Source organism: Tasmannia lanceolata, unplaced genomic scaffold (genome assembly GCF_043159265.1).
Source record: "Tasmannia lanceolata isolate RefF3 unplaced genomic scaffold, GAP_Taslan_0.1 ptg000018l, whole genome shotgun sequence".
NCBI lineage: Eukaryota > Viridiplantae > Streptophyta > Magnoliopsida > Canellales > Winteraceae > Tasmannia > Tasmannia lanceolata.
Window position 1 is genome coordinate 23125858 of NW_027518695.1, and position 72089 is coordinate 23197946.

At 38.9% G+C, this 72089-nt stretch overlaps 2 protein-coding genes and 2 long non-coding RNA genes across 9 annotated transcripts; 1 reads left to right on the top strand and 3 right to left on the bottom strand.

Moving 5' to 3' along the window:
• Positions 1–10554: 10554 nt before the first annotated feature.
• On the bottom strand, positions 10555–14213 carry LOC143851435 (agamous-like MADS-box protein AGL104). Of its 6 annotated transcripts, none has more exons than XM_077360869.1 (10): positions 14086–14213; positions 12686–12739; positions 12519–12534; positions 12376–12437; positions 12232–12268; positions 12081–12142; positions 11811–11910; positions 11421–11560; positions 11123–11336; positions 10555–10940 (listed from the first exon to the last, which is right to left on the bottom strand). In XM_077360869.1, exons 1-10 carry the CDS (start codon positions 14139–14141, stop codon positions 10839–10841), a joined length of 843 nt encoding a protein of 280 aa, XP_077216984.1. In that variant the 5' UTR covers positions 14142–14213; the 3' UTR covers positions 10555–10838. The 6 variants fall into 6 exon arrangements, with proteins under 6 accessions (XP_077216984.1, XP_077216983.1, XP_077216981.1 ...); XM_077360868.1 differs by lacking the exon at positions 14086–14213 and adding an exon at positions 13593–13681; XM_077360866.1 differs by lacking the exon at positions 14086–14213 and adding an exon at positions 13199–13496 and having other exon boundaries at positions 12232–12259.
• A 23091-nt stretch (positions 14214–37304) lies between these two features.
• On the top strand, positions 37305–39593 carry LOC143850199 (uncharacterized). The gene is made up of 3 exons (XM_077359464.1): positions 37305–37407; positions 37462–38504; positions 38658–39593. The coding sequence occupies exons 1-3, from the start codon at positions 37305–37307 to the stop codon at positions 39591–39593; spliced, it is 2082 nt and encodes a 693-aa protein (XP_077215579.1).
• Positions 39594–43832: 4239 nt separating this feature from the next.
• LOC143850926 (uncharacterized) lies at positions 43833–44209 on the bottom strand. Its single transcript, XR_013236111.1, has 3 exons — positions 44155–44209; positions 43975–44073; positions 43833–43892 (listed from the first exon to the last, which is right to left on the bottom strand). It is a non-coding gene; the product is annotated as an uncharacterized LOC143850926 (long non-coding RNA).
• Positions 44210–44973: 764 nt separating this feature from the next.
• LOC143849529 (uncharacterized) lies at positions 44974–45458 on the bottom strand. Its single transcript, XR_013235693.1, has 3 exons — positions 45400–45458; positions 45266–45322; positions 44974–45170 (listed from the first exon to the last, which is right to left on the bottom strand). It is a non-coding gene; the product is annotated as an uncharacterized LOC143849529 (long non-coding RNA).
• Positions 45459–72089: the final 26631 nt, after the last annotated feature.

The window sequence follows — 72089 nt, forward strand, 5'->3', positions numbered from 1 at the left end:
TGGGGTCCGTTTTTGGACCTCTAGATGGACGAATCAGAGAAAATGCTTAACTAGGAAGTTGTAGGTCTTTGAATTATATTTCCAACATATATTCATGGTCTTAATTTAGCTCAGTGGTTGAAGAGTTATGGCTATTTTGGTAGACTGTGTTTGCTAGCTTTGACTGGTTAATGTGTTTAGAGTTCCTAAACTATTAATGATGTATGTGAGTCCCTAAACTAGTTAGTGGACTAGTTTGAACGAATTTTCTCATGTATTTCTCTATTTAAAGAGTATCAAACATATGTAATGGAGTTAGTTTACTATTTGAACGAAAATTTGCTTAGTGCATTTTTCCTTGAACCTTGAAGAGTTCTTCCTTAAAACCTAGAAGAGTTTCACTCCTTTCTTGAAGAGTAGGAGCTTTCCCCTATTGTTTGCATCCTTGAAGAGTTGCAACCATCAATCTAGAAGAATTTATGTTACCTATCTTCTTTGGCAACCTAGAAGAGTAGCCATTGAAGTTATCTTTCTCTATTTTGCCCCGCTCTATTTCCAGAAACCTGTCTATTCGCATTCATCCACTTCCATCACCATTGCAAGCCCTTTCCAGTATTTTTCTGAGCAAACTTTTGTTAGTAAAGTTGTAGATCTTTGAGTCCTTAAAATTATGGCTTTGGAATCAAGTCATTCCGACCTATATCGAGGGAGATACGCTTATTTTACTGAACTTGCGCAAATCTGTTTTTCTTGAATCCGAATTCTTGAGCATTTGAGTGTGTGTCTGTCACTCTCCCGATCCTTAGTCCAAGAAGCCTAGGAGAGGCTTGCATCATTTAATGTACGTATCTAAGGATTTGATAGGGGAAAGCTTTGATACCAAAATGATGCAAGCCTCTCCTAGGCTTCTTGGACTAAGGATCGGGAGAGTGATAGACACACACTCAAATGCTCAAGAATTCGGATTCAAGAAAAACAGATTTGCACAAGTTCGATAAAATGAGCGTATCTCCCTCGATATAGGTCGGAATGACTTGATTCAAAAGCCACAATTTTAAGGACTCAAAGATCTACAACTTTACTAACAAAGGTTTGCTCAAAAAAATACTGGAAAGGGCTTGCAATGGTGATGGAAGTGAATGAATGCGAATGGACAGGTTTCTGAAAATAGAGCGGGGCAAAATAGAGAAAGATAACTTCAATGGCTACTCTTCTAGGTTGCCAAGGAAGATAGATAACATCAATTCTTCTAGATTGATGGTTGCAACTCTTCAAGGATGCAAACAATAGGGGAAAGCTCCTACTCTTCAAGGAAGGAGTGAAACTCTTCTAGGTTTTAAGGAAGAACTCTTCAAGGTTCAGGGGAAAATGCACTGAGCAAATTTTTGTTCAAATATTCAACTAACTCCATTACATATGTTTGATACTCTTTAAATAGAGAAATACATGAGAAAATTCGTTCAAACTAGTCCACTAACTAGTTTAGGGACTCACATACATCATTAATAGTTTAGGAACTCTAAACACATTAACTAGTCAAAGCTAGAAAATACAGTCTACCAAAATAGCCATAACTCTTCAACCACTAAGGCAAATTAGAACCATGAATATCCGTTGGAAAGATAATTCAAAGACCTACAACTTCCCATTTAAGTATTTTCTCTGATTCGTCCATCTAGAGGTCCAAAAAGGGACTCCAAAAAGTGGTCAGACTCATTAATGTGGGACTCTAGCTCGATCAGCGTGTCCATGGTGGTCTTTATGCTTAATGGATTCAAGTTGGACATGGGCCTTGTGTTGGGCTTGGATGCGGGCTGACCTTCTCACTTGCTTAGGATGGTTCATCTGGGCTTCAAACTTGTCAACCTCATGGGTGTGGGCTGCATCAAAATGTTATTGTCTCTAGAACCTATGAATTGCACTTTTCCATCTATCTTATTCTTAACAATGCATTTGTCGGGGTTGAAGACTACTTCAAAACCGTTGTCACACAATTGACAAATGCTAATAAGATTATGAGATAAGCCATCAACATAAAGTACATCATGTATGGGAGATGTAGAGTTACCTATGGTGCCTTCTCCTTTAACTTTTCCTTTCTTATCATCTCCAAAGGTAACATCTCCACCATCCTTGACTGAGAGGGATGCAAATTGAGTGAGGTCTCCGGTCATGTGTTTAGAGCATCCACTATCAAGGTACCATGTGTTCTTCTTGTTGTGGCTTCTAAGGCATACCTACATATGAATAGGCAAGTGAGATCCCTTAGGTACCCAAATCTTCATAATCTTGCTAAGTTCCATTTGTTTTTACTTTAGCATTTAATTTGATTTTATCTTGTTTAGCATACATCCAAACAACCTTATAATATCATTCTAGACCACAATAAAAATAAGTTTTAGTACCACTGGAAGAAGCCTTCACAAATTTATTCTTATAGTTTGACATTGTAGCATCCCATTTATGTCCAAGTCCACTCTTATCATGTGACAATCTTTGAATACTAACAAGCCTATCCAATTTTAGTGAACCATTTTCAAACCTTTCAAAAAGTTTCTTTAACTCATCATATTCATGAGATAGTTACTATTTTCATGCTTTAGTTTGTTATTTTCAATGGATAGCTCTTGTCGATTTTCATTTAAAATCTTGATGGTAGCATTTAAATCATGAATTTCAACTTTACATTTTTCATTTTCATCTTCTAAAAAATCATGATCTTTCTTTAACCAACCAAATTCTTTTGTCATGCTAGAAAGAGAATTTTCAAGAGATGCATTTTTATTAAGTTCAATTTCAAGTTCATCATGTGCACTTTGCAAGGAATAAAGAACCTCTTTTAAAATAATAACATCATTTAAAGTGCTTACCTCTTGATTGTCATTTCTTGAAGCCATGAAGCACACATTTTTTGCTATAATGCAATCTTCTCCATCATCCGGCTCACATTCACTTTCATTGTACTGATCCCATGTGGCGGTCATTCCTTTCTTGCCTTCTCTCCTCTTGAATCGATTGTTTGGAGTAGGCTCATTGTTGAGTGGACAATCCGAGCAATGTGTCCAAGTTTCTTGCATCCGTAGCATCGGGGTTGAGATGATCCGTCACCGAGCTCTTCTTTCTTCTTGAATGGAGGATTGGCCCTTCTATTTCTCATGCCTCCCATATTCCTTTGCAAGAACTTGATCCTTCTTGTTAGGGGAGCTACCTCATCTTCCATGTCTCCTTTCGCCTCTTCATCATCACCTACATTGCAAGCAAAAGTAACACATTTTCCTTTTTCCATTTTATTTTCAATTTCGGGTGCTTTTGTTTTGAAAATCATCTCATGGGTTATCAAGGACCCTATTAGTTCATCTAGATTTAATGTGTTCATGTCCTTGGCTTCGGTGATTGCGGAGGTTTTGGATTCCCATGATAAAGGTAGGGATCTAAGGATTTTGGTCACTAAATCTCTATTTGAAAATTGTTTCCCAAGTCCCCTTAATCCATTTACTAGGTTAGTGAATCTAGTGTACATGTCGGCAATGGTTTCATCAGGTGTCATTTGAAAAAGTTCATATTACCTAAATAGATGATTCATTTTAGATTTCTTAACTTGGTTAGTTCCTTCATGGGTAACTTCTAAGGTATCACAAATTTCCTTAGCCGAATTTAAATTTGAAACTCTGTTGAATTCTCCGGATGACAAAGCACAAATTAAAGAATTCATGGCTTTGGCATTATAGTTTGAGGCTTGTTGTTCGGCTTCGGTCCATTCATTTAGATTTCTAGTGGGCAAGGTATTTCCATTATGAATGGCTCTCCAAATTGGGTAATCTTAGGTTAAAAAAGATTTACATTTTGGTTTTCCAAAATTCATAATTTGTTCCATCAAAATAAGATGGCCTAGTGTTTGAGTATCCTTCATGGTGTTGACGGTAGTTTGCCATTTTTAGAATCTTTTCTCTAGACCGGTTAGGGTTTTAAACAAAGTAGAGACGAGGCTTTGATACCAATTGAAATATGGGTCTATGTGACCAAGAGGGGAGTGAATTGGTTTTAACAAAAAATTTATCCCTTTTTGAATTCACAATTTTAACCTAATTCAATTTTTCTTTTTCTTGCTTAGTTTTTGTTAGTTCACCTAATATCAAAATACAAAGAAAATGCTAAAAAAAATACAAAAAATGAAAGTGCAAGAATAAAAGAAAAGCACACCGATGTATAGTGGTTCGGGCAAAGCCCTACTCCACTCTTCTTGAGATTGTCCTTAAGGATTTCCACTATATGAGACATCCACGACACTCGGCTCCGAGGCGATTACACTTCCAAGGGTATTGAATGAGGATGCCCTTAAACCTTTACACCGACTCTCCTTCTTCGCCGAGTTCTAAGCGCTTCTCCCTAGGGTATTAAGAATAGGATGGCCTAGCCACCTTTACAATAAATGGAAAGAAGATTGCTTGGCCTCTCTTGAAGGCTTGATGTACAATGATTGCTCCTTGAATATTCTCCACACAAAGAAAGGTTGCAAGTGAAGGTCCTAAATCCAAGCGCTAATGATTTGCAAGTACAAGGCAAGTTTGGTGGAGAAGGAAACAAAAGCTCAAGCTAAAAGGGTTTGCAAATTCTTTGAATGCTTAAGGTTGTTTTTTTTCAAATCATTCAAGAGAGGTAGATAGACCTCTTGAATGCGTATTTATAACCCCTTAAAAAGATATGACCGTTTGGGGGTGTATGTATCAAAAGACCCCAAAAAGCCACTAGCTGTTTGAATTAAAACGGCTATTTTTTTTTACTTCTCGGAGCTCCGAGAAATTCTCGGAGTTCAGAGAAAAACTCTCGGAGTTCCGAGACTACTACCAGAACACATTCTGGAAGGATTCTCGGAGTTCTGAGAAATTTTCTCGAAGTTCCGAGAAATCAAACAGAACTTTTAAAAAACCTCCTGGAAGGTTTCTCAGAGCTCCGGGAGATTTCTCGGAGTTCCGAGAAGCCTAAAACAGCAGTTTGTTTATGTTTTTGTTGCTGATTCATTTTGGGCTTTTGGAACTCTTATTCTTATGATAATTTGGAATGTTATGAGGGTCCCAACATGTTGGTCCACCACATAACCATTCACTTAACCAATGAATTTTAATACGGGGAGTGTTAGTCTTTTTTGAAAAATACATTTGAAAAGTTTGCCTTGACTTAGAAATCAAAGAGAGAGGATGTACAACAAGTCTAAATATGATTACGCTCCTCTTTGGTCTTGGTCTTCATAGATCTTCTATTGTGTGCTTGCTTTGCTTGAGTGTGTTGAGGTGAGCTCCACATTGATTGTTCTTCCAAGGTAAGTTGTCCCATGTGGTCTTTAGCTCCTTTGACTCTTGTGTGGTACATCTTCAAGCACGACCAAGTGATGTGATGCTTTCTTCTATGATCAACCTATCTTATCACAACACTTCAAGGCAAATTGATTAGTATTCAAAAACATAATCAATTGTGTTTAGAATCATCAAAAGAAGATAGAAGAGTAGACCCTTGGGCTTACAGAAATAGGTTTCAATTATAATTAAAGAATTTTTATTTTGGAAAAGGAAACAACTACAGTTTGTCCTCCAAGGCTTGTAGGACGCCCAACCCTGGTATCCCCTTATAAATATTTAAAGGGAGAGAGAGTTAAGGTTGGTCATTGTTTACACCTCTCTCACTTTTCCTTTTCTATCAAGTTTTATATCTCTGTCTCTTGTTTTTCCCAGATTTTCTCCTTCCTCCATCAGTTGAAGGAAAGTTCTTCAAGAAATCCTCCATAGTTCAAGCAATCAAAGAGGGGCCATCACACTGACTTTCAAGGCATTGGCGTTTGAGAAGCATTGATGTCAAGCGTGGAGTAGATCAAACAGAGATTACCAGTTGGGTAATAGTCTTGTATGATTTATCTATCCCTACTGTATTTTGTTTTGATCACCAGTGAAATTTAGCAACTAGGGAACCTGGATTTCGGTCAAGAGTGAAAATTTTTGTTTTATATTGAATCTGAGGCATTCTGCAATGCCTAGATCCTTGGATCGATCCGGATTTAACTAACAGGCACAACTATATATTTTAAAAATTATTTCGACGTAAATGTAAACCATATAAGAATTCCATCTAGCTTTCTATGATCACGGAGCCAAGCTAGGAAAATGATCAATACCATTTTTACACTTTATCTATTTTTTATTGTCTAATAAAAAATTATTGTTTGCTTCATAGTTCAAAAACTCAAAACTCTATTTCACGAAAAAAATGGGTGAGTCGAGTAAAGTTGAATGTGTCACAAGCAACTTGATAAATAGTCGAGCATATTTAAATAATAAGATATGAACATTATGAATAATTATTGTAATACCCAGCCCCTTGGCAGGAATTTTTTGGGTGCCTTTATAAATAAACTGGGTATATGTTTTTGAAACTTGTATGGGGTGTCATTATCAAAATTTGAAGGTGTCCTATACATTTAGATGATAATCAACGTTTTATTAGGAATTGGTAAATTAATAGGGAAGTTAGAAGAAACAGAGAGATTTTACGTGCTTTTCGTGATATGGAGATAATATTTTGGAAGTTAGGAATGGATTATGTTTAGTTGGGGATTTGTAGGTTAGTTACTATAGGTTGATAATTAAGCCCTAATTCAAGCCTTTTGAAAGGAGAAGTTTAAGAGCAGGGACATATTCAAAGAAGGAGATCTAGCCAGAGACATTTGGAAAGAGTTTGCTACTCTATGGAACTGCAAGGTATCTCCCTCCCAACCTATCACTGCTCAGATCCTTTCTTGGCTATCATTATCTAGTAAACGGAAAAGCCAATCAGCCTTCCTCTTTGGCAAATCTGCGCTCTTCATCCCCTGGAAAATTTGGAAAGAATGGTGCCTTAGGAGAGCTGGACTTGCCTTCAAGTCCCCGATCATGTTTGGAAAGAATGGAAGGCAAGTCCAGCTCTCCTATGAAAGTGATCGGAAATGTAGTAGAAGATTTGCAGAACATGGAAGATCCTTCTATGGCTTTCAAGTCCCCGATCATGTTTGAATCATTAGGCCAATCTTTCCTAGGCATTTCCATCAATCCAGGTAAGGCCCAGAAAGATTGTTGGATTTGGTAGAAGAGGCCGCCAATCGGATCTTACAAGCTCAATATTGACGAGGCAGCAAAGGGGTTTCCTGGAGAATTAGGGGGTGGTGGCGTCCTTACAAATGACAGCAAAAACCATATGGCCTTTTTTCTGATGAAAGCCTCTCCTAGGCTTCTTGGACTAAGGGTCGGGAGAGTGACAAACACACACTCAATTGCTCAATACAAGAAAACAGATTTGTGCAAATTCAGTAAAATGAGTGTATCTTCCTAGATATAGGTCGGAATGACCTGATTCCAAAGCCAAAATTTTGAGGACTCATGGATCTAAAACTTTGATGAAGAAAGTTTTCTCAAAAAATCATAATAAAATACTCGAAAGTATGGTGGAAGTAGGATGTCCAGCAAAGATTAAATTCAGGGTATATATAACAACTTCAATGGCTACTCTTCAAGGTTGCCAAGGAAGGTAGGTAACATCAATTCTTCTAGATTGATGGTTGCAACTCTTTAAGGATGCAAATGATAGGGGAAAGCTCTTACTCTTCAAGGAAGGAGTGAAACTCTTCTAGGTTTCAAGGATGAACTCTTCAAGGTTCAAGGGAAATGCTCTAGGCAAATTTTGATTCAAAATTCAACTTCAAAACTTCATTACAGATGTTTGATGGACTATTATAGAGAAAATACAATAGAAAAAACGTTCAAGCTAGCCCACTAACTATTTTAGGGACATACATACATCATTAATAGCGTAGGAGCTCCAAACACATTGACTAATCAAAGACCTACATGTACAGACACTGTTTACTAAAATGGTCTTAAATTTCCAACCACTTGGCCAAATGAAGACCATAAATATATGTTGCAAACATAATTCAAAGATCTAAAACTTCTTTGTTAACCATTTTCCATGATTCGTTCATAGTAAGGTCCAAAAACGATCACAATCATTATGACGAAAATTGCAACTGGATCAGGCCCGAATTGGCGTGTCCATGATCTTGGGCTGGAGCTGGCATTTATGACCGGTGGATTCAAGTTGTTCTTGGGCCTTTTGTTGGGCTTGAATGTGGGCTAATCTTCTCACTTGCTTGGGATGGTTCATGTGGGCTTCAAATTTGTTAGCCACCTATGTGTGGGTTGCATCATTCCCCTCTTGTTTAAAAGATTTCATCTCTGAATTCGAAATATCATCATTAATAAAATTTCCCTTATAAAGGTGTCAAGTGACAGACCATACGCACGATCTTGAAGTTTACCAAACTTCCCTTGTTCAAGTAGACTAGTCCTCGAGTTTTGAAGTGTCAAAGAATGTTTATCATCTGAAACTCTCGAGGGTCAAATCCTACTGCATAAGCCCAAAGACAAAAAAAATGCCTTGTCTTGAACTTGAACATGCTTGAGATCATTAATATAAACTGTAGGGTACAACATAGAATCTAATAGAAACGGATGAATATATATTGATGGAGAAATCAACCCAAACTTTCTCCATTTATCCATCACTTCAATCTCCATTGGTTCATCCGATGTGTTGTACAATCCAATTCCTTTGGTGATGAATTCATTAAATTGTTGTTAAAATTCCTCACGCTCCTCATTAACTTCATCGGCAAGTAGAGCATAGGATATTCCGTTGTCCTTATTCTCTTGATCGAACTCGATCTTGGAAAGGAAAAAGTTACTATCCCCCTTGTCAGGTTTGAGTCCTCTTTTGAATCTAGAGGGAGCCAAAGTCAACTTAATTGAGTCCTTAACAAAAGAATAAGTGTTCTTGAAACCATCGTGGATGTCAACCATTTCTAGTGCCACCACATTCTCACAACTCCCATTATCAATTATAAGAATGCAAATCTCTTCGTTTGAAGTATATTTTTATGAAAAATATGACGAGGTAACCCGTCAGGGTTTTCTTCCACTTTGGTCATATTCATAGCACACCGAATAACTAACGCCTCTCCACGATCGTTCCAAGTAATCCTGTCACCCTCATCATCATTGTAGTCATCAAAATGTGCTTGTTCATGTAGAACATTTGGTACAACGGTAGTAAGGCATTCTATGAAGATATCTGATTGTTTCTTTCCTTCAAATTCGGGAACCTCCACCTTAACGTGGGTAAAACGTTGATGTAAAGGGGAACGTCTCGAGGAAGAATGATCACTCTCTCCATGGCGTTGTCGTGGCCGAGTGTAAGGGTTGATGTCCAACTCCAATCCATTGCTTTCCTCCAACTCATCTTGAGGCTCTTGAATATTAATACTAATCACCAACTCATTGAGTTCATTGGTGTATTGGTCCACTGTTCGTGTACCTTGCCTCAAGTTTTAGCTTATCATGGATTAAAATGTGCATGTTTTTTGAAAAGCAACTGAACTGTCTTATTCATTGATTATTGAAATGCTTGCATTTATTATCTTTCATTGTGAAATGGATTATTCGATGATTTTTGTTGCGATTGTTTTTATTTTAGCATGCTTGTCTCAGCTAGATAAGATTTATAATTACTTGCTAAGCGGTAGCTCACTCTTTATATGGTTGTTATGTTCATATGACTAGCAAGTTTAGGATCATCGTGGAACGGCAGTTGCGCGTAGATCATTTCAAGAATTGAAGAGTCATATAGTCGTAGTTTGTCTAGTTTATCTAAGTGTTGGAAGTTATTTATTTTATTTCATATGGGATAATGTGAGAATTTGTTTAAGAAATTTATGACCTTTTATTATTTTAGATGTGGGTGAACTTTTATTTAAATTTTTTGTTATGAAATTTATTAATGTTTTATGAGGCCTAGCGTGTTTGTTAGGCAAATCATAGGTGTGCGGTCGCTACCTCGTCCTCATTACCCACGCTTCCAGGTTGAGGCGCAACAATTTGTCACACTGCTTCCATCACTAACTAATACATTGTGCCTTGAATAACTAGGAATCCAGCAATTTCACAAAGCTATCACATGGAGTCTACTAGAATAGGGTTGGGTACAAATAAATCCGCTATATGTTCAATGCTAGTCCTGGAGCATCTGAAATAAGCAATTTGGTTTTAGATAGCAATGAAAAAATTTACTTTGGACTCAAATTTTCATCAATTATGGTTCTCGAACCTACAATATAGCTGGGTCACTATTTTTAAGACAGGCCTTTCACAGCACAAAAGAGATGGAGATAGATGTGTGAAAAGTGAGTAACTGCTACCGATACAAATCATCAATGAAAGGGTTGTAAGAAAGAATTCATACCTCAAGGTTTTGTGAGCTCCTTGTGCAAAAGACTTAATTGAAAAATAAATTCATACACATGAAGTAGCCAATCAAGCGATAATTATGTATTAAAGCATTACTTGCCAAATTTCATTTGCCTTTAGTGGATTGATAAACCTCCCCAAGAACTTTATTCAATTCTTGATCGAGGAACGCATAAGAGTAAGTCAACACAAAGTTTAGAACCATTATTTAATCTATTTTATGTATTTTCCAACTCAAGAAAGCATTTTCAGAAAAAGAGGAAAAAATCATATATTCTATTCACTAGCATTAAACATCCACCAAACATATAATACTCATAAAAAAAGTAAGCTTTTTGAGGATATTGAAAGTCAACATAAACCTCATCATCCTCAAGCCCATAACTCTATCTCAGTTCCTTTGGTTAGGTTCTCACAAACAAATACGAAAGACAAATTATTCATTGTTCTAAAGATCAACAGGGCAACACAGCAACAAATTCTGATAGTGACGCCATAGAAGCACCCTCCTCATACCCATTTTATACATCAATATGACTAGAATGTAGGAGGCATGGTAGTGACCGAGCGAGATTTAAGGTAAGGACCATTAGATGAGAGCTCATCTTCGTAGCCTTGCAGAACTGGAGTTGTGATTCCCTACAAATAATAATTTACTAATTAGGATTTTCAACGTAAAGTAATTATTAAAAAATTTCAAATTAGAGCTCGATGGAAACATTACTGTTTTAAAATTTTATTTTTGTGTGTGTGTGTGTGCGCGCGCGCGCGCATTCTCGTGAATTGAGAGAGAGAGAGAGAGAGAGAGAGGAAAAAGTTACATGTGGGAGAGAATAGTGGCTTGAGGCAAGTCCACTACCATTGCTTGCATAATGTTCAAACCACTGAGATAGGTTCACATTGGCATGTCCGAATTCCGGCGGGTGGACAGTGTTCTCCTTCACCCCAATGCCCGTGTTGTATCCATTCACATGAAATGTCGAGTAGGAAGTTGAGTTGGAGGGTAAGTATTCAACTAAGGATTGTGTTTGCTCCCTACAGTGCACAAATAGTTCTACATTTACCTTCTCTTTTTTACTTATACAAATCAATTTTTCATACTATCATTGAAATAAGCACCTCAATGGAAGTAATCCATTTGAATCTTGCAGATTCATGATTTGGGGCTGTGTCTCTCTTTGTGGGAGCCAATCCATGATATGACTTGAATCATTTGTGAGGAGCTCATTACCATTTTCATTTAGTGACAACAAATATGCCTGTTCACCAAATGGGGAAGAAAAAAAATTGAGCTTCTTTTGGGTAGATACTAAATACAGTTTTGCATCAACAACAAAGAAACTTCAACATATTTTCTAAAAGTTCTGATCTTAGTTGAATATTATCTGGCTTTATTATCATCTTAACAGTATCAAATCTAACCAGACTACCATCAAACAACTTTATAACTTTCAAGATATAGAAAATTTTTGTAAGATTTGAAGTGAAAACAATGCATATAGATCTTGCCTTGCGCTTACGAACACGAATCAAGGTTTCTTCCAAGACCTGTTCATGGTGCTGAGCCTCACGCAATGATGTTATCTTCATAGGATCTCCTTCAAAAATGCTAGAAATCAAATGAAAGTAAGTTTAGTCTTTGATCTCTTATATGGGAAGAAAACTTTACAAATTAGGGTTTTCTAGATAGATAAAAAGATGAGTCCTTCATCTCTTATACGGGAAGCGGACTTCACAAGTTAGGGTTGTGTTGATAGATAAAAGGATGGTGATTGTTACTTCAGTTGTTTCTCCATAGTCTCTAATTGGCATTGACAACGATTAATTTCTTTCAGCAGATCCTGAAACCAAGGAATGATGAGTCTCAATGGAATCCCGACATGGACAAAAGAACATTTCCACACAAGAAGTTTTTTTTTTCTGAAAATACCTCCATCTCGGAATTAACATTTCTTGGGCTGCTGTTACTACCATCATAAAAGAATAAAAATAGTCAGAAAAGGTGACATAATAAATGCAAAAACTAGTGTTTGAAGAATATAATGAAAGGGCAAATGGAAAAATCCCTTAGGACCTGGTGAACTGAGAAACTAGATCACTCTCACACTTCAACTTTAGCAGGATCTTTTCTAGAAACTGTGAAAAAGAAAACCCTTTTATCATAATGCAAAAAACACAGCTCAACAGAAAGATATGGATGAAGGGGTGTTTGTTTACCTGTTGATTGTACAGCCTTTTAAATTTCATGACCCAAACACGCGCAGAAAAGGAACATGTAATTCAAAAACATGTCAATGTGAAAAAAAGAGAAATTAATTAATCTTCCTCATCAAGGAAGAGAGATGAAATGATATATATCTAAAATCAAAATAAGATATCTTTACCTCCCTCTTTGATGCTCTGGGAGATTGACATAGCGAATAAGAACATCTTCAATCCTGCAAAAACCAATAAAAAAGTTATTCATGAAATGTTTTGGTCATGCGGCTAATCACATCTCACCGGCTTTTTTTTTTATGGCAAAGGATTATATTAATCGAATGAAGAAACATGGCGAGAACCCAGGACCGGATGATCATAGGAACACAAAAACAAATAAGGAAATAAGATAAGGAAAGCTAACAAAACTAACACACATCAAAGAACACGCGTCGAAGGGGGAAGAAAATCAAATACTTCCAATTCTACCCCTGAGGAACCTCCCCTAATTAAACCATCGGCCTCCCTATTTGCCGGTCTTCTTGCATGATGAAAAGATATGGAGGTTCTTGCCACTCATTCCAATATTTCATCAATCCAACGAGCAAGCCACCAAGGATCACATCTCACCTCCTAAAAAGAAAGGAAGCAAAAACAGAAAAGGAAAAAAGGGAGGTATTATATTTAGAAAATCAAACCTTTTCTTCCCAGAGAACAGGCTGAGTCTTCCAGAAGTAGAGAACATGATGAGAGCAACATCGGTATCACAAAGAATAGAAAGCTCGTAGGCTTTTTTGATAAGCCCATTCCTCCTTTTGGAGAAAGTGACCTGCCTATTTGTGTTGTTCTCGATTTTCTTTATCTGAAGCTTAACTCTCCCCATCTCTTAAAAGAAAGAAAATAAAAGCAGCAACTAGAAATGGAAAAAAGAGATTTCACTAGTCTTTCAAATATTTAGTCCATATCACAAAAATTGAAAGCAGATATAGATGGAAAGAAACAGAAGAAAAAAAAGGATGAAAGAAGAAGAAGAAGAAGGGGGTTTAAATAGCTTTGTCTTTATTAGGTGTTTGACACAAGATGAACTTTTACCCATTCAATGGCTTCACAACACGCGTCCTATTCATTCTCTCTTTACAAGCATGCAGACTACCATTTCTGTGCATATCCTTCCCCACCCTTGTTGGCCTTATACACTCATCTCCTTAAATGTTTCCCTAGAAAATCTGTTGACCGAACTTTCATTGATTTCAAAATAGAATAAAATAAATAAAGGTTCGTAGCTTCTACGGTTGTTTTTTGTATTTCTAAACAAAAATGAAAAATGAAATCTAGTTTAGAAAGCAACAAGAGAATAGAAACACCAACAATAAGAGATTGATCAAGATTAATAGTGTTAGATCTCTATCTATGGAAAGAACAATACAAACTTAAGATGACTCTCTCTCTCTCTCTCTCTCTCTCTCTCTCTCTCTCTCTCTCTCTCTCTCTCTCATTGTACGGCATTGAGGGGCTGAACTTAACTAACGAGCTATGCATGCATTTACCATGGCTTTTATATTTGGTAAGAAATCATTGAACCTACCGTAAAACATGTCGCTTGGAATGCAGACCATGGCTCCGTTTTAATGCCAATGGCATCTTAGGGCGTATTCTTTAACCCTTCTTCCGAGCGCTTTACTTTTTTCAGTTTGCACAATCGAAAAAAATTCGGAGAATGGTGTTCTTTGCAACTGGCCGTTCTATTTATTTCTCTAAATCACCGACTAAATGTAGCTAAAAATAGAGTTTGAAGAGTAATGTTGAGTCTCTCTACACAATTCTGCTCCACATGTTTCACCCACTCTGACATAAAGTTACAATTCTGCTCCGCCCGTTTCGCTCGCTCTGACATTAAATATTCAATGGACCCAAATTATTCAATGATCGAAATCATTCATTTACTGGGCCCCGACATAAGTAGGCGGTTCCTCTAAAATCATCTCCATGGGAAGATCTGATGCAACCCCAACTCATGTGACCGACAAATTTGAAGCACACATGAACCATCCCAAGCAAGTGAGAAGATCAGCCCGCATTCAAGCCCAACACAAGGCTCAAGCCCAACTTGAATTCACAAAGCATAAAGGCCAATTCCATCCTAAGATCATGGACACTTCAATTCAGGCCTAATCCAGTTGTATTTTCGTCATAATGATTCTAGTCAGTTTTGAAGCACGTTTGGGAACATCTATATGGACGAATAAGAGGAAATGCTTAACTAAGAAGTTGTAGGTCTTTGAATTATCTTTCCAATGGATATTCATGGTCATAATTTGGCATAGTAGTTGAAGAGTTATCGCTATTTTGGTAAACTGTGTTTGCTAACTTTGACTAGTTAATGTGTTTAGAGTTCCTAAGCTATTATTGATTTATGTGAGTCCCTAAACTAGTTAGTGGACTAGTTTGAATGAATTTTCTCATGTATTTCTATACTTAAAGAGTATCAAACATATGTAATGGAGTTAGTTGAATATTTGAATGAAAATTTGCTTAGTGCATTTTCCCTTGAACCTTGAAGAGTTCTTCCTTGAAACCTAGAAGAGTTTCACTCCTTCCTTGAAGAGTAGGAGCTTTCCCCTATTGTTTGCATCCTTGAAGAGTTGCAACTATCAATCTAGAAGAATTGATGTTACCTATCTTCCTTGGCAACCTAGAAGAGTAGCCATTGAAGTTATCTTTCCCTATTTTGCCCCACTCTATTTTCAGAAACCTGTCCATTCACTTTCATCCACTTCCATCACCATTTCGAGCTATTTTAAGTATTTTTCTGAGCAAACTTTTGTCAGCAAAGTTGTAGATCTTTGCGTCCTTAAAATTTTGGCTTTTGAATCAAGTCATTCCGACCTATATCGAGGGAGATACGCTCATTTTACCGAGCTTGCGCAAATCTGATTTCATGAATCCGAATTCTTGAGCAATTGAGTGTTTGTTTGTCACTCTCCCGATCCTTAGTCCAAGTAGTCTAGGAGAGGCTTGCATAATTTTGGTATTAGAGCTTTGGTGAAGAGGACAATGCCTCCAAAACAAGCGAGACGTGGAGGTCGCAGAACTATTCCCATGAATGAAGTACACACACTGCTGAAAATTTGCAGCAACATATGCAACAACAAATCAATGACTTGACTCTAGAAGTTGAACGTCTTCATGCTGAAGCAAACAATCCTCCACCCCATTCCAGATCCGGAAGAACCAATGGTGATTCTTCTTCTTCAGAAAGTGTTCAATCTTTGCGACAATGAAGGCGCCCCCAACTCCACACACAAGGTGTTCGAGAACCGGATTGGGAAAAGAAAATCAAGAGAGATATTCCAGAATTTCTAGGAACTGATTCCCCTGATAAAATCATTGATTGGTTAACACTTGTGAAGGAAGTTTTTTATCATAGAAATGTCCCGGAAGAACGTCGTGTTGGCATCATTGCAATACGATTCCGAGGCAAGGCCATAGCTTGGTGGAGACATGAGAAGCAAACCCGCCACTCCGCCGGTAAGGATCCTATCACTTGATGGAGAAAGATGGAGGACAAGATCCGCAAGTACTTCCTTCCCAAAGGTTATACGAGGGATCTGTACCAACGATACAAAAATTTGAGGCAATGTATGCTATCGGTGGAACAATACATAAATGAATTCAATGAGTGGTAATTCGCAATAATATTCAAGATCCAGAGGAGATGCTCATGAACAAGTATTTGGGAGGCTTTCAACTTCATATCCAAGACACCCTTGATGTTCTTGACATCTAGGACTTGGGAGATGCACACCAAAGAGCTCTCAAGGTGGAGCGTTCGCGCCCTCGAAAGCAACAATCCACATCCTTCACAAATCAAGCAGTTCAAGGTTCGGTTGGCACCACCAAAGCCGAAAACACAAGTGCACGCCAATAGCATCAACAAAGCCTCTGGCCCACTCAAGGGTTCTAATCAGCCCCCTCCTACCGGTCAAAGCTCTACAACCGGTATGCGTTGTTATTCATGTGGTGAGATAGGACATCGTGCTAGCAATTGTCGGAAAAGACAAGCGGGTAAAGCATTACTTGTGGAAAATGAATCTGATGATCCGGGTGAGGAAGACAATGATATTGACCCAAAGGATGATGAAAGTAACTTGGAGGATGAGCAAGTGCTTAATGCCGATACCGGTGAGTTCCTTATGATGCGGAAAATTTTTCTAACTCCAAAACAAGAAGTTGGAAATCGTTGGTTGAGCAACAACATTTTCCACTTGGCATGCACCGTTTCTGGAAAGGTATGTCGATTAATCATTGATTTCGGATGTTGTGAAAATGTAATTTCTGAGGCGGCGGCAAGCAAGCTGAAATTGGAGTTGAAAGAACATCCAACCCCTTACAAGATATCTTGGTTAAAGCGAGGTATGGAGGTAACCGTTTCCAAACATTGTCTTGTCAATCTTTCTATTGCTTCCATCTTCTTTGACAAGATATGGTGTGATGTTATACCTATGGATGGTAGTGATATCATCTTTGGCCGTCCATGGCAATTTGATAAGAAAACAATCCATGACGGGTATCGCAACACTTACTCTTTTGACTATGGAGGAAAGAAGATTACTTTACCACCTAGTAAAGAGCCAATTCAAACTCCTTTGGTTGAAAACTCCCCATCCTCTAATTTTCTTGTGATGAAAGATGTAAAGAGTGCTATGGTAGGGGTTAGTGTTATATACATCTTACTTAACAAGCCTGATATTGGAGATGTGGTTGCACCAATCATTCCGAACCAAGTCAAGCCTCTTTTGGAAGAATTTAAAGATATATTTCCATTACACCTTCCCTCTGGCCTTCCCCCCATGAGACATTCAGCACCAAATTGACTTGTTGCCCAGTGCATCTTTACCCAACCTAGCTCACCATCGGATGAGTCCGGTGGAGCATGAAGAACTACAACGGCAAATCATGGAACTATTGAACAAAGGTTTCATAAGGGAGAGCCTCAGCCCATGTGTCGTTCCAGCCCTTTTGGTGCCGAAGAAAAATGGCACTTCGAGAATGTGTGTTGATAGTAGAGCCATAAACAAAATCACCATCAAATACCGCTTTCCGATCCCTCGTCTTGATGATCTATTGGACCAACTTTCCGATGCCACCATCTTCTCAAAGTTGGACTTAAAGAGTGGATATCATCAAAGCCGAATCAAGCCCGGAGATGAATGGAAGATGGCGTTCAAAACCAAAGATGGACTATTTGAGTGGCTAGTCATGCCATTTGGATTGTCTAATGCACCTTCCACCTTCACGAGGTTCATGACACAGGTTCTAAAGTCGTATCTTGGACGTTTTGTGGTTGTTTATTTTGATGATATTTTGATTTTTAGTAAGACTACTAATGAGCACTGGCAGCACCTTCAAGATGTGTTACGATTGCTAAGGCAAGCACGCTTATTTGAAGCCCCTAAAAAGTGTTACTTCATGGTACTACAAATCCTATTTCTTGGATTTAACATTTCAAGAGAAGGGATTTCAGTTGATGATGCCAAGATCAAGGTGATCCAAGAATGGCCAACCCCAACAAATATGCATGACGTTTGAAGTATTCATGGCCTAGCTTCCTTCTACCGACGATCCATTGCACACTTCAGTTCTATTGCTGCCCCACTCACTTCTTGTATGAAGATTGGTATTTTTGAGTGGACCATTGAAGCCCAAAGAAGCTTTGAACGGCTCAAGGAAAAGTTATGTACATCCCTGATCCTTGCGCTTCCCAACTTTGATCTCATTTTTTAGGTTCATTGTGATGCATCCGGAACTGGCATAGGAGGAGTTCTAAGTTAAGGAGGACGTCCCATTGCAATCTTCAGTGAGAAGTTGAATGGTGCCAAACTCAAATATAGTACCTATAATTTGGAGTTTTATGCCTTGTTTCGCACACTTGAGCCTTGGAGGCAATACCTAATCAATAGAGAATTTATTTTGTACACTGACCATGAAGCATTGAAGTACATTTCAGGTCAACAAAAGCTAAATTCTCGGCGTGCAAAATGGGCGGAATATCTTCAAGATTTCACCTTCAACATCAAGCACAAAGCGGGTGTACAAAATCAGGTTGCCGATGCTCTTAGTCGAAAGAAAAGCTTGCTCAATACCATGCGCACTACTGTGCTCAGTTTTGACTCCTTCCAACAGCTATACATGGAGGATGAATACTTTTCCAAACTCATATCATATGCTCAAGATAAGAAGCTTGCTGATTTCACCTTATGTGATGGTTTTCTCTTTAAATGAAATCGCTTAAGTGTACCGGATTGCTTTCTTCGGCAAAAGGTGATTGGTGAGATACATAATGAAGGTCATTTCGGTCGTGACAAAACTCTCCAACTTATTTCGGCAAAGTACTTTTGGCCACATCAAAAACGAGAAGTACATCGTTGTTATGAGATGCCGAAATTGCCAAATTCGTAAGGGACAAACTACAAATGCCGGTCTCTACTTGCCCTTGCCTATACCACATGCACCATGGGAGGATATATCTATGGATTTTGTGCTTGGACTGCCCTGGACCCACCGAGGAATGGATTCCATATTTGTGGTCGTTGATAGATTTTCCAAAATGGCACATTTCGTACCTTGCCGAAAGACTATGGATGTGTGGACCCCGATCCGAGGATGGTGAGGAAACGAGTCCCTACATCCTCTAAGATCTCCACATGAATGAGAGCTCTACCAAGGAACTCTCGAAATGGATGCCACTCTCATAGAATAGCACGAGTGGCGATATAAAAAGAAAGAGATACCTCTTGATTCAAGGATAAATCCCCAAACCATGACGTACCTAAAATAACTCAGAGTCGCCATCCATTGATAGGCCATGGAACCCCAAAATCAAATCCTCTATGCAATGGATAACCAGAATTATAAATGGGTTCGTGCCTGATTACGAATGGAGAAGGTCCGAAGAGCACCCCCAATTCGTCCGAGTGCAAGCACTTGGTCTCTTATGCCATTTTCATTAACTACAAAGAAGTTTGGGTAAAAATCATGTGAAATGGGAACAAATATCCCCGAGTGAACGTCTACCTAATCATGCATGACTCGGGGATGAAATAATAAGCACACATAAAGTAAGATAAAAGATGTATCGTCTAATGACAACTAGATTGTGAGTGACATGTCTAACTGGTGTCTAAGTTCTGGTGGACATACACATGCAAGCTACAGCTAAAGGTATAGGATCAGTACAAGAAAGTAAGAAAACAGATCAAAACATACAATAACAACACAACAAATCCTAAGACTCTAAACCATTTAGCCCGAGTCCTCGGATGGTCTGGTATTCATCCAAAGAAGCCTACGTATCCCCGCCTCCGCAAGAATCAGAGCAACGTAGTTCGTCGTGCCTATTCTAAGCTATGATGCCTAAGACACCTAGACCTCTATCCTAGACTCGATCTAAAAAACCGGACCAGTTATTAAAGTTTCTTGTATGATTATTTAAATTCCAGTAAATTGTGGATTTTAGGACACCCTATATGCCTTAACTAAATGCAGATTAGCCCTAAGCTAATGCAGGTGGTTCCTACAACCTATGTGTAACTAGGCTGTGTTTCCTAAGAAAAACAAAGGGTGGACTAACATATCCTATTCTAGTCATCACTCAGTGATGTGGATCGCCGATTGACCAGACGGAGGCGTTCCTATAACTCTAGGACAGACCCCTAACTCTAAAACAAGCATATAACAAACAAACAAACAAATAACCTATCAAAAGAAGCTCCTAACTCTAAAACTCTCTATCTAGGAGAAACTCCTAATTCTAGAGGAAGATCTTTTGAAAACAAGATTTTAAAGATGTTTATTCAAAAAAATGTTTAAAAAGGTATTTACAAAAGTTTAGCTGGACTTGGGATATGGATCCCAAGCTGCACTACGTACCTCGTGAAAGAGGATCAAGCCAACGTAGTTCGAGACGAACTCTCCTAATTACTACTTCTAAAACACTTAACACTTTAGATTTTTTAAGATTTTTAAATATTTTTTATGTTTTAAATTTCTAATATTTTTAGTTTTAAAATATTCAATATTTTTGGGTTTTAAAGCTTTTCAAATGTTTTTGAAGTTTAAAGAGTTTTCACCTTTTTGGTCCAAGACCTAAGGGAAAATACAAAGCAAGACCCCAGGGCCAAACCCTAGGGCCAACAGGGGAAACCCCTAAACCAGGTTAGCTAATTAACAAGGATGGTGGAATGGTCTAAGACCCCAAAAGGCAAAGCTCTAATGAGACTGTGCAAGTCTGTAGCCAATAAAAGCGACGACAACATTAAGAAGAAGCTCCTAAAAACAAATAAAGGAATGGGGGAAATGAGTCAAAGACTCTCTAATACTGCTATCAAAGGACGAGCGAGTCAAAGACGCTTTAATAAGGACAAATGAGTCAAAGACTCTCTAATAAGAACAAACGAATCAAAGACTCTCTAATAATACAACTAAAGAAAACAATGGAGTCAAAGACTCCCTAATAATGACAAATGAGTCAAAGACTCTCTAATAATACCAACTAAAAGATGAGTGAGTCAAAGACTCTCTAATAAGGACAAATGAGAAAGAAAAATGAGTCAAAGACTCTACAATAAGGAGAAATGAGTCAAAGACTCACTCTAAAAGAAGGGGGGACTCTAACTTGAGGCTGAGTAAGCCCCTCAAAAGGGGGAACTCCCTAATGAGACAAAACATGTCTCCAAATAGGGGCTCTAGATAACTCTCTCATTGCCCTTGCAATGAGGAATAGATAAACTACTATCTAAAGGTGTCTAAAAGACTAAGTAAGTCTACTAAACTAAGAGGGGAGAGCTACTCGGACTAAGCTAGTCCCCTAAGGATGGGCTTGGGCTAGCGCCTTCATTGCCCCGAAATGAATTAGGGATCTAAAGATCAAAATTTGATTTCCTAACATCTGAAAATTTAACACAGAAGAGAAAATGTGATGTGAGGGATCCAACATATAATTAACAATGATTACCAAAGACAATCTATAATGATCAATATCAGCAGTAATTCAAAGGTGCTCCAAGACAATACACAATGATTAATGCCAGCAACAGTTTAAGGTATTAACCATCAATGATAATCTCTCAGTGTTAATATCAACTATTCTTTCGAAATGAACAATGAACATCAAAGGAGTAACTGCTTAAACTGATTCAACAAATGATCTATAGAATAAAAGAATATAACCAGTAGACCATAAACTGATGGGATCATTTAATTCCAACTCCAAACTTGGTCGGAGCATTCCATTACAAATATGACAGCCAAGCTATAAAATTGATAAGATTTCTCAATTTCAATTGTAAACTTAAAAGAGTAATGCAACTATCAATTTGGATAATGATGAGTTTCTCAGTTTCAGTAAAAAACTTGATGTAAATAAACCATGTAATATGAATGCATTTTCGAATCTTAAAGCTGGTAAAATTATATTAAATGCCCATGTCATTTATCTAAAAGAAAAATAAACGACAGATGGAACAACCGTTATGCATTATAAGGCAGCAGTCAGGTGCTTTTTAACTCATCCAAAACTATAATTTTGAAGCATAGAACCTTGGGACAGCAGTTATGCGATGATGGTCAGCAAATATGTATGTCTAAATAAACATAAGTCATAGCTGAAAAATGAGACATCCTTCCGGGGTAGCAACTACAACCACACAATTCCTTTGAGACCCTAAACTCATGAGAAATCCAGCCTACCCAACCTCTGCAGATTCATTTGTCAAGTAGAAACAGTATGAACCATATAGATCAGTGAAAAAAAAAGAAACTGAACTAGTGAAGGTATGGACCAGATTATATGGAAATGCCTATGATATCTTGAGAGCAATATAAGGTAAAATGGTATAACTATTCAATCATGATAAAATACATGTCTTTAACTATAATAGCACCCTTACTACCTTATAAGCATCACTACGGGTAAGATAAAATTTGCAAAAATTGAGACCACAACTGTGTGATGGATTATATAGATGAAAGTATAAGACAAACATTCAATTCTCAAAAATGTTATATTTTACGCATCACAACAACCACCTGAACAATTGATCAATGTTCAACCATGAAGACAGGTTATGCACCCTTTTACACAAATATTGCTCAACCAAATCGACTCGCCAGGATACATGGTCATGATTACTCTGTCTCATTTCAACTTATACAATCACATAATATTTTGAATAACCAAACCATTATAACTCTTCACACTAGGAAAAAGGCACATTTCACCATATTCCATAAAGCTACTTTAAAACAACCACATAAGCTATCACAATCTCTAAAAAAAAAATATATATATATATATATATATATATATATATATATATATATATATATATATATATATATATATATAACAAGTCAACAACAACAAGTCCAAGTAGTAAAGTGATGAAAGCTTATGACTAAACTGTAAAAATATCACCACACTCTTCAAGTTGCAACAAACTAAGTCTTTAAATCGTTGATCAACAGGTGGAGGGTATTACAACTCCCATTGAATGGTTCTAAAGGATAGTAGTGCGACATTCAACTCAATGAATCGAGCATGCAACAGTTACAAGAACAAATTTCAGTTATTGCTAAGATGCCCACAGATGCTTTCTATTAATATAAGCTCGTTCAATCTTTTTAACAAACACCAAAAGGGCATGCATGTAAAGGCCAAGAACATTCAATGACCACTATTGGAATGAAAGCCTAAATAGGAGTCAATGTTCCCCCCTTGCAACCAATTGCTGACCCCACTTTTCTATTTCCTGTTTTCCATAAACACATAAAAAAAAACTGAAATGGACGTAAGATGCACCTTAACTATAATTCAACAGACATATCACAGCTAATACACAGGACAATAGGCATATTCTACATCTATCACTTCATGACCAACCACAAGCAATAAAAATAAGGCACATAGTGAACTCCCCCTAAAACAGGTGAGTTAAATGGGTAGAACAGAATCTGCTGAGAAGTGAGCCTTTGTGGCTGTTCTCTCATACGAAAATCAGCCACAAAATTCCCTAACAAATTCTTAATAATAATAATGATAATATTTTAGGTGGTCTGCATAAGTTCAAACTGGAATTTTATTTTCACAATGCCTTGATAAGGTAAGAATAACACTAGTCTACACTCATGCCTAAAATCTAAGGTCCACAGATCTTTCACAGGCATTTCAACATACACACAACATGTGATTTCAAAATTTAACAAAGCATGTACTGAGGGCGACCAAGTATTATATATTTCATCATCATTTTTTTTTGTTAGAAAATAACACTAAGAGACAAGGATTCCAGAAAAGGCAAATCAATGGCTTAATATCTGCTTCTCATCCCCTTCCAATATCCATGTGACATCAAATGATTAATAAAAGGGAGCAACTAAATTTCAATAAATTTCCCCAGACAAACACATGAATATGTATCACTGATTAGAAGAGACCATTACAAATTCCCGACCAATCCATAACCTCATACAATCAAATGAATATTTGAGAAAATTTGCCATAAATCATAAGAAAATTGTGGCGAATTCCAACCTGATATGTAATCATATATCTACAATGAATCCACAATGAAAGATTACCAGCTTATAGATGCATTACTACAACTTTCCATACAAAGTTACAACCATTATATCATCAAATAAATAGTAAAGACAAAATAAATGTAAATCACAAGACCATGGCCATAGGGCTGGCAATTTCACCCGAAAAAGAGGGGATCCGCCCCGCCCCGCTCCGTTTGGGGCGGGGATTCCCCGATTTGATAGGGGAAGGGGAAGGGGAAGGGGAATTTAAAAATTCCCCGGTGCGGGGAGGGGAAGGGGAAGGGGATGTAGTTGTCCCCTCCCTGCCCCGCCCCACCCTGCCCCGTTAATCAGTGCCATTTTTTTGTATATTTTTAAGTGTTTTTTTTTTAGGAAAACTACTAAAAACTCTGTGGATCGGGTACAAGATTCCCCCAAACATAAACTTAGCTTGTCTTTTCCTTTTAATTAGCTTCTGAGAGCATTTTGGGAACTATAATAACCTTTTGACAGATGTTGAAATAATAAAGACAAGCTGAGTGTATGCCATTATAAAAAAATTGTAGTGCCAACATCGGTGGCGAAAATAAAATAATAAATTGCATTTTTATTTTGGTTAGGGACTTAGGGTTTCCTTAATTCCTTCCCACGAAAGAAACATTGCTCAGGTTAGGGACACACTTCACTTTTTGCATTTTGGTGATCCCCAAGCCTCTGAACATTGCTCATGCATCTATTTGGGTTTATAACGCCTGTTGGTGCGACTGCTGTGAGGGCACTCAAGAGTCAAGTCAGTACTTCAAGGGATTTTGCTATCTTCTGAAGAGTAAGAAATATTTCTCCTTCGTCTACAAGTATGTTAGTTTATAACATTTTTATATATTGAAATTGCATCAAGTTGATTAGGGACACCCATCATCAGTGTATTAATGACTAAAGAGGGGGTGATGTTGGGGCGGGGCGGGGCGGGGATTTTGTCCCCGAAGGATGCGAGGAGGGGAAGGGGATTAAATATTCCCCGCGGGGAAGGGAGGGGGATTCCCCACCATCCCCGCAGAGGGGAGGGGAAGGGGAGGGGGGAAATTCCCCGCAAAGGGGAAGGGGTAGGGGACCCCAACATCCGGCCCCGACCCGCCCCGTTGCCAGCCCTACATGCCATATATTATCAAACAAACCTCCCAAGAAATTATCACAGATTGTCAAGGAAATATAACTAATCTCCAGCAATATATGACAATACACCCTCAAATAATCATCTAAAAAAAAAATATGAGCCTCGAACATAGGATAATAGCCCTAGATCCAATAGAAACGATACCCATGTATCATCAAACACACAAAGGCAACTATAGATCTGAGCATCTTTCATAATCACACAACATTGATAGAAAAAGACATCCTTAGATCAAGAAAATAATGAAATCCAATAAGATCTCAGTAATTCTTACCTTCTTCTTCGAATTGGTGAACTCTCCCTTACAATTTTCAAAGCAATTGAACCAAATAGTAGAGAGCCACCGGATTTGTGATAGCTTTGACCGGAGAAGATCAAATCTGACCTAATAAAGGCCATATTCAAGGCTTTCGCAGCTGGATCCAAAGGCTAGAAACCTAAATTCGGGTTTCAAGGTTAGGGAAAATAGATCTAAGTTTTCTAGTTCGGATTTTAGGTTTTAAAAATGAGGAAAAGGTGCAGATCGAAGATTTTCTAGAAAGAAATGGATGAATCTCAATTTCTGTTTGTAAGCCCAATGGTTTCCACCTTGGCATTCCCATCTTATTTTGATGATTCCAATACACAAGTGATTTAAGATCACTAATGTGTTTGAATGTCTAAGTTGTAGATCATAATGGTGTTAAGACAAGATTGCTTGGATTGAGGCCAAGAAGCTCTCATTGGACCACATTATGAAGGCCGAAGACATCGACGATCCAAGACGATTGAAGACTTGAAGAATCTATTGAAGATCGAAGTCTATTAGAAATGTATAAGATCCAATCTTAGTATTAGATTTTAAGAGGCATAAATTAAGTTAATCTCACACACCCTAAATGTCTAAGAGATTGTCTTTGTGGTGTTCCAACACTTTGGAACCCTCATAACAATCCCAACTTGGTGTAAAGTTGGAAGCCCAAAAATAAGAAGTGAAAATCTGCTCAACATAGGCTTCTTGGAACTCCGAGATAATTCTCGGAGCTCCGAGATTTGGTCCAGTAGAAATTTTTCAACTTCTGTTTGTATTCCCGGAACTCCGAGATTTTTTCTCGGAACTCCGAGACCACTATAACGGGAAGAAAAATGTGACCGTTGGGACTTTGCCATATTTACGACAATGCCCCTCAAACGATCATATTGGGTTTTCCTATATATATGGGTATTCTAAACTTCCCAATTATCAATCCTAACACTCAAAAACTCTATTTGAATATCCCAAGAGTGAATCAAAGCTTGTTTATGCCTCTCATCCTCTAAGATTAGGATTTGGATCATTAGGCTCAATTTGTACATCTTATTCAAAGTTGTAAACCCTTGTGAGGGATTTTTTAGTTCTTTCTTTCTTATTCTAAGATTGTAAGTGGGTGAGTGCGAAGGGACGCGGAGCCATCCTAAGAGGGCTAGTGCTGAAGGGGACGCGGAGCCATCCCAAGAGCGAGTGCAAGGAGACGCGGAGCTTTCTCCGATTCGTGGCAAGTCTTGCGAGGCGGAGCCGAACCAAATTGTAATTGGGTTGATTCATCGCCATTAAAGGAATCCTTACTGAAGCCACCAACGGGTTTGGTTGGTGGAGCGGAGTAGGCCTCGCGTTTTGAGGACCGAACCACTTTAAATCTCGGGTGCACTCTCTCTTATCTTTTGCTTTAAATTTGCATTGTACTTAGGATTTAACTTGTTTGCTTAATATTCATTCATTGATCCCTTGATCTACAAAATTAGGTTGGAGGTTTTCAAAAGATTAAAACTTGTTAGGAACCTAAATTCTATCTCCTCATTTGTTGCCATATCGGGACCACCCTTGGAATTTCACTATTGCTTTGAATCTAAGGTTTCTTCACTTATGTTAGGGTTTGGAAATGGAAAGATACAGATCTGAGATGTAGAAGGTTAGGAAGATAAAATTCTTGCAGAAAATAAAACAAATGTATAACAGATATGAGAAATTGTTCGGAGCTCAGATGAGCTGATCGGAAAATTGATAGGATTGGTCGGAGATGACAGATCTTGCCGGAAAATAGAGGAAAGGAGCAGATCTGGATTTTCTTGGGTAACAAAAGAAATGATGATGATGAGAGAAGAAAACAATCTAACCTATAAAGATCATCAGACTTTACGGAGGCTCGCCGGAGGTAGTGTCTGGCCGGTGAAGATTACCGAAATACGGGTTTTCTCGCTCTCTCTCTCTCTCTATGTTTTAGACGAGAATGAACAGTCCTCTCTCATTTTTTAGATTTATATATATATATATATATATATATATATATATATATATATATATATATATATATCAGAATAAAGGCATTGATATCGGCACTACCATACTGATGGGCACACAAAATTGATGAGCGCACGAATATGCTGCGACAAAAACGGGCTGATTCACCTCCCTTTTATATACAAATGATATATTTACCTCCTTTTTCCCGCGGACAACCCCCTTTTCAGATGTTTCACCCCCCTTCATGATTGCATTACACTTTACTGTGACGCTCGACTTATTTGACAAATCTGCTCGGATTTCGATGAACTTTGGCGGGGGCCTCGGTGGGACCCTAACCCAGCTCAGGATAAAGTTCGGGGCCTCAACTCACTAATTTGACGAGGTCTCGCACAAGCACTACGAACTTGGGTCCGGTCAAAATGGGGTGTCTACAGGATGCCTCGCGCATTGCTAGCTTATTTTTCAAAGAAATCTTCAGAATGCATGGAGTACCTAAGCTAGCTTTGATTAGTTAATGAGTACCTAAGAAATATTTGAATGATCTTTCCAATTGATATTCATGGTCTTAATTTGGCCCAGTGGTTGAAGAATTATGGCTATTTGGGTAGACTGTGTTTGCTAGCTTTGATTAGTTAATGTGTTTAGAGTTCCTAAGCTATTAATGATGTATGTGAGTCCCTAAACTAGTTAGTGGACTAGTTTGAACAAATTTTCTCATGTATTTTTCTTCTTAAAGAGTATCAAACATATGTAATGGAGTTGGTTGAATATTTGAATGAAAATTTGCTTAGTGCATTTTTCCTTGAACCTTGAAGAGTTCTTCCTTGAAACCTAGAAGAGTTTCACTCTTTCCTTGAAGAGTAGGAGCTTTCCCCTATTGTTTACATCCTTGAAGAGTTGCAACCATCAATCTAGAAGAATTGATGTTACCTATCTTCCTTGGCAACCTAGAAGAGTAGCCATTGAAGTTATCTTTCCCTATTTTGCCCCACTCTATTTTCAGAAACCTGTCCATTCGCTTTCATCCACTTCCATCACCATTTCGAGCTACTTTCAGTATTTTCCTGAGCAAACTTTTGTCAACAAAGTTGTAGATCTTTGAGTCCTTGAAATTTTGGATGTTTGAATCAAATTCGTAAGGGACAAACTACAAATGCCGGTCTCTACTTGCCCTTGCCTATACCACATGCACCATGGGAGGATATATCTATGGATTTTGTCCTTGGACTGCCCCGGACCCACAGAGGAATGGATTCCATATTTGTGGTCATTGATAGATTTTCCAAAATGGCACATTTCGTACCTTGCCGAAAGACTATGGATGCCTCGCACATTGCTAGCTTATTTTTCAAAGAAATCTTCAGAATGCATGGAGTACCAAATACCATCACTTCTGACAGAGACACGAAGTTCCTTAGTCACTTTTGGCGTCAATTATGGAAGAGTATTGGGACCACACTGCAGTATAGTATTGTGTTCCACCCTCAAACTGATGGGCAAATCGAAGTTGTAAACCGATCATTGGGAAATTTGTTGAGAACCTTGATCGATGACAATCCCCGTTCTTGGGAAGATCACCTGTCACTTGGAGAATTTGCTTACAACAGCTCGATGAACCGTTTTGCAGGTTGCAGCCCTTTCTTGGTTATCTATGGGCGACAACCCAAGTCAGCACTAGATCTTGCACCTATTCCATTTGCTGAAAAGCCCATTGCCCAAGTTGAAGATTTTGTATCTCAAATGAAGCTTATACATGAAGATGTTCATCGTAAGCTGAAAAGTAATCTGAGACCTATAAGAAGGCTGTTGATACCTCGAATTCAGAGACGAATTCTTTCAAACAAGGGGGGAATGATACAACCCCAACTCATGTGACCGACAAATTTGAAGCACACATGAACCATCCCTAGCAAGCGAGAAGATCAGCCCGCATTCAAGCCCAACACAAGGAGCAAGCCCAACTTGAATTCACAAAGCATAAAGGCCAATTCCAGCCCAAGATCATTGACACTCCAATTCAGGCCTAATCCAGTTGTATTTTCGTCATAATGATTCGGGTCAGTTTTGAAGTACATTTTGGGACCTTTAGATGGACGAATAAGAGAAAATGTTTAACTAAGAAGTTGTAGGTCTTTGAATTATCTTTCTAATGGATATTCATGGTCTTAATTTGGCCTAGTGGTTGAAGAGTTACGGTTATTTGGGTAGACTGTGTTTGCTAGCTTTGATTAGTTAATGTGTTTAGAGTTCCTAAGCTATTAATGATGTATGTGAGTTCCTAAACTAGTTAGTGGACTAGTTTGAACAAAATTTCTCATGTATTTCTCTTCTTAAAGAGTATCAAACATATGTAATGGAGTTAGTTGAATATTTGAATGAAAATTTGCTTAGTGCATTTTCCCTTGAACATTGAAGAGTTCTTCCTTGAAACCTAGAAGAGTTTCACTCCTTCCTTGAAGAGTAGGAGCTTTCTCCTATTGTTTGCCTCCTTGAAGAGTTGCAACCATCAATTTAGAAGAATTGATGTTACCTATCTTCCTTGGCAATCTAGAAGAGTGGCCATTGAAGTTATCTTTCCCTATTTTGCCCCACTCTATTTTCAGAAACCTGTCCATTCGCTTCATCCACTTCCATCACCATTTCAAGCTATTTCAAGTATTTTCCTGAGCAAACTTTTGTCAGCAAAGCTGTAGATCTTTTGAGTCCTCTCATTTTACCGAGCTTGTGCAAATCTGTTTTGTTGAATCCGAATTCTTGAGCAATTGAGTGTTTGTTTGTCACTCTCTCGATCCTTAGTCTAAGAAGTCTAGGAGAGGCTTGCATCATGATCACAATCCACTAATTTGTAAAGGTTTCTATTAGGAGGGTAATCATCCTATAGAGATAATTTTTTCAGGGCCTGACCTATTTAAGTTGGGCCTAACAAATAAAGTTTTGAGTCATCAAATCATCTGGCCCTTGTTAGACTATAATACCCTAAAAGCCATTCATGACCTAATGCATAAGGTTAACTGATGAACTTCATTACAATTATTGGGTACATAAAAGAAATATGTTACGTGCTTTATTACATTGGGACATGTTTATCCTTAGGTAGCATCATAGAAATATCATGCTCATGGATTCACAGATCCTAATGGCCTGAGAGATATGTTATTCCAGTTCTTTGTTGACCTAAGAGATTCCTGGTTGGAGTTGAGACAGGACATTTCTTCCTATACATAACTAGCATCAGACGTTGCCTCCATGCACTCATTGGGGTGGCCTATCTTGGTCACTAGGGTAGTGCACCCTAAGTAGGTAGAATGGGTGTAGTGAATTCTTCACACACTGAACGAGATGATATTCTAGAATAACATGTGGTAGCGGACTTCTCGGGTCTATGTTCTTTGATTTCTATCAAAGAACTTGATAGAAACCTTGATTTACAAGGCCAAGATAGTAGGAATTAGAAGAAAAGCTGAGACAATCAACTTTCAATCTTCTTTTTTCCATGTAAGAGAGATTTGAAAATCCTCTTTGCAAGAGGTTTTCCCTCCAAAACACAATAGATACAAAATCTAGAGAAATTTTTCTCTTTTCCAATTCTAATTCAAATCAAGGTCTAGTTACAAATGGTAGGAAATGGCCTTTTATAGGCAATTACAATGTAAAAAGACTAATACAACCCTCTCTAATGCAAAAATGCATGAAATGCCGCAAGTACTAGAAAAATAACCAAAATACACCTCCAAAGATGCAAAGACACAAATGGACGTGTAAAATGGCACCTAACACAAGTAACACAAAGGAAAACAATAACTACACTAGTAGAGCAATTTCAAGGCTAATGGGTGAAGGGATGCTTCTACATCAGAAAACAAGGATAAGCCTATTCTACCCAGATAGGAACCCTTTATATGTCCTTAGATCTGAGGAGTCATATTTGTTTGTGGGCCCATTTTATGGCTCTAGTCTGCCTAACAGTGCTTCTATGATCACTTTATAATAGTACTGGGTCATACGATAACCCACGAGGTCAATAGGGATGCCATGGAATCCTCCACCTCTCGTATAGAGGGATATCACTTACAGTTTCAATCACGGCATGGGCCTCTAAATTAGCCTAGCCAGGCATTTGATAGATTGTTTATCAAAAGTAGGGGTGCAACTCGTGTCGGGTTGAGGCCAACTCGAACCCAACCCAAGAGGCCATTTATCCAACCCTAACCCAACCTGGCCCGAGTCTCAACCCGAAAAGGGTCAAACCGCAAGTTAGTTCAACCCGAACCCGACCCGAGTTCCATTAATAAAAACAAGAAGATTTGACGTAGGGGGGTCAAATAAATCGTATAATGACACAGGGGTGTAGCTATAGCAAAAATGACATAAGGGGGTCAAATTTTGGTTTTCTAAATTTTCAATGACGAGAATGCCCTTTGTGGCAGAAATAGGTGATATGACTTTTAAGAAATAAAAAGCATTTCAGTTTCCCTCTCTTTCTCTTCCCTCTTCTCTCTTCCCTCTTCTCTCCTCCCGTCTGTGTTTTTTTTTTTCCGTCCTCTTCTCCGGCGATCTCTACGGGTCTGTTTGGTTCGTGAATCTCGGCGGGAAGGGGGAGTGAAAGGGGATTTGTGCAGAATGGCAATGAAAGGACCTTATGGGGGTGGGGTTTTGAAGTAACGTTTGGTTGTAGGGATGCTTACTAGGATTTTGTTGGAACTAAATTCCCAAATGCCATTTGGTTACAAGAATTTAGCGGAAGATATGCGACGAAGCAGTGCGTGGAGCCTCATCCGTCGTTTGAGAAGGCCATTCCTGTTGAAATTCTAATACAGAAACTCGGTTTTGGGGGTTTGCCATTTGGTTCTCATTGGAGAGCCACGTGGGCCGACCGTATCCCGACATTGTTGTGGGTGTTTTGACCATCGGGTTTGAAAAACACAACCAAACGACGTGCCGGCATCTAAAATTCCCACGAAATTCTAATGAGATGCCTGATTTTTGACAACCAAACAGAGCCGTAGGCAATCTCTCCGGCGATCTCGACGAAGGTGAAGCACGTATGAAACCTGGAAAACAGTAAACCCTACCTGGTCTCAGTTTATTTTTCATGATTTGTCTTCGATGTGAGTACGAAGTAGAGATGTAGTTTGTAGTCAGTTGACAAATTTGTATTCTCACCTGTCATAGTAGAGATGTAGATGTAGTTTGTAGTCTCACCTCTCATACTAAAAGCTTTTGAACTACATTTATACTTTTGAACTTTCCATGAATAAAAGCTTTCTTAACATCCATTTATTTTGAGCAACAAATTCTTGAAAAGATAAACATTAAAGAAATTGATGCTTTAACAATAGGAGTTGAGTGTATATTTAGAGAAAAAATAAACCATTTGTGGCAAACACACCGTTCTTACAGTTGGGGTACATGTTTCCATATGGCATTCTTATACAATCACATATCTTTCTCCATTGCCTTCACCCCCTTGTTATCTTTCATATTATTTTCTTTACTATCTGAAAGAAATAATTTGCAAAGATTTTATTTAAGAGAAATGGGGCAGTGTGATATGATAATGCGCAAATGGTGGTTGTGCTCCATAAGATATTGCTATTATTAGTATATCAAAACTCATGCTATCCCATTTAGCTTTGGTGTTAAATGTGAAAGTGCTTGCGAAAAGAAGACAGACATGAGTTTGAAGAGTGTAGGGATTGAATTTTTGAGGGCCCATAATCCCTTCTCTAATACCATGCATAGCTCCCCTCTATTGCCCTTGAGAAGCCCCCCTTAGGTACTAATAACCCCTTTTTGTAGCTGAAAACCCATGACTTTCAACTTCACGACCATCTTCTGGATTTGATGTACCCTCCAAGGGTACTTCTTCTAACCCATTTGAGGGCCCATAATCCCTTCTCTAATACCATGCATAGCTCCCCTCTATTGCCCTTGAGAAGCCCCCTTAGGTACTAATAACCCCTTTTTTGTAGCTGAAAACCCATGACTTTCAACTTCACGACCATCTTCTGGATTTGATGGACCCTCCAAGGGTACTTCTTCTACCCCATTTGAGGACCCATAATCCCTTCTCTAATACCATGCATAGCTCCCCTCTATTGCCCTTGAGAAGCCCCCCTTAGGTACTAATAACACCTTTTTGTAGCTGAAAACCCATGACTTTCAACTTCAGGACTTTCTTCTGGATTTGATGGACCCTCCAAGGGTACTTCTACCCCATTTGAGTGCCCATAATCCCTTCTCTAATACCATGCATAGCTCCCCTCGGTTGCCCTTGAGAAGCCCCCCTTAGGTACTAATAACCCATTTTTTGTAGATGAAAACCCATGACTTTCAACTTGACGACCATCTTCTGGATTTGATGGACCCTCCAAGGGTACTTCTTCTACCCCATTTGAGGGCCCATAATCCCTTCTCTAATACCATGCATAGCTCCCCTCGGTTGCCCTTGAGAAGCCCCCCTTAGGTACTAATAACCCCTTCTTTGTAGCTGAAAACCCATGACTTTCAACTTCACGACCATCTTCTGGATTTGATGGACCCTCCAAGGGTACTTCTTCTACCCCATTTGAGGGCCCATAATCCCTTCTCTAATACCATGCATAGCTCCCATCTATTGCCCTTGAGAAGCCCCCCTTAGGTACTAATAACCCTTTTTTGTAGCTGAAAACCCATGACTTTCAACTTCAGGACTTTCTTCTGGATTTGATGGACCCTCCAAGGGTACTTCTACCCCATTTGAGTGCACATAATCCCTTCTCTAATACCATGCATAGCTCCCCTCGGTTGCCCTTGAGAAGCCCCCCTTAGGTACTAATAACCCTTCTTTGTAGCTGAAAACCCATGACTCTCAACTTGAGGACCTTCTTCTGGATTTGATGGACCCTCCGAGGGTACTTCTCCTACCCCATTTGAGTGCCCATAATCCCTTCTCTAATACCATCCATAGGTCCCCTCTATTGCCCTTGAGAAGCCCCCCTTAGGTACTAATAACCCCTTTTTTGTAGATGAAAACCCATGACTTTCAACTTGACGACCATCTTCTGGATTTGATGGACCCTTCAAGGGTACTTCTTCTACCCCATTTGAGGGTCCATAATCCCTTCTCTAATACCATGCATAGCTCCCCTCGGTTGCCCTTGAGAAGCCCCCCTTAGGTACTAATAACCCCTTCTTTGTAGCTGAAAACCCATGACTTTCAACTTCACGACCATCTTCTGGATTTGATGGACCATCCAAAGGTACTTCTTCTACCCCATTTGAGGGCCCATAATCCCTTCTCTAATACCATGCATAGCTCCCCTCTATTGCCCTTGAGAAGCCCCCCTTAGGTACTAATAACCCTTTTTGTAGCTGAAAACCCATGACTTTCAACTTCAGGACTTTCTTCTGGATTTGATGGACCCTCCAAGGGTACTTCTACCCCATTTGAGTTCCCATAATCCCTTCTCTAATACCATGCATAGCTCTCCTCGGTTGCCCTTGAGAAGCCCCCCTTAGGTACTAATAACCCCTTCTTTGTAGCTGAAAACCCATGACTTTCAACTTGAGGACCTTCTTCTGGATTTGATGGACCCTCCGAGGGTACTTCTCCTACCCCATTTGAGTGCCCATAATCCCTTCTCTAATACCATCCATAGGTCCCCTCTATTGCCCTTGAGAAGCCCCCCTTAGGTACTAATAACCCCTTTTTGTAGATGAAAACCCATGACTTTCAACTTGACGACCATCTTCTGGATTTGATGGACCCTTCAAGGGTACTTCTTCTACCCCATTTGAGGGCCCATAATCCCTTCTCTAATACCATGCATAGCTCCCCTCTATTGCCCCTGAGAAGCCCCCCTTAGGTACTAATAACTCATTTTTTGTAGCTGAAAACCCATGACTTTCAACTTCAAGACTTTCTTCTGGATTTGATGGACCCTCCAAGGGTACTTCTTCTACCCCATTTGAGTGCCCATAATCCCTTCTCTAATACCATGCATAGCTCCCCTCGGTTGCCCTTGAGAAGCCCCCGTTAGGTACTAATAACCCCTTCTTTGTAGCTGAAAACCCATGACTTTCAACTTGAGGACCTTCTTCTGGATTTGATGGACCCTCCGAGGGTACTTCTCCTACCCCATTTGAGTGCCCATAATCCCTTCTCTAATACCATCCATAGGTCCCCTCTATTTCCCTTGAGAAGCCCCCCTTAGGTACTAGTAACCCCTTTTTTGTAGCTGAAAACCCATGACTTTCAACTTCACGACCATCTTCTGGATTTGATGGACCCTCCGAGGGTACTTCTTCTACCCCATTTGAGGGCCCATAATCCCTTCTCTAATACCATCCATAGGTCCCCTCTGTTGCCCTTGAGAATCCCCCCTTAGGTACTAATAACCCCTTCTTTGTAGCTGAAAACCCATGCCTTTCAACTTGAGCACCATCTTTGGATTTGCTGCACCCTCCAAGGGTACTTCTCCTACCCCATTTGAGGGCCCATAATCCCTTCTCTAATACCATCCATAGGTCCCCTCTATTGGCCTTGAGAAGCCCCCCTTAGGTACTAATAACCCCTTTTTTGTAGCTGAAAACCCATGACTTTCAACTTCAGGACTTTCTTCTGGATTTGATGGACCATCCAAGGGTACTTCTTCTACCCCATTTGCGTGCCCATAATCCCTTCTGCTGTAATTTAATTAAGAAAATATTATATCCTTGCCAGATGTAACATGTTAAACTAATTTCTCGTAGATTTCGTACTGTGACCTGTGTACTTGAAATGCAATGTTCACTTATGTTAAATTATTTCCATGCTTCAGTCTGGTATTAAATGTACTGAGAAAAAATATGTTATCATCTTCTTCTCATGTTTAAGTCTTAACCATATCATATACTCCTTTTGCAGACAAGTTTTCAATCAGGAAGGTCATATTTTCTTCTTTCAACGTGTGCCTCCGAAGGTTTTGCTTATGTCGGCCTCTACTTATTCGCCTTGAGAAGCCCCCTTTACGTACTGGTTCTTATCATATCTTGTCTGCCCTTTGCAGGTCTTCGTAAACTGGCACGCACAATGCTTTCTCTGCTGTTACACTATGATGGCATACTGAAGGATGAAGTTAATTGGGAATATGTTGGTGGGAGTAAGAAATTGTTATTGGTAAGTCCCCGAATGAATCTTAAAGAATTGGAGGCTCTAATCCACAGTCGAATTGGGAGTATTGGAGGAGGGGTGTCACTATCCATCAAATGTCGATATGTTGTTGATCCATATATAAGCACTCTAATCGACGTCGATAGCGATGAAATCTTCCAATCGTTGGTTAAGGTGCTTGAGAAAGATAATTTCAACTCTGTGATGCTATACATAACAAAAATTGACAATGGCCTAAATTCATCTTATTCTTCAATTCTGCCCACAAACAATGTCATACCTTCTACTTCCTTTTCACCTCGAAATCCCTCTCATAACCTGCCCATACGTTTGACTTCTGTACCACCGATTCCCTCTCAAAATCCCTCTCATAATGCATGCATACCTCCTACTTCCGTTCCACCGATTCCACACCTAAGATATCCATCGGAACGAGTAACTATCACTCCCGACTCTCGTTTTGAAGTAGACTTAGAAAGAGAATATGAAACAGAATTGGGTGATACAAGCATAGGAGGTGACTCGGCACAATTTAGTTCAAGGTATGTCTTGTACAATTTTATTTATATTGAAGTACTCAATCTACTATCCTAATTTTATATTGTTGAACTGTGTAGGGTACGAGTTGGCCAAAATGAAAACTTCTCGGACGATATGTATGAGAACCCTACCTCCAAAGATATCATTGTCCCCGGGAATGATGCAGATGTGCCGTTGGAGCATATTAATGTTTTGGAGGATGATTTTCATGTCTTCGGTTGTGATTTCGAAGAATTTAGAACTGAAGATGACAATGATGATGATCCTGCAGAGGATGATGATGAGGATGATGACGAGGCTGAGGCTGAGGCTGAGGTTCAGGATGAGGAGGGTGATGAGGTCGCCCATGATCCTGAAGTGGCTCCCCCTACCGCCAATGGTTGGCCATTTCTACCTGCTGGCACAAGTCGACCACTGGAAGTAGACGACATGTATGTTGGGGCTGATGAGGTAGATGCAGATAATCTTCAGTTCGATGAGTTAACTGTTGGGGCTATGTATCCAAATATGAAGCAGTTCAAGAAGGCCGTTAAGGAGTATGCAATTCGGCAGCGATTCATGTTCAAGAAGTCACGGTCAACTCCCAAGAAGTATGCCGTTGTATGCAAGGAACCAGGTTGCAAGTGGCGTATATCAGGCATTAGCCGTATGACTTATGTGTTAGTGAAGAAGTTTGTGAGCGACCATACGTGTACATCTCACTTAAAGGGCAATGATAATCATCTAGCTACATCCCCATGGGTTGCCGAGACATGCTTACCCCTATTTGACCGTGCAGAAGATGTGGGGACAAGGATCATAAGACAGTACATGAAGTCGCACTGGGGTATAACCATGACCTACCGTAGAGCACACCTTGCGATGAACATCATCCTTGAAATAAAGTGTGGAAATGTGGAGGACTCGTACCGCTTGCTCCCTGCACTGATAGTTGAGATGATGAGAACAAACCCGGGCACCTACATGCGTGTTTTTCGAGCGAGAGATCTACGTCCAGGGGGAGATGATAAATTTGCTCGCTTATTCTGGGCATTTGGTCCCAGCATACGTTCTTTCCAACGAACACTCAGATCGATAGTCTTGGTCGATGGGACGCATCTACGTGGAAAGTATCTTGGAATCTTACTGATCGCAGTTGGGGTAGATGGGAACAACGGCTTAGTTCCATTAGCTTTTGGTGTTGTCGAGACTGAGAACGAAGATAGCTGGTGTTGGTTCCTCTATTTGGTGAAGCGGCACGTATTGCCTGAGGGGATAGGCGCATTGACCCTGTGCTCCGATCGACAAAAGGGGTTGATGCAAGCAGTGCCTAAAGTAATGCCTATTGCAAACCATAGCTACTGCATGCGTCACCTCGCCGCCAATCTGTACACCGACTTCAAAGACCCTTTACTTAAGAAATTGTTCTGGAGAGCTGCTAGGGCTTTGAGAGAGAGTGTTTTCATAGACACAATGGAAAAAATTAAGGCGAGGAATGAAAATGCACACAACTGGATAGCCGCTATTCCGAAGGAAAACTGGGCTAGTTTCTACTTCAAGGGGGAAAGATATGATGTGTTGACCACCAATAGATCGGAGTGTTACAATGCAGTGCTAAAGGATGCCAAAAAATTGCCGATTGCAGCTGCGGTGGAGCTGACTCGTTTTAAGAGCTCCGAATACATACAGAAACGTCAAGCGATGGGCCTTCAATGGGAAACAAAGTGCACGCATTATGCAGAAAAACATTTGGGACTGGCCAGGGAACAGGGTCGCGGATATACTGCTTATCGAGTAGGTGTGCACGAATTTGAAGTAAGGTCCCGTGATCATCATGATGTCGTAAACTTGCTGCAACAAACCTGTACATGTCGTGAGTTCCAAACGCTTGGCCTTCCGTGCGAACATGCCATGGCAGCCATTGCCATCACAGATTTTGATGAGTACGATTATTGCCATAAATGGTTTCGTATAGAGATGTATCGGGAAACGTACTGTGAGGTGCTTCACCCTACAGTAGATCGCACTCAATGGGAACTACCTCCAGAACCTCTGCAGACTGTATTACCTCCAATAGCGAAAAGACCACCTGGACGGCCGCGAACGAGAAGATCTGACCGCGAATTGCAGAGTGGAGTGCATCGCAAATGTACGATCTGTGGAAAACTAGGCCACAACAAAAGGACTTGCAGAGAACCTCCCATGGAGAGACAACTCCCTGATGAATCTTTCATTGGACCCTCTGCCCCCGTTTTCAATAGGTACATGATACGTAATATATTAAGGTCAATAAGTAGTATAGAACATCCCCGATCCATACTTATTCGGTGTGGTGGTGGTGTTGTAGGTCGGGTGTACCTTGTGCAGCTCCTTTTTTCACGTAATTATTCCGCGGAGAATGCATTGGAGGCTCCAGTTGGATGAAGGAGGATAAGTGGATTAATTGAAAGAGTGCACAGTAATTAGTTGCTGTATATAATAATTTTTTGAGGGAAACCCTTTTTTGGTATACTGTAATTAGTGGTGTGCATAGTTGAAGGCTGGGAAGTTTTCTGAGGAGAACCCAATTTTTTGAAGGTGGAATACTCTATTTTTTGTTATACTGTAATTAATGGTATACTGTAATTAGTGGTGTGCATAGTTGAAGGCTGCCCAGTTTTATGAGGGAAACCCAATTTTCTGAAGGTGGAGTACTCTATTTTTTGTTATACTGTAATTAATGGTATACTGTAATTAGTGGTGTGCATAGTTGAAGGCTGCCCAGTTTTATGAGGGAAACCCAATTTTTTGAAGGTGGAATACTGTATTCTTTGTTATACTGTAATTAATGGTATACTGTAATTACTGGTAATATATATGACCTTTTTGTTCATTTTGCAAAAAGTTTGTCATTTTGCAAAAAAGTTTGCAAAAAGCTTTTCCCTGCTGGTAAGAAAGGGCGAAATAAAGTTTGTCATTTTGCAACCTTTATTTATTGACCTTTTTGTTCGTTTCATGGGCATTGATGTCCCAAAAAAATGGAGCATAGAGCTTTACTCCCCCTTAATATATGCATATTATTATGACTTGGGAGCTCAAATATTCTCCCCCTTTTGTCATCACCAAAAAAGGTGGAACAAAAGGAAAGAGAGTAGGTGTGAGCCAATGAAAGTGCATACAACCACTCAAAGGACATAGCATCCACGACACATCATAACAGTGACAGAATTATATAAAACGGAATACATCCCAAAAAGATCCAACTGACTATCCAAGCAACTACCTAAATATGATCCATACAACCAACTGATAATCCAAACACTATAGAAACATATAGATAAGGCTAATATAAAAAAAAATCTGAACAAGACAGGATCCATCATCAGAGAACTAGAGCCATCTACTGCTCCGAAGGAGGCGGTGGGTGATGAGAAGAACTGCCCGGCGCCTGGCCCCACTGACCACTGGAGATGTAGCGATAATAGGCGGCCCACTGGTCATCAAAGTGGGAAGTCATGGTGTGGAAGCGAGTCGAAATCGCAGAGTCGACATGGGTAGACAACTGCTGAAACTGAGAAGCCATGGATCGCTCAATGGCCTCCTGCATGTGAGCCAAATCCTGGCGAGTGCAGAACTGAGATGTATCTTCTGAAGGCTGAGGTGCTGGTGCAGGCTGGGCCTCGGCTTCGTTGCCTCCTCCATCGTGAACATCGATGTCAATCGCTGCTTCATTAAGAGCCATGCGGTTAAAGGTCGGAACATCAAACGGGGCAGTAAGAGTCATGGTCATCTCTCCATCCAAGGTGATGCCGAAGTGCCGGAAGACACGGGTGAGAATCATGCCATATGGCAAGGAAGATCGGTAGCGTTCAGGGGTCTGAAACATGAAGCGAAACATGATATATGGCAGACAAAGCTGGCGGCCCTCTAGGATGCTGTAGATAATATATGCCTCTAAGGGTCTTACGGCTTCACGCATCCCACCACGAAGTATGAAGATGTGGTACATGAAGTTATGGAGCACGCGCGCAACCGGAATGAGGTCGGCAGATTGTACGGGCATATTAGGGTGGTAGCGTCGTGTTATCCGCCCATAGACAGTGTCATGATCAATATCATCAAGTTCATGCGTCCCATCGTCCGGCCAAAAATAGTGTAAGAGGCCCTCATGGCTAATCCCAAATACTGTGGCAAAAGTCTGATAGGTGAGTTTGATGACAGTTTTCTTGACCTTAGATTTGATTTTGAAGAAGGAAGGGGAAATGGTGAGATTGGCATAGAAGAGACGCACCAATCGAGGGTAAACGGGTTCGTTAATGTGAAGGATGGGTGTCCAATGAAGAGCATCAAATTTGGCCTTTAAATCAAAATTTTCAAGGACAGGGGGATCAATGTACCTACCGGTCAGGACGCGCCTAATGCCGACGTCGTCCCAAAGTTTCTTCGCCTTATCCCCAGTGAAATAGGACTTGGCCACAACCTCGGCAGCCACAGCCTTGGCCTTGGACTTCTTCCGTGAAGGCCCTTCTTCGTCGGGAACTTCTTCACGAACGTATTCGGAGTCTTCAACTTGGGAGGAGCCTCCGATGTTGAGATTTTTGGTTTTAGGAGGCATGGTGAGAGGAAATATGGGTGGAGAGAAAAGTGATATGTAAAGAAGAAGAGAAATAGCCCTAAAATGGAGGCCAAAAGAGAAATAGATAAGGGAAGAAAGAAAAAACAAAAAAGGGGTGAAATGCTAGGGTTTTAGGAAGAAGAGAGGGATTTGGAAGGGAGAAAAGGGTTTTCGAGGAAGATGTAGGGAGAAAATGACGGAACGAAAGAAAAAGTGGACTTAGGGTTTCAAGAGAAGTGGTTTAGGTATAGGGAAAGAAGAGAAGAAAAGTAAAGTAAAAAAAAGGAACCGGGTCCAGGGTTATGAAGCTCCTGGGCCGATTCTCGGAGTTCCGAGACATTGTGTCGGAGTTCCGAGAACAAAAGGAAAAAAAAATTCCATTGCCCGAATCTCGGAATTCCGAGAATTACTCTCGGAGCTCCGAGAATTTACGGTTTTTTGTATATGCTACTGGAACGAATCTCCGAGTTCCGAGAAATGTTCTCGGAGCTCCGAGAATATACAGGTTTTTTGGATATGCTACTGGAAGGAATCTCAGAGTTCCGAGAAATGTTCTCGGAGCTCCGAGAATATACATGTTTTTTGGATATGCTACTGGAACGAATCTCGGAGTTCTGAGAAAATTTCTCGGAGCTCCGAGAATAGACGGGTTTTTTCATATTATACTGGACCGAATCTCGGAGCTCCGAGAATAACATGGCGGAAAGCTCGGAGTTCCGAGACATTGTCTCGGAATTCCGAGAATCGTTGGAGGTTCCACTTTAGGATCTGCTAACCCATTTATTTTATATTTTTATTTTGTATGAATTGTCTTTTGCTACACAAACTATTGAAATTGTGGCCCATCAAATGGACATTATGGATCATCCTATGGTGTGGGGTGGAAAGTCCATTTGGAAAGAAGAGGGTGGCTGTTGTAAGAAATTAAGTGTGGAATTTATGAACAACTTTGAGGAAGAATTTTTTTCTTCCCAACAGTTCAACCAACCAAACAAAACCGGAAAAGCACAAAAAACAGGGGTCCCATTGCCAACTATGACGATGAAAATATAAAGTAGAGAGAATAACCACAATTACAAATAAATCATATTTCCATCCAATAGAAATATAAATTCCCCCAAAACTTTATGAACAAATATTTGATGATTTTCAAAGACCTTTACCATATTTCGCAATGAACCCAATGCCACAACCACCATCACTTCACAGAACTTGATTTTTCATTACAAATACATAGTTGTCAGTATGCTGAGATACAAACAAACCCTCCCTCTGTGTCTCTACACCCTGCTTTCTATCCTACACATATGCGCCCAATAATTACAAATAAATTTAGCCCATTTTATCCCATTTTGCTTACAAATACACAGAAAACTTCACTGGAAAGACCATCAATGTCCACCATGTTTACAACATCCATCAGAACTTGAAGAGAGGTTCTTCATTTTTTAGTCATATATCCCCCTTAAGGAAATCACCACAGTCCCCAAACTCTCCGCGCAAGAATCTTTCGCACAGCTGCAGCCGATAAGCGGGAATGTCAGACTTGGTGAAAGTAAATGGATCATTTGCATACAGATGGTCGATCGCTTTAAGCACGAACAAACCACAGTCGAACCTGCATAACAACAGTTGTATTGAGCGAATCAAAACCATAGCCTAGAAAAATAAACATTTAAATATACTAATATACTGACCCATTGGCCTGTTGTGGGAAATTTTCCATCTGCGCATATTGAAAGTGGTCTATATCACAGCCCCTTTCCTTTAAGTACTCCTTCAACAACACAACCTGCAAGTGGTTAACATTGACAGGTTTAGGAAACATAAGTGTTATACGTATAGATTTATAAGTAGGAAAACATTAAAGATGCTAACCCACTTACGGTCAATCCTGCTCTTTCCTGGAACTCCATTCCTTTACAGGAATTGCATTCGTGGAAGATTTTGTTGACCATATCGACAATGAGGAGAACCCAATGGTTGTCTTCACACAATGGTAATAGTACCATTTTTACTGCTTCGAGGTGGTGGTTTATAAGTCTACTGTGCAGAGCGTCTTTCACTGTCCTCCACTTTTCTACCCTCTGGACCTCAGTGACTTCGGTCCCTACTGCAGTAAGAGTTCCCTATAAAAAAAGGAATTCAATGGGATACTACAGATAAAATCTTATGTAAACCTCAATGTGGGATGATAGAAATAACACTTACATGTACCACCGATGGAACGAAGACAATTCCCCCCATTGTAGGATCTGCTAACCCATCGTCGTTGGAGGACTGCACGTGCTTCCCATATATATCGACAATCTTCAAGGAAGAGAAGTAAATGTCAGATGTACATTATTCCCTACAGTAATGTAGAAATTAATGATAAAAAATGACACTTACAGTGCCAGTCAGGTATTGTCTGACATTCCAAAGATGTTGTAGGTCTTCAGCTATTAGATGTACATCATCCGTTTCCATGAGGATATCACTGCAAAATTGTATTAAATTGTTAGTTAATAATTTTCAATTCTGATCAACTTAAATCATGGTATAATATAATTCACATCTACTTGCCTTTTACCATGCTTTAGAAGTCTCTCTATCAGAGCTGTTCTCCTTCCCTTACGCATCTTCCCGTCATCCCCTTTCTTCTTGGGCGGTGGTTTAGGTATGTTGGGGTCCTCCCCCTGTTTCTTTCCTTCCTTCTGCCTCCTCTTTCGGGTCTTTCCTGAATAGTAGGGGCTTTTTCTGGCACTCCCAAGTTTCCTACTCCTTCCATCCATCTTCACACCCCTCACAATGCTCCCTAATTCGGAATCCACCATCTCATCCCTTACACCACTCACTTTCATCTCAACTTCAGTAGATGGTGCCTCTTCCTTGGTCACCTCCATTTCGAACAATCGTTGTAAAGGGTTAAGGATCACCCCGTCTGTGGTGCCGAATATTTCTTCATGTGACTTGGGGTTCTGAGCCGATACATCTATTAGGGTGGCGGCTGCATCCATGTCACATCCAAGGTCAGCTAAATCCGTCCAATCCTCGCACAGCTGCGAAGATAATCGTGCACCTTGAGATGCATTTTTGCCCTTCCTCTCCTCCTCAACCCCCTCCATTCTTCCCCCAGTCTCTTCATTTGTTCTCCGCATACGCTCCCATCCTTTTTTCAAATCCTCCTCTTTCTTTCTGACATCTTCATCTCTTTTTCCAACATCTTCCTCTCTTTTTCTTATTTCTTCCCATGCTGCTGTAATCATCTGCCACTGTCTATCAATTACATCTCCCTCTCTCGCCAAAAATTTTATATGCTTCGACTCATCTTCACTACTTCCTTTCTCCATTTCACTTTCTACTCCCAAAACTATCCCCTCGGATTCCAACTGTTCCTTATCGACTTCCATTGTCTCATCAACATCCTAATGTTTAAACATGACAGTCAATGATCAAATTTAAAAAATCAATAAGTAAAATAAAATAACGTACGCAACATAGTCCTGCTCGACTGCATTACCTCATCCTGTAGGTACTGTGACTTCTCTAACAGAGATACTTTCAATGTCACCACCACCTGAATTTTTGGAAAACATAGTCAGTTATCAAGATACTAGTATTGATATATACGTTAACAATTTTTTCATATCTCACCTCCGATTTCTTTATCTGCTTCTGCTCCACTAATCGATATGTCTTTGATTCGTTTGCTTTCCAGTCGCATTTAAGGACACGTGGACGAGCAGTTGGATTGGTGGGAATCCAAAATGTGGTATGCTTGTATAACCATACCTGCATACATATGAAACGCCATGTTAATCAAACTATAAACAGCACGGTTAGAATATTAAATGTCATGAGTCCAAATTACCTGAATTACCAACGAGCAGCCACCAAGGTACCTGCCACCCTTGCTGACTCTGTCTAGGTAATCTACGAGCCAGTCATACACTGCCATCGCCCAGTTATAGTTGCCAATGTTTCCTATGTCGTCGATGTAGGGCCAGAAGAGCTCGTCAGCTCGATGTGCGCTTTTTGTGAAAAGGACAAAGGCAAAAAGATGCAGGAGAACATATTTCACTGTCTTCTCTATCGAAACTTTATTGCGTTCTCTAACTAATGCTGTAATTTCATTCTCAATAACCGATGGCTTGACGTTGGCCTCTGGAAATGGCCAGCCAGGCACTTTAGGTTGCGGTTTTGTCCTGTCGAATGACAGAACCCTCACCACGTCCATTCGCTCTCCACTAAGTGGCAGTCCTAATGCCAATGCCACATCTCTTGGAAGGAATGGGACATTTATACTCCCTAACGTGAACGTGTTAGTGCCGGGAGTCCACTTATCGTGGATAGCTCTTATGAGAGGCTTGTGCATGATAATGTCCTCCATGCCAAACAGATGTCGAAAAGGAGTCTTTTCTATGGCATGAAAATGGACTGGCTTGAACTTTATCCTGTCCATTGCCGATTTGAAAGAAGCTGGAGAACATCGTGCTGGGACGTATGGAGCCTGCAAAACAAATTACATCGCCAAAATATATGTGGTAAATGAATTAACTTACTATGATTGATACAATTAACAACATACACACTTACATCTGTTCCTCTCTTCTTCACAGCTGCAGTTTTCGTCTCCTCCCCTTCTAAACTCCTTTCTGTCCTTCTTGGAGGCTTTGTTACTTTCACTCTATCACTTTTTCGCATCACCATCTTTCAAGGCTTTGAATGGCTCCTGACCGGATAAAAACTGTATAACAATGAACAACCAAATCAAAATCACCGAGATCAATTCATAACCCAAAAACTCAGTTATATTGACAATCATTAAAAATCTCATCCTCATCATCTCTAAAATAAATTACCAAGAAAATCAATAAAATCCAACCCATAGCATAAACTCATATTCCCAATCAGTACTATTATGAAGAAAAGCTACCAAGCAAACCAACAATTATTACAATTCTCATACTTACCTGAAAATATGTATCATGTCTGTAACCTCTAAGGTCTGGCTTCTTAGATATGAAGCAAAGCAAACAAGAAATAAAAGAGCTAACCAATAAGTGCAACGATCAGTGTTCTATATGAATTTTCTGAAAGCACAACAACAAGGACAAACCCCCAAAACAGATTAAGAGGTCTGTTAAAATTCTCATCCACATGGGCATCAGGCGAGTATTAGCTCACATGCATTTTTAAAAAAACTTATAGCATCAGACCTTTTGAGAAACAAAGCAGATAAGCACTAAGTATTGGAATTCAATGACCACCATTGGACCAATAATTTAATAAATGAAATCGAAGATAAAACAAGTGAACCATGACTGCTTCAACAATGAACATGGGTCCCCACATGGTATTAAAGAAGGCCCAGCAACTATAAATTGTGCCCTCTACATGGTATTGAAGAAGGTGTTTTTGAAAACCCATTTCTCCACTCCACCTATTGTAAAAATAAAAGCCTAGCATAAACAAATAGCAGACGACCATTTGCATTTATTTTACTCCGTAGGTGGAAATGCGGTAACTGATATGTACATGAAATGAAATCGCATTTCTCCATTCCAAAAATTAACGTAAAAAATAAAACCTAGCATAAATGCAGAAGAAGGTCCTGAAGTTGAAAGTCAACTCTATTTCAGCTACAAAAAATGGGTTATTAGTACCTAAGGGGGGCTTCTCAAGGGCAATAGAGGGGAGCTATGCATGGTATTAGAGAAGGGATTATGGGCCCTCAAATGGGGTAGAAGAAGTACCCTCGGAGGGTCCATCAAATCCAGAAGATGGTCCTGAAGTTGAAAGTCATGGGTTTTCAGCTACAAAAAAGGGGTTATTAGTACGTAAGGGGGGCTTCTCAAGGGCAATAGAGGGGACCTATGGATGGTATTAGAGAAGGGATTATGGGCACTCAAATGGGGTAGGAGAAGTACCCTCGGAGAGTCCATCAAATCCAGAAGAAGGTCCTCAAGGTGAAAGGCATGGGTTTTCAGCTACAAAGAAGGGGTTATTAGTACCTAAGGGGGGCTTCTCAAGGGCAACCGAGGGGAGCTATGCATGGTATTAGAGAAGGGATTATGGGCACTCAAATGGGGTAGAAGAAGTACCCTTGGAGGGTCCATCAAATCCAGAAGAAAGTCCTGAAGTTGAAAGTCATGGGTTTTCAGCTACAAAAAAGTGGTTATTAGTACCTAAGGGGGGCTTCTCAAGGGCAATAGAGGGGAGCTATGCATGGTATTAGAGAAGGGATTATGGGCCCTCAAATGGGGTAGAAGAAGTACCCTCGGAGGGTCCATCAAATCCAGAAGATGGTCCTAAAGTTGAAAGTCATGGGTTTTCAGCTACAAAAAAGGGGTTATTAGTACTTAAGGGGGTCTTCTCAAGGGCAATAGAGGGGACCTATGGATGGTATTAGAGAAGGGATTATGGGCACTCAAATGAGGTAGGAGAAGTACCCTCGGAGGGTCCATCAAATCCAGAAGAAGGTCCTCAAGGTGAAAGGCATGGGTTTTCAGCTACAAAGAAGGGGTTATTAGTACCTAAGGGAGGCTTCTCAAGGCCAATAGAGGGGACCTATGGATGGTATTAGAGAAGGGATTATGGGCCCTCAAATGGGGTAGGAGAAGTACCCTTGGAGGGTGCAGCAAATCCAAAGATGGTGCTCAAGCTGAAAGGCATGGGTTTTCAGCTACAAAGAAGGGGTTATTAGTACCTAAGGGGGGGCTTCTCAAGGGCAACAGAGGGGACCTATGGATGGTATTAGAGAAGGGATTATGGGCCCTCAAATGGGGTAGAAGAAGTACCCTTGGAGGGTCCATCAAATCCAGAAGATGGTCCTGAAGTTCAAAGTCATGGGTTTTCAGCTACAAAGAAGGGGTTATTAGTACCTAAGGGGGGCTTCTCAAGGGAAACAGAGGGGACTTATGGATGGTATTAGAGAAGGGATTATGGGCCCTCAAATGGGGTAGAAGAAGTACCCTCGGAGGGTCCATCAAATCCAGAAGAAGGTCCTCAAGTTCAAAGGCATGGGATTTCAGCTACAAAGAAGGGGTTATTAGTACCTAAGGGGGGCTTCTCAAGGCCAATAGAGGGGACCTATGGATGGTATTAGAGAAGGGATTATGAGCCCTCAAATGGGGTAGGAGAAGTTCCCTTGGAGGGTGCAGCAAATCCAAAGATGGTGCTCAAGTTGAAAGGCATGGGTTTTCAGCTACAAAGAAGGGGTTATTAGTACCTAAGGGGGGCTTCTCAAGGGCAACAAAGGGGACCTATGGATGGTATTAGAGAAGGGATTATGGGCCCTCAAATGGGGTAGAAGAAGTACCCTCGGAGGGTCCATCAAATCCAGAAGATGGTCCTGAAGTTCAAAGTCATGGCTTTTCAGCTACAAAAAAGGGGTTACTAGTACCTAAGGGGGGCTTCTCAAGGTCAATAGAGGAGACCTATGGATGGTATTAGAGAAGGGATTATGGGCCCTCAAATGGGGTACGAGAAGTACCCTTGGAGGGTGCAGCAAATCCAAAGATGGTGCTCAAGTTGAAAGGCATGGGTTTTCAGTTACAAAGAAGGCGTTATTAGTACCTAAGGGGGGCTTCTCATGGGCAACCGAGGGAAGCTATGCATGGTATTAGAGAAGGGATTATGGGCACTCAAATGGGGTAGAAGAAGTACCCTTGGAGGGTCCATCAAATCCAGAAGAAAGTCGTGAAGTTGAAAGTCATGGGTTTTCAGCTACAAAAAAGGGGGTTATTAGTACCTAAGGGGGGCTTGTCAAGGGCAATAGAGGGGAGCTATGCATGGTGTTAGAGAAGGGATTATGGGCCCTCAAATGGGGTAGAAGAAGTACCCTTGGAGGGTCCATCAAATCCAGAAGATGGTCGTCAAGTTGAAAGTCATGGGTTTTCAGCTACAAAAAAGGGGTTAATAGTACCTAGAAGAAGTCGCCATAGAGGGGCCATCAACTGCCCAACATGGTCCCCAAGTTCACAGAAAAGGGTTTCCAGCTACTAGTACCAAAAGAGGGTTTCAAGGCCAATATAGGGGAGCTTTACATGGTTTTCAAGAAGGTGTTTTTGAAATCCCATTTCTCCACTCCACAAATTGTAAAATTAAAAGCCTAGCATAAACATATGTACATGAAACGAAATTGCATTTCTCCATTCCACAAATTAACGTCAAAAATTAAACCCTAGCATCAACAAATACCATAGCATGCAACTCTATTTTACTCTGTAGGTGGATACGCATATATGAAATGAAATCCCATCTCTCCATTTCACAAATTAATGTACAAAATAAAACCCTAGAATAAATAAACAGCAGAACATTTCTCCATTTCACAAATTATTGTAAAACATAAAACCCTAGCAGCAACAAACAACATTTAAAAGCATTTACAACTATTTTACTCTGTAGGAGGAAATGCAGTAACTGACATGTATATGAACTGAAAAAAATAAAAAACATATAGCATGAAAAAGGATTCCCCCCCCCTTTGCATCTCTCTCAACCTGATTTTCCTCTTCAAAAATAAATAAAAATGAGATTGAATAAAGAAAGGGAAGGAAACGACGTACCAGGTAGGGTTTCCTTCAAATGCGAGGTTTGATACGTACTTAACCTTGGTCGAGATCGCCGTCGAGATCGCCGGAGTGATTGCCGTAGAGATCGCCGGAGGGAGGAGAGGACGAAAAAAATTTAACAGAGACGAGAGGAGAGAAGAGGGAAGAGAGAAGAGGAAAAACTTAAATGTTTTTTTTTTAATTTTTCTAAGTCATTTCACTCTTTCTGCCAGAGGGGCATTTTCGTCCCACGAAATTTTGAAATCCAAATTTTGACCCCCTTCTGTCATTTCCAACAAACACTTGACCCCTCTAATATTATGTCTTTTATTAGTCCCCCCTGTGTCAAATTCCCTAAAAACAAAAATGGAGAAAAAACAATATGCAAAGCAGAAAAAAATTGAAAAAAACACCTCTTCATGGTTGTTGCTTCTCACCTACCTTGGGAGGTCGTGGCTGCTGCTTCTTCTCGTGCAGCAGCCTTGGAAGGTCATGTGCAACGCACGTAGAGCATGAGGCTTTATTAAGGGGAAAAAATGTAAAGATGGTCTCTAAATAAGTCTGTGAAATAGGGTACAGAAGTAAACCATCCAATTACATCTCTTCTTTTTTTGCGACCATCATCTTCTTCATGAGAGGATGAGAGAGATAGAAAAACCTTATTTCGGATGAGAATTGAGAGAGGATGAGAGAAATAGAAAACCCTTATTTCAGATGAGACGATGAGACATATAGAAGACCCTTATTTCAGATGAGAGAGGATGAGAGATATAGAAAACCCTTATTTTAGATGAGAGAGAGAAAGCCCTTGTTTCATATTAGAGACAGAGCCTGTGTTTCAGATCAGAGAGAGAGAGTCTTGTTTCAGACGTGAGAGAGAGACCTTTCGTATGCTGTGCGAGGACAGCTATGGATTAAGAAACACTGGCAATAGTGCCACTTCATTCCTATCGCTGAAATGTAATGATGAAATGAAATACAAGAAAATGAAATTTCAAATTCGCCCTGCATTAACCAAATTTTCACAAATGAAATCAAAATGAGGCTCTTGCCACCTAATTGGCGTTGGAGGGCGCGCATGCCCTTGGGAACTGTGCTGATTTTGAAACTAACAAGGGTTAATTCAAGCTTAAAATAAAGTCTGCCGCCACGTGCAAGCAATGAAATTTGAATAAGCATCAGTTTCGGGCCAGGTCAGGTTATGTGATGCCTAACCCTAACCCAAACCGAAATGAATTCGGGTTGGCTTTTCTCAACACAAGTTTTGGGGCAGCCAACCCATCCTGAGTCAAAATCGATTTGAGGGTTGAGCCCAACCCAAGTTGCACCCCTGATCAAAAGGATTTCAAAATATACATATTATATATATTATGTTTTCAAAAGAATTTGCAAATGCATTTACATGCCCAAGCATGCAGATTCAAAGATATACCTTGGTGCAGGCCAAAGCGGTAGTAGCTGTCCAGCCCCCATGGGGCCCAGCACACCAGGGGAGGATATGGAGGAAGGACGTACACATAGGATGTGATTAGGGGTATTAGGATGATCTGATAGTCATCTTCAAGGTAACGTCTTGGTGGGGGCCGCTTTCCTAAATGTAACCATAGTAAGACTACATAGCAAAGTCGTAGCGGAGCTCTATGAGTCCTTTGGATCGACTGTCGAATCCATGCAGTGATCCCACTCATTACTCGTTTGACCCTTGAGAATTTTTAAGAATTTTTGATAATCCAGGTCTCAGATTTTATAGATTGCATGGACGGATGAGATCAACTATAAGAGATATGGTGAGCATTTACACCATCAATGTGTTGTATGCCCTTGGGTGTATACATATACTATAGCAGTGATGTATGGAGATTAATTAGATTATTTAATTAATTCACATTGGATGTGGAAGTATCTATTTTTGAAACTCTCCTCTAGGTAATTCTAAATTAATGGAGAATAAATTGATTAATTATTGGAAGAAGGGACGCCATGTGTTTCTATTTTTGTATAACAGAGAGATCAAGTAAAAGAAAAGGAGTTTTCTTTAATTAATTATTTGTTTTAGAACAAATTTAAGAAAGGAACCATAGTTTCTAAAATTAATTGGAAATAGGTTTCAATCAAACTTAAAGAAGTTTTGTTTTGGAAAAGGAAACAACTAGAGTTTGCCCTCCAAGGCTTGTAGGACGCCCAACCCTAGTATCCCTTTATAAGTAGTTAAAGGGAGAGAGAGTTAAGGTCGGTTGTTTTTTAGACCTCTTTCACTTTTCCTCTTCTCTCAAATTCTATATCTTTTTCTCTTGTTTGTCCATGGTTTTCTTCTTCCTCCATCCTTGCCCGCACTCTTTTTACTGATGTAGCCCATCACATTTGGATGGAAAGGAACACCAGGATCCATGAAGGTAAAAAAAGCGTAAAAAGCTTACTTTAAATCTAATCCTTGGCATAGCTCGGGAGAGGATTTTGTTCTTAAAGCTCGAAGACATCATCCATGAATGATGAAAACAAGGAAATTGCAAAAAATATGAATCTCCCTTTGTTTAGCAGAACTTCTGAACCAAGAACTGTCATATGGCAACCACCTTCTGATCCATTTGTCAAATTGAACTCAGATGCCTCCTTCTCAAATGATTCGGGAAGTATTGGAGGAATCTTAAGAAATAGAGATGGATGGCCTATCGGGGCTTACTCCCTGAATCAAACTCCATCTTCCTTTCAAGACCTTGAAATTGATGTGATTCACACAGGAATTCAGTTGGCCAGAGACCTTCACATTCAGTATTTGTGGATTGAATCAAATAAAATCCAATCTGGCTAAATTCCATTCTTGGAAAATCACTCATGTATGGCGAGAAGGGAACAAGGCAGCTGACCTCTTATCAAAATCTCATTGTCCTTGTAAGGGAATCAGCATTCCTCTTGCTGATTTTCCTGATGATCTGAATGTAAATTTAGATGAAGACTCCTCTGGAGTCCCTTATTTGTGCCTGTAAATTTTCTTTTCTTCATTCAATATATCTGGTGGGGGGTCTGCCTAACCCAAAATTACCCAAAAAAAAAAGTTCTTCAAGAAATCCTCCGTAGTCCAAGCAATCAAAGAGCATCTATCACTCTGATTTCCTGGCATTGGCATTTGAGAAGCATTAATGCCAAGCGGGGAGTAGATCGAGCAAAGATTACCAGTTGGGAAATAGTTTAGTATGAATTATTGAAATGTCCCAAAAAAAATAAAAAATTCAAAAACCAAAACAAGTCCAAGTATTAGGGGTGTTTTTTCCCCACGTTATATTTAATTAGAGAGTCCAATTAAAGAAGGTCTTTAATGGGAAAACTAATTAAAGGGGAGGACGTTTCCTACTCTAAATGGATTAGGATTAGCAAGATTTGGAATTTTAGGACTCTTTAAATGAAACCATAAATACACGCCCGAACCAAAACGTGCAAAATTTTCTCAAAGGAGAAAAAGAAAATGTGGGAGCGTGGGTTGGAAGAGAGAGAAAAATTGTTTTATTCCCCAAGAGGTATGTGAGTTTAATTGATTTTTGTGTTTTGACCATAGGAACCTCTTCCAAATAAGTAATTATACCGAAATAATTAAGGGAAAATAAGATTTACGCTTGGATTGTCATTAGATTCGAAGATTAATGGACGGCTGAACCCAACCGATGGATTTTCGTCAATTTTTGGGCTTGGTTGGGAGTTGAGTATTGAAAAAAACAAAGACTAAAACTGATTTTGAAGGTTTTGGTAAAATTTGCCAATAGGAAAATCGTTTCTACACGAACAAAATAGAGGAGATTGAATTTGTGAATCAAGAAAGAGTTTGAAACATTGTATTTTCAAGAATTGATGATCTTTTAGAGTTGTTTCAACCCAAGACCTTGTTGAACCTAAAAGGGATTATTAAAGCAAAGTTGAAATTGTATTTGAGAGGAGGAATCATTGATTTTCGAAAGACCTAACTAGAAGAGGAATTAAAAGACACATCCCACTAAAATGACCATAACTTTTCAACCATTTGTCTAAATTTTTCATAGTTATAGTTGTTGGAAACATCTCGAAAAGGTATACAACTTTCTAGTTTATGACTTTTCCTTATTCTTCCATTTGGCTGTCCAAAACCTGGCTTGAAACACAGACATTGCCTTTGCAGCGGCAATACACTTACATAAATTGTATACCAAAAGTGTACCAACTTTCTAAAATGAAATATTACCTAGATTATAGGTGCTTTGGAAGGATAAACTTGGGGTGTAAAATTTGGAGGAGTGTAAGCAGATCTTTTGCGCTAATCATTGGTACGTGTCTTGTGAGTTTGTGTGGGAGTTTTCCCTCATGAAAATCTGATTTTAAATTCTCGTTTATGAATCAAAATTCTTGTCTATAGAAATTATTTGTTTTGTTTATTCAAATATATTTTAGTGTGGCAAAAATTGTTGAAAAGTGGATCCAGTACGTCCTTGTTTGCGTTTGTTTATTTGCACAAAAATCTTCAAGCCATTTTATGCTTTTGAAATTGTTGGATCTTATTGCATGCAAAATCTCTAGATATTTGATCTATTGTTTGATCTTTATTGTTATATGGAACGTTTACTCTCGGGTCCGAGTGGCCCGATGGGTACCTTGTGCACGGTGAATTATTTTGGGTCCGAGTGGGCCGGTTGGTGCCTTGCACATGGTGACTAGTGTAGCTATGAACTGGTATTCCCAACCTTAACCAGTTGAAGGTGATAACCGGTGCGTGTTTACGTAAAGATCACTCTTTTTCCCCCATAGTGAGTTCTTATACTGGGAGAGTTCCCATTTCGATTACCTCTGCCACTTAGGAGTTGTAAAACTTGGCCATGACCGCATGGGGCCAATCAACAACCACGCCAGTATGGGATGTGAAGCTAGCATATTGTGATAGCCATCACTTTGGGAGGTGGTCGATGCCATAGCTATGTCTGGTATGAATTAGTGGACTCGTTGACTACATCATATCATGAAAATCCGTATGGATTATTCCAATTGATAGTTATGTTATTTGTGTTTATTTCGTGATACTAGTTATGTCTTGAATAAATTCTGCAAAAAATTTAATCAAATGCTTTGCTCGTGTTATGTATACTTGATCCAACCTATGCAAATTCCTTGTTATGTATTGATCATAAATGCTCATTCCACGTTGTTTATCGTTTTTTAGATATTGAAGAGTAGCTATCAGTTCGTGGGTAAATGGGCGTGAGGAAAGGATTCGATGGCTTAGAGATTTTCAATTACAAGAAAGTGATTACTAACTGCCAGGAGTTTATTTTGAATTAGCAGACAATCATTTCAACTTGGTAGTTTGAAGTTTTATTTAAATTCAATATGGATGTGAGCCACGTTGGCCTTGGGATTTGTGATTACAATTCATGAATCTTTGGTTTAAATTACTTTTATTTTCGTTAGTAGCTCTATTTATCCCTGTTTATGTGATGTGGTTAATCTAGCCTTGCATATTATTGTGGATGTTTGGAATGGAACTTGCGGCACTATCACAGGGACCCTGTTTGTGGCGGGACATTTATCTATCCCTATTGTATTTTATTTTCATCACCAATGAAATCTAGCAATTAGGGATCCTGGATTTTGGTCAAGGGAAGTGAAAATATTTGTTTTATATTGAATCTGAGTCATTTTGCTATGCCTGGATCCTTTGATTAATCCGGATTTAACTAACAGGCTAAACTGTATATTTAAAAAATTATCTCGACGTATATGTGAACCATATAAGAATTCGTCTAGCTTTCTATACCACGGAACCAAGCTAGGAAAATGATCATTACCATTTTTACACTTTATCTATTTTAACTTATTGTTTGCTTTATAGTTTAAAAACTCAAAACTCTATTTCACAATAATAAAAAAATGGGTGAGTTGAGTAATGTTGAATGTGTCACAAGCAACTTCATAAATAGTTGAGCATATTTAATATTAAGATATGAACATTATGAATATTTATTGTAATATAGTTTGGGCACAAGTTCTTACAAAAAAACTCAAAACTTGGCAGGAATTTTTCGGGTGCCTTTATGAAAAAAAATTTGTCATATGTTTATGAAACTTGTATGGGGTGCAATTATCAAAACTTGCAGGGGTCCTATTGTAGACACCCTCATTTTGAGCGCAAGTCCAGTTGCAATGAAGAAGAAGCAGAATTTAAAAGTACTAGTTATGATGATATTCCATTCATGAACCAGCCAACTTCGAGCCTCCAAAGCCAGACAGTTGCCGCAGTCAAAGTTTTAGTCATTTACCATTTGCTATTGGGTCCAATCATTTTGTTTAGTCCAGTTAGTCTGTGGGACCCGATCTCGCGAGAAGGGTGTGACCCGCCTCTCTTGGTCTCTCGTACCCATGCGAGTGGCATGCATTTTTTATTATTGATATGAATCATCTTTTTCGTGACCTTGGGATCACTAAAGAAATCTGAATTTCACGCAAAAGAGAATGACCAGAGTTGCCACCTAGGTAACCTAGGACCCATAAGTGACACTGCAATGATCTGCGATCTCAGAATCAAGATACATTACCTGATTACGAGAATGCAAGGTGTTAGGCACCATTCTTGCCCGGTACATCGGTCTTCAATTTCAAAGACTAACTCACTTAAATTTCTTTTAAAAAGCTCATTTAAAGTCTCTTTGTGTAATCTACTGGACATGCATCCTAAATGATCTAATTTCAATGTGGTTCCTAGATGCATCTTTTGATTATCTTAATAGGGTTTGATTCAATTTATGTGAAAGTTCTCCTAAAATATAATTTAGAAAACTCCTAGTAAATTAGTTAATTGATCAAGAAACAAATAAAATACAACCCTAAAACCCTAGTGAGTGTGTGTAGGGTCGACCTGAGCTTGGAGTGCCATCCAAGTTGCCTACATACTCAAGCCTCACTGTGATCAAGGTCGACGTAGTTCGATGACCCAAACTAAGCTACATATGCCTAACTCATCTATAACACCGATCTAGACTGGACTCAACAGTTTATGAGAGATTAATTAATTCAAGTTTATTACGTTTTCTTATCTTAGGACTCCATCTAAGATGTTATTCCTATATGATCCTATCTAAATGCAACGATTTTCCTAAACTAATGCAGGTGGGCCCTACATCCTAGATTAACTAGGCATGTCCTATAGGGGAAGAGGGTTAACTATGTGAAACCTAATCTAAAGCTCAGTTGCTAACAAGAGCAACCGGCTGTGATTGAGGCTTACTGGACTCCTAACTCTAGGACTCCCTAAGACATAAAACTCGACGTGATCTAAGTTGAAATAAATAAGAGGGGGGTGAATTGATTTTAACACTAAATTAGCCCTTTTGGAAATTAATTATGAACCCTAATTTGAATTTTCTTCTCTTGATTAAATTTTTGGTTAGTGCAAATAAGATTAAAAGAAAAAGTGAAATGCTAAACCACAAAGAATGAAAGTGCAAGATAATGGAAGAGACACGCCGATATATAGTGGTTCGGGCAAAGCCCTACTCCACTCTTCTTAAGATCGTCCTTAAGGATTTTCACTATACGAGACCTCCACGATGCTCGGCTCCGAGGCGGTTACACTTCCAAGGGATATTAAATAAGGATGCCCTTACACCTTTACAATGACTCTCCTTCTCCGCTGAGTTCTAAGCGCTTGCTCTCTAGAGAATTAATATAGGATGCCCTTACACCTTTACAAGAAATGAAAGAGATAGCTTGGCTTCTTCTTGAAAGTTTGATGCTCTTTGTAGTCCCTTGATTGCCCTTCAATGATGGTTGCAAGTGAAAGCTCTAAACCCAAACTCAATAGATTTGCAAGTGCAACGCAAGTTTGGAAAAATCAAAATCTTAAGCTTGAAAGGGTTGCAAGTTAGCTTGAATGCTTAAGGGAGTTTTTCAAATGATCAAGAGAGAGGAAATAGTCCTCTAGATGTTGTATAAATAGTCTCTCCTCAAAATATGACCGTTTGGGGGTAAGAAAATTAAAAACCAATTTTTAAATCAAATCCCAACGGCTCTTTTTTGAGCTGTCGCGAGGTTCTCGGAGTTCCGAGAACCATTCTCGGAGTTCCGAGAGAACGGCCAGAATATGAAAATTTCCTACTGGACAATTTCTAGGAGTTCCGAGAAAATGGCCAGAAGCTATGGACCATTTCTCGGAGTTCCGAGCTCGGAGCTCCGAGAAAAATCTCGGAGTTCCGAGAAGCCTAAAAATCAGCATATTTTGAGATTTTATTGCTTGTTTGATTTTTGGCTTTTGGAACTCAAGTCCTATGATAATTTTGGAATGTTTATGAGGGTCCCAACATGTTGGTCCACCACATAACCATTCACTAAACCTTTAAAGTTCTTTAAGTGTTTTTGAAAACTATTTTTAAAACACTTTGCCTTGACTTGAAAATCTAAAGAGAAGGGATGTACAATGATACCTATGCAACCTTCAATTTCTCTTTAGTCTTGGTCTTCAATTGATCTTCCATCTTGTGTATGCTTGCTTGAGAGATGAGGTGAGCTTCACTTAGCTCCTTTGACTCTTGTATGGGACATCTCCAAGCATGACCATGTAGTGTGTTGGTTTCATCAATGATCAATCATATCTTAAACACAACACTTTAGAGCAAATTGATTAGTATTCAATAACACAATCAATTATGTTTAGAATCATCAAAACAAGTAGGAGAGTAGACCCTTGGGCTTACAATCTCCCCCTTTTTGATGATGACAAACAAAATTGATTATGAGGTGTGTGTGGAGTGACATAGTAGGCAAGTGAATGCTGGAACTCCCCCTCAAAATATGCACATGGATAAATTATAACAATTAAAAGCATATGGTGCATATAGGCAATTGAATAGATAATCAATTTCAAACTTCTCCCCTTTTTGTCATCGACAGAAAGGGTGTACTAAAAAGTAAAGCAATTTAGGAGTAGATGAAGATTGAGTTAGGTACTCCCCCTAAATCAATGCTTATGGTATAAAAATATATAACCAAGTAATGCACATATACCTGTTCATGATCGAGATGTTGACAAATGTCAAATTGTTAGGTATTTTTAATTAAAGTGAAGGTACCTCTCCAACTTAGAAAACTAAGAAGGCTAAGAGTACCAATTGAGTGATTTTTAAGATTAATATTTGACATCTCATTCATGCAGATACTACCAAACAAGGATGATATATATATAAATACTATAGAGATAAACTGGTGAAAGGCACAAAGTATTTATTTGGCAATTTCTTTGACTTGATCCGCACTCCAAATGTTTAAGGCACTTCGGATATAACAAATTCTATCATCACTAAGGGGTTTTGTAAAGATATCCGCCAATTGATCCTCAGTATTGATATATTTTAAGCAAATATCCCCTTTTTGTGAGTGATCTCTAATGAAGTGGTGCCTAATCTCAATATGTTTTGTTCTTGAGTGTTGTATGGGGTTCTTTGTTAAACTTATAGCACTGGTATTGTCACATTGGATGAGAATATTTTCCATTTTAATTGCATAGTCCATCAATGTGCTTTTCATCCATAGGACTTGTGCACAGCAAGCTCCAGCTGCCACATATTCTGCTTCTGTTGTGGACAAAGCTACTGAATTTTGTTTCTTGCTAAACCATGAAACAAGTGATTTTCGCAAGAATTGACAAGTCCCACTAGTGCTTTTCCTATCCACTCTACATCCAGCAAAGTCTGCATCTGAATATCCAATGAGAGTGAAGGCAGATGATCTTTCATACCATAGTCCTAGACTTTCGGTTCCTCTTAAGTACTTGGAGATCTTCTTGACTGCCGATAGGTGAGACTCTTTTGGATCCGATTGAAATCGAGCACAGAGACAGACAGTAAACTTAATGGCTGGTCTGTTGGCTGTCAAATAGAGTAAGCTACCTATCATACCCCTATACATCTTTTGATCTATAGATTTGCCAAATTCATCATTTTCTAGTTTAGCAGTTGTACTCATGGGAATTCTTGATGTCTTACTGCTATCCATGCCATACTTCTTTAATAACTCCTTCGTATATTTTTCTTGATTTAAAATATCCCATTTTGGTATTGTTTAATTTGGAGTCCTAAGAAGTAGGTTAACTCACCCATCATGCTCATTTCAAATTCATTTTTCATTAGAGTTGCAAATTCATCACACATTTTTTGATTAGTTGAGCCACAGATGGTATCATCCACATAAATCTGGACAAGGAAGATATCTTGATTTTCTCTTTTGATAAATAATGTTTTATCCACCTTTCCCATCTCAAATCCTTTTTCCACTAGGAAAGTGCAAAGCCTCTCATACCAAGCTCTAGGAGCTTGCTTTAATCCATATAAAGCTTTATCAAGCCTGAAGACATCATTTGGATGTTTGTAGTCCTCAAAACCTGGAGGTTGCTCAACATACACTTCCTCTTGGATATAGCCATTTAGGAAGGCACTTTTGACATCCATTTGATATAGTTTAAATCCTTTATGAGATGCATATGCTAAGAGTATCCTAATGGCTTTCATACGGGCAACAGGAGCAAATGTCTCATCATAGTCTATTCCCTCCTCCTGATTGTACCCTTGGGCTACAAGCCTAGCTTTGTTTCTAGTGATAATTCCATTTTCATCCAACTTGTTTCTATACACCCATCTCGTGCCAATGACTGAATGATCACTAGGTCTAGGCACTAGCCTCCACACCTTGTTCCTTTCGAATTGACTCAACTCTTCTTGCATAGCCATCAACCAATATTCATCATTTTCGGCTTCCTTGATGGTTTTAGGTTCTAATTCGGATAGGAATGCCAAATTGTTACTCACACTACGATAGTATGATCTAGTTCTTACCGGCGATGTGGCATCACCTAAGATTTGGGATTCAGGATGATCTACCAATATTCTCGTATCCCTAGGCAATGAGTCATCATCTACATTTTCTGCTTCCTCACTAGGTAATGTATGACTTGTAGATGCATAAGGAGGAGCACTTAACTTAGGTAAGAGATGTTCATTAGGTTCATCCTCATCATGTGGCATTTCTTGAGGTGTTGGCTCTCTCTCATCAAATGTCACATGCATGGATTCTTCTACAACTAAGGTTCTTCTATTGAATAATCTATATGCTTTGCTATGTGAAGAATACCTTAAGAATATGCCATCATCCGACTTCTTATCAAATTTGTGTAAATTATCTTTAATGTTTAAGATGAAGCATTTACAACCAAACACTCTAAAATAGCTTATATTTGGTTTCAAGTTTTTCCAAAGCTCATAAGGTGTTTTCTTAGAAATTGGCCTTAAATATACCCTATTTATGATATAGGAAGCGGTGCTAACCGCTTCCACCCAAAAATATCTAGGGAGATCATTTTCATGCAACATAGTTTTAGCCATTTCTTGAAGGGTTCGGTTCTTTCTTTCTACAACCCCATTTTGTTGAGGTGTCCTAGGTGCCGAAAAAATGTGTTTTATGCCATGTTCATTACAGTAAGTGTCAAAATGTATATTTTTAAATTCCGTTCCATGATCACTCCTAATGTAAGAGATGGCAATACCTTTTTCATTTTGTATTTGATTGCACAATTTAAGGAAGTTTTCATAAGTTTCATCTTTATGTGCTAGAAATATGACCCAAGTAAATCGTGAGTAGTCATCCACAACTACAAACACGTACCTCTTTCCACCTAGGCTACTTGTCTTCATTGGTCCAAAAAGATCCATATGAAGTAGTTCCAAGGGGTAGGAGGTTGAAATCATATTTTTAGGGGCAAATGAGCTTTTTAATTGTTTTCCTAATTGACAAGTTCTACAAATGTGATCTTTGGTATATTTGAACTTAGGCAATCCTCTAACAATTTTTTTTGAGGAGATGGTCGAAATGAGATCCATTCCGGCATGACCCAACCTCCTATGCCACAACCAAGAGTCTTCACTAATGGCATTAAGACAAGTCACATTTTGGAATCTAAGATCATCTAGTCCAATAGTGTAAATATTATTGTCTCTAGAACCTATGAATTTTACTTTTCCATCTATCTTATTTTTAACAATGCAGTTGTCGGGGTTGAAGACTACTTCAAACCCATTATCACATAATTGACTAATGCTAATAAGATTATGGGATAAGCCATCAACATAAAGCACATCATGTATGGGAGAGGTAGAGTTACCTATGGTGCCTTCTCCTTTGACCTTTCGTTTCTTATCATCTCCAAAGGTAACGTCTCCACCATCCTTGAGTGATAGAGATGCAAATTGAGTGAGGTCTCCGGTCATATGTCTAGAGCATCCACTATCAAGGTACCATGTGTTCTTCTTGTTATGGCTTTTAAGGCATACCTACATATGAATAGGCAAGTGAGATCCTTTAGGTACCCAAATCTTCCTAATCTTGCTATGTTCATTTATTTTCACTTTAGAGTTCAATTTGATTTTATCTTGTTTAGCATGCAAGTAAGCAACTTTATAATGACCTTCTAGACCACAATAAAAACAAATTTTGGTACCACTAAAAGAAGCCTTTACAAGTTTGTTTTTATAGTTTGATATTGTAGTATTCCATTTATGTCCAAGTCCACTTTTATCATGTAACATCATTTGAATATTAACAAGCCTATCCAATTTCAATGAACTATTTTCAATTTTTTCAAAAAGTTTCTTTAGTTCATCATATTCAAAAGATAGTTTACCATTTTCATGCTTTAGCTTGTTGTTTTCAATAGAAAGTTCATGTCGATTTTCATTCAAAATCTTAATGGTAGCATTTAACTCATGAATTTCAACTTTATATTTTTCATTTTCATCATCTAAAAATTCATGGTCTTTCTTTAACCAACCAAATTCTTTTGTCTTGTTAGAGAGAGAATTTTCAAGTCATGCATTTTTATCAAATTCAATCTCAAGTTCATCATGTGCATTTTGCAAGGAATCTAGAACTTCTTTTAAAATAATGACATTATTTAAAGTGTTTACCTCTTGATTGTCGTTTGTTGAGGCCATGAAGCAAACGTTTCTTGCAATCAAGCAATCTTCGCCATTATTTTGTTCGCCTTCACTTTCAATCTCCTCATCCCATGTGGCGGTCATTCCCTTCTTGCCTTCTCTTCTCTTGAAACGGTTGTTTGAAGAAGGCTCATTGTTGAGTGGACAATCCGGGCGAATGTGTCCAAGCTTCTTGCATCCATAGCATCGGGGTTGAGACGATCCATCACCGAGCTCTTCTTTCTTCTTGAATGGAGGATTTGTCCTTCTATTTTTCATGCTTCCCATGTTCCTTTGCAAGAATTTGATCCTTCTTGTTAGGAGGGCAACTTCATCTTCCATGTCTTCCTTTGCATCTTCATTGTCACCTACATTACAAGCAAAAGCAACTCCTTTTTTCTTTTTCAATTTTAGTTTCAATTTCAGGTGCTTTTGTTTTGAAAATCATTTCATGGGTTATCAAGGACCCTATTAGTTCATCTAAGTTCAATGTATTCATGTCCTTGGCTTCGGTGATTGCGGAGGTTTTGGATTCCCATGATAAAGGTAGGGACCTAAGGATTTTGGTCACTAAATCTCTATTTGAAAATTGTTTTCCAAGTCCTCTTAGTCCATTTACAAGGTTAGTGAATCTAGTGTACATGTCGACAATTGTTTCATCGGGTGTCATTTGAAAGAGTTCATATTGCCGAAATAGATGGTTCATTTTAGATTCTTTGACTTGGTTGGTTCCCTCATGGGTGACTTCTAAGGTGTCCCAAATTTCCTTAGCCGAATTCAAATTAGACACTCTATTGAATTCTCCGGGAGACAAAGCACAAATTAGGAAATTCATGGCTTTGGCATTGTAATTCGAAGCTTGTTGTTCGGCTTCGGTCCAATCATTTAGAATTTTTGTGGATGTGTATATTCATTATTAATGGCTCTCCACATTTGGTAATCTTGGGTTAAGAAGATTTTCATTTTAGTTTTCCAAAAACCATAGTTTGTTCCATCAAAATATGGTGGCCTAGTGTTTGAGTAACATTCATGGTGTTGAGGATGGTTTGCCATTTTAGAATATTTACTCTAGACCGGTTAGGATTTTAAAAAATTAGAGACGAGGCTCTGATACCAATTGAAATAAACAAGAGGGGGGTGAATTGATTTTAACACTAAATTAGCCCTTTTGAAAATTAATTATGAACCCTAATTTGAATTTTCTTCTCTTGATTAAATTTTTGGTTAGTGCAAATAAGATTAAAAGAAAAAGTGAAATGCTAAACCACAAAGAATGAAAGTGCAAGATAATGGAAGAGACACACCGATGTATAGTGGTTCGGGCAAAGCCCTACTCCACTCTTCTTAAGATCGTCCTTAAGGATTTTCACTATGCAAGACCTCCACAATGCCAGGCTCCGAGGCGGTTACACTTCCAAGGGATATTAAATAAGGATGCCCTTACACCTTTACAATGACTCTCCTTCTCCGCCGAGTTCTAAGCGCTTGCTCTTTAGGGAATTAATATAGGATGCCCTTACACCTTTACAAGAAATGAAAGAGATAGCTTGGCTTCTTCTAGAAAGCTTGATGCTCTTTGTAGTCCCTTGATTGCTCTTCAATGATGGTTGCAAGTGAAAGCTATAAACCCAAACTCAATAGATTTGCAAGTGCAAGACAAGTTTGGAAAAATCAAAATCTTAAGCTTGAAAGGGTTGCAAGTTAGCTTGAATGCTTAAGGGAGTTTTTCAAATGATCAAGAGAGAGGAAATAATCCTCTAGATGCTGTATAAATAGTCTCTCCTTCAAATATGACCGTTTGGGGGTAAGAAAATTAAAAACCAATTTTTAAATCAAATCCCAACGGCTCTTTTTTGAGCTGTCGCGAGGTTCTTGGAGCTCCGAGAAATATTCTCGGAGTTCCGAGAGAACGGCCAGAATATGGAAATTTCCTACTGGACCATTTCTCGGAGTTCCGAGAAAATGGCCAGAAGCTACTGGACCATTTCTCGGAGTTCCGAGAAGCCTAAAAATCAGCATTTTTTTAGATTTTATTGCTTGTTTGATTTTTGGCTTTTAGAACTCAAGTCCTATGATAATTTTGGAATGTTTATGAGGGTCCCAACATGTTGGTCCACCACATAACCATTCACTAAACCTTTAAAGTTCTTTAAGTGTTTTTGAAAACTATTTTTAAAACACTTTGCCTTGACTTGAAAATCTAAAGAGAAGGGATGTACAATGATACCTATGCAACCTTCAATTTCTCTTTAGTCTTGGTCTTCAATTGATCTTTCATCTTGTGTATGCTTGCTTGAGAGATGAGGTGAGCTTCACTTAGTTCCTTTGACTCTTGTATGGGATATCTCCAAGCATGACCATGTAGTGTGTTGATTTCATCAATGATCAATCCTATCTTAAACACAACACTTCAGAGCAAATTGATTAGTATTCAATAACACAATCAATTATGTTTAGAATCATCAAAACAAGTAGGAGAGTAGACCCTTGGGCTTACATAAGTGTTCCTAAATGGGGCTCTAAAGGCTCCTACGAGGTGGGACCGTGATCCAACGGTTCCAAAATTGATCTAAGCTTTGGGTTTGACCAACACAAATTGTTAAGTTGGTTAATTTCATCTTTTAGGGGTTCCTACACCTAGAAATTCAGGGTATTCTAAGGCTCTAAGGGTTCTCCCCTGAGATTAGGGTTTTGACTAATTTAGCAGAGTACAAAGGCATTTATTGATTTTTAGGGTTTTCACTTCAGTTCCTTACACATCATGTTCATTCTGGAAGATTTCATCCTCTGAATTTTTGTGGATTTTTCGAATTATTTACTTTTTTTTATGATTTTAACAATATTCTTCGTTTAACAAAGTTTGGATAAAAAACACATCAAACCTCATTTAATTCAGTCCAAAACAGTAGCATAGAATGCTCATTCAATATGGACCGAATGCTCAATTCGGTCCATAACAGTATAAAATTTAAGTAAAATTTTCACATATTTTTACTGGAATTTACTATTTTTAGCAAATTTATTTAGATTTATGCTGATTCGAATAAAAATCACTAAAAATACTAAACCATGCTCAAAAATTCTGAAAAATCCACAATAAGATATTTATAGATCAATACATGTTATTCTAGAAGATTAGAAATCCACAATAAGATATTGATAGATCAATACATGTTATTCTAGAAGATTAGCTTCTGAAAAGTACGTTTGATGATAAATCCTTCACACATGTAGAAAATACTTATTTTCCATTATATAAATCAAGAAAATAGTAAATAATTATGAAACTCCCTGAAAAGTTTTCTATGATCTTTAAATACTAAAAATCTACTGAAAATAAATTCTCGTCAAATTCCGACTCGATTTGATATGCAAACGAATTTTTCTTCACCAAATAACCTTTTTCTAGGTATTTTTCAATGAATTTTTGGACTACCAAGATGAGAGGAATTCTACTAAAATTTTGAATTTCCAATGTTCTTTTGACTCAAATAATACTCAGAAAACATAAGCCTCAGAAAAATCTATAGTTTTAGATTAGTTGCTTTGAAAAACGAATCAAAAATCTATTTAAACCCTATTTCTTTGAATCCCTTTTTTTATTAAATAAAATGGCTTCTCCTCCACCATAATCAGCAATAACATGAATTTATCTATCACATATCATATTAGATCCATAGAAAAAAATATCGCATGTATTTTCTACAGAAAAGCATGGAAAAACGAGAAAATACACCTCTAATCATGTTACTACGATCTAACGATGAAGTGTAGAGGTACCGGCCATTAATTCGCTAATCCAAACGCGTGAAATCCTCACTTAAGAAACCCTTTGATGATGCTTTATTGCAGACCCTCTGCTGAATTCCTCCGCCAAATATGATGTCCGAATGAGGAAGAGAAATAGACCAATGAGTCTCTTTTGTGTAAAACCCACTTTGCCACCACCCCCCCAAATTGGGGGCTGATTGAATTTTTCCCTAAGGGAGAGGGAGATCCTTCAATTTTGTAGCCAAAAAGAGCTCAAAAGAAAGTCCCTTGCATTAATTGCTTTTTGGATTCATATAGAGATTGAGATAAGAGAAAAAAACGCACACCACTCACGTGGGTACGAGAGACCAAGAGTGGCAGGTTGCGCCTCTCTCGCGGGATCGGGTCCCATAGACTAGCGACTTATTGACTAAATTAAAAGATGCATCTAGGAACCACATCGAAATTATATCACTTAGGTTGCATGTCTAGTACATTACACCAAGAGAGTTTAAATGAGCATTTTAAAAGAAATTTAAGTGAGTTAATCTTTGAAATTGAAGACCGAATGACCGGGCGAGAATAGTGAATATGGTGTACTCATCATACCTTTTGTTCTCATAATCAGGTAACGGATCTAGATTCTGGGATCGCAGATCATTGCAGTGTCACTTATGGGCGCTAGGTCCTTTACCTAGGTGGCGACTCTGGTCATTCTCTTTTGCATGAAATTCAGATTTCTTTAGTGATCCCAAGTTCACAGAAAAGATGATTTATATCAATAATCAAAAGCGCACGCCGCTCGCGTGGGTATCGAGAGACCAAGAGAGAGGCGGGTCGCGCCTCCCTCACGGGATCGGGTCCCACACCTATACATTTAGACGAGAATGAAATTTTTATTAGGAATTGATAAATTAATAGGGAAATTAGAAGAAAGAGAGAGATTTTAGGTGCTTTTCGCGTTAGGGGGATAATATTTTGGAAGTTAGGAATGGATTATGTGGAGTTGGGGATTTGGAGGATGGTTACTATAAGTTGATAATTAATTTCTTTAATTGTTGTTACCCATTCATTGGTTATAATTAGGAAAGTGTCCTAATAGATTTCTTCGTACGTTTACAAAGGATAGCCAATAACTAGGAAATCCAACAAGGGATGAGCTGATAAAATTCTAATTAAAAATGAAAGAATCATTCTATAACCCATTAGGCAAGTGGAGGTTTAGTCAAGTAGGGATATTTTTTGCCATTGTTAGAATTTAATTAAAAGATGAGTTCTGGGAGCCATTAGATACTCATTAGGAAGATATTAGGAGATCTTTTTTTCAATGGAATATATCTTTTAAGGAATCGATAGGAGATTACAAGAGATTTCCTTTGCCCGAACCTTTAGGGTTTTAAGGTGAATCTCGCTCGTTTTGGATTCTTGGTGTGTGAGAAGGAAACTGCTATTGCTCTTTTAATATTGGTTGTAATTGGCACACGTTTTGGGTTTTGTATTAGCTAATACTTGTGAGGGAATTTAGGAAAGATGGTAAATTTTAGAAAGTCAATTACTTTTTATTAGAAATAGGTTCCAAATAGGACTAGGGTGAGTACAGTCGCTTAAAACTATCATCCGGCACCCATTATTGTGATAAGAGTTTGCTAGACCAAGTTTTCTCCATGAGTTCAATCAATCACCTTGTTTTGATGACTAACAAACCAAAATTGATTATCTTTATAACAACCAAGTTGCCTTGGACTGTTGTGCTATAGACAGATAACTTGCTTATCAATCTTTTTTTTTATGGGTAGTAACATATCAATCTATGCTAGCACAAGCACCATTCATGGCCAATGCTTGAGGATAAACCAAACACTTGTCACAGGAGCTGGAGCACACTTGGATCAATCATCCCTTTGAAATATAACCAAGGAGGAGCTCAAGGCCAAATGTCTCAACCATGTGAACAATTAAAAGAACATCATTGAAGGTCAAAGCTTAAGGATCAACATACATAGGGGTCAATACAGCTCGAATACAAATGGTGGCATCATCCATGGAAGTTGTCAAAGAAAGAAGCAAAGACTCAAGGTCTCACAAGCAAGCCAAGTATCAAAAGGAAGACCAAATGGGAAATGGCTCAAAAAGTAGTTCAAGGATTTGAGAGAGCACTTCAAATGGTAGATAGCATCTCCCATCTCTCTTGGACTCTCTTGATCAAGGCATACTCTAAAGAGACCCTACAATATGGTTAAAGTTTATTTCAAAACCAAAATCCAAGTCTGCAAAGTTTTCATCTGAATTTAAAAAGAAAATAAAAAATGCAATGCAGACTAGTCGACCAGAGTCCTCTAGGTCGACCGGTCCAGTATAAAACAAAAATTTGTGTTGTTCCAATAGCAGTCGGACCCCCTCGGGCAACCGGACCTGGTCAACCAACACGAATCGGGCGACCAAATCCAACACGCTGTTGGAAAAGTAAAAGACCAACCTTTAAGGGGCAGTTGACTGAGAGGTACTGGTCAACCAGTCCTGACAAAAAATATTTTCGTTGGAGCTCCAATGGCTAGTTTGAAATATGACCCAGTTTTTATGAAAATGCCCTCAAGCGGCTAGTTTGATGTTGGATCTGTGTGTGTGTGTGTGTGTCTGTGTTTGTGTGTGTGTTTGAAAACACTTCAAAACTTGATGATTTGATTTCTAACACATCAAAACCCTTTCTCAAACACTTGTAATGCTTTCTTAGGTAAAAATACACTCTCACAATCTCTTTTCCCTTGATCTTGAGTTAGTCATTGAGAGATTGGTTTACGCTTTAGTTGTAATCTATTTTGAGAGGACCATTGAGAGCTTTAACTTGTAATCAAGCCTAGTAAGCTGCTAAAGCACTTCTTCCTTGTAAACATTGTAAAGGGCTCAAATCTCAGCCGCTAAGGAGAGATTGATTGGCGAGTATTCATTGGCGAGTGTTCAGAGACACGGAGCCTTCTTCGTGGGAGAGTGTGGAGTACGCGGAGCCATCCTCGATGTATGAAATCTTTATATAGTGGAATACCTCAAGGAGCCAAACTTAAGAAAAGTGGAGTAGGTCATGATTTTAAGACCGAACCACTTAAAATTCTTGTGTTCATTTGCTCCAAACTTAAGAAGAGTGGAGTAGGTCTTGGTTTTATCACCGAACCACTTAAAATCCTTGTGTTCATTTGCTCTTGTTACACATCTCTCTTACTCTCTCATGCATGTACTTTCATCTTCTTAGATTTGCTAGAGTGAGTAATTAGCATATAAGTCGAACTGCACATTCACACCTTGCTAATTCGGCCATTCACCATTACAATCAAAATTTTGAAATAACTAGGAACGTAAAATTGTAAAACTATCATCAATAAATTTAATTAACTTGATTAAGAAAAGATAAAACCACGATGAACTTACAAAATCTTCAGAAAGGCAAAAAATTTTAAAGACAACAAATTCCCCCCCTCCCTCTTGGTTGCCAAACCGGGAATTCAGAATTTATCATCACCAGTTTGACGAAAAGCATTGGGTTCAGGTCTTCTTGCAAAAAGAGAGAGGAGTCTGTAAAATCTCATATATTTACACCCATGAGAATACATGAGAGAAGAGTTGCAGAAAATGTGAAGGAGAATATAAATTGAGAAGCATGTGCAAAGTAAATCTTGAAGGTTCCCAAATGCATACAAGTGAGGAGCCAACGTTGGAAGAATCCCCACAGAAATAAACTTTTAAATTACTTTCAAGTTGAAGTCTTAGTTTTAAATAATTTCCATAGTTTAGTTCATTGATTTTGAAATTAAAATTATCTATGCTTTAAATTATTTTCATGACTTAGATATGTACATATGCATACATAGATACAAGGCGATAATGTTGGAAACTGGGTTGAAAATATCATTTCCCTTGTTTAAATCATACAAAGTAGCGATGGTGCAGCTCGGTTGGATAACCCTAGCCCTACCCCAAGATAGTATTCCCTCAAGCCTAACCCGATTCAACTCGCCTCTATGTCTCTCAATCCTAACTGACTCATCTTACTCATTTTTCCCAAATCAGTTTGGGCTGAGTCGGTTTTTTTCGAGTTACCATAGGCAAAAACAAAAGAAAATAGAAAAGGGAACGATATATTCGCCCTTTTTTTCTACTTGACATTTTCTGTACCTCTTCTCAAACTGCACTTGAAGGCCAATTACAACAGAAAAGACAAGTTGAGTTTGTGCAATTATTAATACATGGTAATGCCAACATCAGTTGCCGTTTAAAATGTAGTCAAGATTTTTTAAACATGCTTTTTCCAAAAAAGGGTCACAACTTCCCTCGTCTTCCTCCCTCCTCCTTTCTCTTATCCCTGGTTCATCATAGATAAACCAAAGACAAAACTAAAGATATCATAAACCCCCTTCACCATGATGGGCGGAACTGAGGTCTTCTCCCTCGAAATGTCTAAAACCTAAGCCCTAATTCAAGCCTTCCGAAAGGAGAAGGTTTAAGAGCAGGGACATTGCCTTCATTGACAAGGCAGGTTTGTGCTCTCTCTCTCTCTCTCTCTCTCTCTCTCTCTCTCTCTCTCTCTCTCTCTCTCTCTCTCTGTTTCTTATTTTTTGAATTTAGGCCCAATATGGATGCTAGGAATTTTCTGGAAAAGTTTGGAAAGGAAAAATATTTTTAAAAATTTTCACTTTATTTATACATGAAAAATATAACCTTTTTTTCCAAATGGTTGGTAGCTTCATTGAAAGAAAGACCAGAAGGTCCAATACAACAAAGAGAAAAAAGTTACTACTGCGGAATTTTAGGCCAGATAATTTTTTTCCCGAATTGAAGCTGTGAAATTAAATGGCATAAAAATATGAAAACAAAAAAGTAAATTGACAAATGATACCAAGAATTTTTATGAGGAAAACCCTTCAGGGTGAAAGGAAAAAACCACGGGACAATAGTCTACTTGAAAACTTCCACTATGATAAATAATAGGTTACAACATCACCTGCAAGGTTGATCTCTCGCTAAGTGCACACAAATATTGTGCCTTCAATGTATGGCCATGAGTAGCTAATACTTCCCT

What these genes read in the sequence shown, in the direction of transcription:
- LOC143851435 (XM_077360864.1), bottom strand. Translation starts at nt 13,383, where the DNA reads ATGGGGAGAGTTAAGCTTCAGATAAAGAAAATCGAGAACAACACAAAT. An exon ending in ACTATGGAGAAACAACTGAA is followed by an intron (nt 11,911 to 12,080) that starts GTAACAATCACC and finishes TTTGATTTCTAG; the next exon opens with CATTTTTGAAGGAGATCCTA. An exon ending in AATGGATTACTTCCATTGAG is followed by an intron (nt 11,337 to 11,420) that starts GTGCTTATTTCA and finishes TGTGCACTGTAG; the next exon opens with GGAGCAAACACAATCCTTAG.
- LOC143850199 (XM_077359464.1), top strand. Translation starts at nt 37,305, where the DNA reads ATGTATGAGAACCCTACCTCCAAAGATATCATTGTCCCCGGGAATGAT. An exon ending in GGATGATTTTCATGTCTTCG is followed by an intron (nt 37,408 to 37,461) that starts GTTGTGATTTCG and finishes ATGATCCTGCAG; the next exon opens with AGGATGATGATGAGGATGAT. An exon ending in TGATGCAAGCAGTGCCTAAA is followed by an intron (nt 38,505 to 38,657) that starts GTAATGCCTATT and finishes GAAAAAATTAAG; the next exon opens with GCGAGGAATGAAAATGCACA.